The sequence below is a fragment of the Eutrigla gurnardus genome (genome assembly GCF_963514095.1).
Source record: "Eutrigla gurnardus genome assembly, chromosome: 2".
NCBI classification, from domain to species: Eukaryota; Metazoa; Chordata; class Actinopteri; order Perciformes; family Triglidae; genus Eutrigla; species Eutrigla gurnardus.
In genome coordinates this window covers 2,014,159-2,066,353 of record NC_139916.1, presented here as the reverse complement: position 1 = coordinate 2,066,353, position 52,195 = coordinate 2,014,159, and the positions used below count along the sequence as shown (strand labels likewise).

Sequence of the window (52,195 nt, the reverse complement as noted above, 5' to 3'; positions counted from 1 at the left end):
CACGTTATTAATTACAAACATACATTCATGGGACGTTAGAAAACATAGATGCTGGTTGTTAGCATTGGAATAAGCTCGCAAAATTTAGTAAATGGTAAATGGCCTCATTTATATAGCGCTTTTCTCCAAAGCGCTTTACAGGAATGACTGTAAAAAATGTGCAACTTTTTTTCTCCGAATATTGCCCCCCTCTCTCGGCTCAGTTTTTTTCTTTTTCCTACAGTGGCCCTGACACGCCGTCGTACTTCTCTGAGCACATGGATGTGTGGAACATTAATTATTAACGTCCAATTATGAATTCATTAAAATGCATGAATTTATAGCTGACATGAACAGGTGCACGTGCCTCCGTGAGTAAATCACGTGTGTTGACTCAGCAGGGAAAACGCTAAATTAGTTCAGTTGATCTACAGCAGAATAAATATTTGAATGCAAAACAGAATAAAAAGAGCCTCACTGCAATGTATTCCGTTATGTCTTCTTTTTTTAATTGTCATCAGCCACCAGAAATGTTGCCTTTTCCTTTACAAAAGTTAAGACATTTTCCATAAAAATTAAATCAGAATGCAGGAAATGAATAGCTTGATGCTCAGAACTTCGTGGGGGGAAACCCACCAGAATCCCCCACTTAATAGATTTGAAAAACAAAAGATGATTTCAGTGTCATCACATACTGCTGCTGCTAATGTGGCTAAAAATACCTTAAATTATCAAATTACAAAAGTCTGATGTGATTAACACAAACAAAAAGATGCGTTGAATGTCGTCAGCACTACAGACTATGTTCTCCATGTTCTTATTTAAATGCATGTTGTGATATTTTTTTATTTTAAAAGACAAAGAGAGTTGACCTTTACTAAACAAGTAATAATCTGGGTTAACATCCTGGTATGTGAGAGCCACTTCTTCATACTTGGGTTCTCGCTCTTTCCCCTGGCCGATACCTCTTCTGAGTACATCTTTCATAACTATATTTAATAAATACGAGAGTACAAACACACACAAAGTTAGGTATTAACCATCTCAGTGAGCACGGGAAGTTTTTGTCTGGGTTTTCTCGTCTCCATGGCAACAAAACATCCACGTTTTTTTGTAAAACAGGAAAAAGGAGTTGAAGAAGTAACATCATTTGCGGTCGAACTGATGCAGGAGCGAGTAGACCAGAGACTATTTCCTGTTACATATCAGGACTGAAAAGATGGGTTCGGCCTTCTCGTCTTATTATTTATTTATTTATTTATTTATTTATGTCGACTGCAAGGCTGCAAATCAAACACAAATCAGCTCAACAAACAGGAGGAACACATGTAAAGCTTTGACCCTGGGCAGGAGACACGCTTTCATTTTATGACAACACTCATTATCAAGCAGCCACTGATAAACCCCCCCTTCTTTCATCCAATTCACTCTCCACTTAAACATAACAGCTGAAAATTAATTACATGTAAATTCCTCTGGGCCATGTACGCTTTTAAACTGATTTGCTCTTTGAATGGTAGGAGGGGATATTATAATTGATGGAGCTCTGCAGACAGACGGTTCTGCATGTGTGAGCTCCCGGCTCCATTGTTGGGACTTTATGTGTGCCTTTAACGGCGGCGTTGTTATCATGTTATTCCCATGCAGATACCATCAGTGAGAGAGCCACGGTGTCAGACTCAATATCAAGTCTATTTTTAAGTGATTTATTGTCTCTGTAAATACAAGCCAAACATTCCCCTCTCGATTACCGACCTTGCTGTACACATGTATACGCCCAATCTCACATGAATTCATAAATGCTTAATAGAGATTTGTATTCCACAAGGTCATTCAGTCAATTATAGCCCATTCTGCTGGCTGCCAGCTGAGGATAAAAGAAGGCCTTTTATGTATCCAAACCTCTTGAGGTGAAAGCAGCTAATGAAAGACTTTTTTTTATCAGTCTGGGAAGTTAAAATTACTTATTAACTCTGGCAGAAGTTGCAATTTTAAGTGACGTCACAAATGACATTGTGTTCCTGGTCTGGAGGGAGACGAGGGGAATATGATGTAATAATCCCTGCAGAAAGACTTTCATTCTTCAACACTGCAGACGGCGTCAGAGCAAAAGAGGGCCGGTTTCCATTAAAAAAATGACAATGCTTGGACGGCTCTTTGAGTAATGAGCGAGGTGTTTTTCTGTCTGTTCAGGCCGGATCTCAGGCACACACACTGGCTGATCAATACAGAGAGAGAGAAAGAGCAGCGTCCATCGATCAGTCGTGCATTGGCTGTGATCCCTGCCAGTGCAGAATCATTACACGTTCACATTGTCCGCCACCACAGCTATGATGAGTCAAGGTCAAGGCCAAGGTTAGAAATAATGCAACAACACTTTTCCTTGCCACTATGGGAAGCTGCCGTGGTCGAGGGGTTAAATGACCTGCGTTGTGACCGTTTTCTGATTACTCTTTCAGTCGATATCTTGTAAAATAAGTTGACTAATTCAATCCAATCAACTCAAGGCAATCAAAGGCCCGATCAATCTATCCAATAATAAAAAGTCAACTGTCTCCTAGAAATGATGTTCATACACTAGTGATTTGGTTACACAAGTGTTATACGTTTGTTTTGGGCTTGTTTATTTATTTAACAGTGCTACCTTTTTGTACTGAACACAAGTTGTACAGAGGCCGTTGCTCGTTGGTTTATGCACCGCTGTTTGGAAGTCTTGAGTTCGCCATTTTGGCCGTCGCTATTTCGGGTTTTTGCAACCAGAAGTGACGAGAGAGGGTTACATTTTTTAGGCAACAATTAACTTTCACCAACTAAAAATACACATTTGTAAGGGTTAAAGTTGCAGGACAAAAACACAAACAATGTGGTGGTTTTTAATCTGTCAATCACAAGCTATGGCCTAAAAGCGTAAATAACGTACAAAATGAGCATCATGCTGCATTGGAACAGACTTGAAAATAGCTATTGAGAACATTAATTCCAAGTTAGAAGTAAGCTCATTTTCCTCAAATACTTCTGACTTATTATAGCAACCACTTGACCAGCTGGCCATTAGAAATAATGCAGGTTTAAGGCATGTAGTTCAGGGTGGCATGATGTTTCTGTCAGATCATATTTCCAGTTCAAATTAGTCATACATTAAGAAATGATTTAGAGGATAGGGGTTTGGAAAAGAAGGTACAATAGCGGTTATAATTTTATGGGTCACAATATTTGTTCTGTTTACACTAAGATTTTGCTTTTGAAATTCTGTATGCCTCAGGAAGCGTCTCACCACCAAGGAAATGCGAGCAGCTGCTGCCACAGCGATGCATTAAACAAGCGTGACACACATGGAAGACGACGAGGGAATTAAACTCGGCATCTCATCAACTTGTGTGCCTCAATGTTACGGTTGCACTTCAAGAAAACAAACACACAAAGCACAGAGAGCACAGGCATGCCACTAACCAGCACCTCCTTATATATAGTGCATAATTATGTTTCCACATATGAGGCAGAAAACAGACTTTCCAAGACAAACAATTTATTGCAAATGTCGGCAGAAAGCTACAAAAAAAAGAAACACAAATCCCATAACTGAATGATAAATACTTCTGATTAGCATCAGCTGACCTTTAACAACACGGGAAGCATCAAATATGAATTTAGTTCAGGGTCCTCTCAACATCGAGGTGGGTAGAAATTGGCATTTCAGGTAAGAGTCGCGAGCGAGGGGCCATGCTCTCATGGGGATCAAGAATTTACGGCGCCAGATATGGCATGCAACGTGGTACATGCGTTGTTGCTATTCCAGACGGCATCCCTGCAGTGAAATGTGAAGGTCACTGGCAAGGAGGAGGGCGTATGTTGGGGAAAAGATCCAGCCTCCTGGATTAGAGATCCCTGGGGAGAACGAGCTCTCTGGCCCCTGCATGACATGCTGTCACTGTAATAGATTGGTGGTGCTATAGAGAAAGACCCCCCTGAGCATTAGACCACTGCTTTATGTCCGGCCTGAGAGGGGTAACTTTTCAGTGGCAGAAAGACCACAGACCTGGATGCAAATATAAAGTCTCTTCAATTGGTTTGGAACTGAGCTTGGACATCTATTTGGCCAAAAGATTGAAAGTCAGGGGGAGACAGAAGACAGAAGAGATCCAGAGAGGATTGTAGGCCCTCGGCCGTTCACCAATAAACCAATAGTCATATCAGTGACTTAAGAACCACACCCACAGAACATATTCAGGAATTAAACCAGACTCTCTAAACAAGAGAAAAGGTTTTTGGCACCCCACAACTGCACCACCCCATCATCACTGAAAACGAAACAGGAGAGACAGTAGACCCCTTCAAATACATTGGACTCACCTTTGAACATCACACAGACATCCACAAAGAAAGGAAATCAAAGCCAGTCAGCGGCGCACACACTAGAAGGACTTCTGCATGCCGCATCCATCTACTCCTACTACTCTATACTAGCACTAGTATACTAGTACCACCCATTCTTTTATACTGTCGCACCTGCTTCTTCAACATGCTCACTGTCAAAAAACGCAACAGACTCAGATAACCAATATTACCACCAACATAATATGTCTGCACACCCCCAGTCTACAAGAGCTCAACAGCAAGGCCTTCACACATATCGCACACATATCCCCGGACAACACACACACACTCAACCGTTACTTCTATCTTCTACCTTCAGGTAGGAGGTATAGAAGCATAAGGTGCAACAAAACCCGCTTCAGCAGAAGCTTAATCCCCTCAGCCATCCCAATACTCAACACAACTAAGTCCCACAGAGAATGGAACTATTCCCCCCCCAGTGATGTATGATGTGTGTGACAAGTGATATGTCACCCCCCATGTCTGCCTAAATGAATGTATACATGTCCTATATGGCCTAAATGCCTTTTGTTAACTATGTCAAATGTTGTGTTAAAGGTCTGGTGTCAAGTTTGTATGTTATGCTATATGTCATCCCTGCATGTCATACGGCATGTCCACAAGCCTGTGAACATGTACATCTAACTGTGAAAAGAAATGTCCCCACGGGGACAATAAACTAACTATACAATGCAAATCAATTAGAGCTGCAACATTCATTTTCATTATTAATATAATCAATCAAAATGCATTAATATAGCCTAAAAGCCAAATATATTCTATTTATTATGATGGCAAACAAGTAGAAAGCAGCAAATTCTTACAACAGTCTTACAGCTGAGAAGTAGATGTTGCAGATTAACTTTTCTTAAAATCTAAATCAATAAAAATGACTAATGATTGCTGCAGCTCCAAAACTCAGGTTGCACGGTTTATAGTGGGCAATACTTTATTAGACAATCAACAGGTAATAACATTTAGGTATTTGAGCATGTGATAAGCAGAATAAATGGTGTGAATGTGGCTGGGGAGGAAAAAGTAACACAGTTATTCCTTCCACTTTCCCCAACACGTCTTAGAAACGCCATCCTGCCTGATGGTTTCTGCAAATTATCAGGCTTGCACCTCCCTGCAGTAGCCGGCGCAAGAGACATGTCTGAGGTGCGAACCACAGTTTGCGGAGCAGCAGATGGACTGACTAATGTAATTCCTGACTTGAGCCGCGTTGTGTCTCGCTGCCAAATCACAGTGAGAGATAGCAGAATGGCTCATTTGGGGAATGTAAGCAGGAACTCAATTAAAATGGTTCTCACAATAAGCAACACCAGACATATGCTTGTTTCATTTTCAGTGTTTCCTTGGCTGCTGTAGACGTACGAGTCCCCAAGTACAATATCTCAACATGACAGAACATAATGATGCTAAATGTCAATCAAGAAGAAGATATTAATCACGAGTGTCGGACGGGTTACATGTGAATACACTTATTTTTGCTGGTAAACAGGCATTCTGTATTCCAGAGTCAATTCCATGACAGCATGCTGACCTTTCCAGGAAAATCCATACGAGAAGAATACACAATGTGTGTACTATGAGGGAAGTACAAAAAAATCCATAATAATTCAAAGACAGACTTTTAACATCTGTCTGTAAATGTGGGGGAGTAATACTTTTTGTAATGACTGTAATGACTTGCAATGATTCATTAGACTGTTTTTAAATGCTCAATATAGATTTATCAGCTTGTAAGTGCTACTATTACTACTACAACTACAATTTCATGATCATCATATAGCTGAAATGTCTCCCTCCTGCTGGTGCCAGACAAGTGGATCACCAAGGTCTTTAGGATCCATGTGACCATGAATGTACAGAATTCCATCAAATAGATGTTGAACTATTTTACTCCAACGCTATCTTGGCTAAATCAATGTCCTCCAACATTGCTCATAATAGCCCAATAAACTATTAAAAAAGAACAGAAACCCTGGTATAAATGATATGGCAAAATGAATATTGTCCAACAGTAAATATCATACCCATGTTGCAAGGTCTCCCATTTATCAATCCGTTGTTTTGGACCAGACTGGTGTTTAAATGTTACAGTTTTTGCCTTCATGGAGGGATCATCGGGAGCAAGACGGAGGAAGGTGTGGAATAAAAACAAAGGAGGAAATAGAACTAGGAAGAACTAGGCTACCAGTGCCTGTATTACTAATATCAGTGTGGAGACAGATGGGTGACATCACTTTGATGGTATTTTGGCAGGCCGTTGGTAACCATGGTAACCATGGTAAAAGTGGGGGGAGATCCCAGAGCCTGAATGAAGCAATGGGGATTTTCCTGCTCAGTATTCCAGGCTGTGAAACACACGTAAACAAGCACACGAGCACTAACATGATTTCACACACACTCTCTCACACACACACACACACACACACTCTCTCTCTCTCTCTCTCTCTCTCTCTCTCTCTCTCTCTCTCTCTCTCTCTCTCTCTCTCTCTCTCTCTCTCTCTCTCTCTCTCTCTCACACACACACACACACACACACACACACACACACACACACACACACACACACACACACACACACACACACACACACACACACACACACACACACACACACACACACACACACACACACACACACACACACACACTATGCAAAGCAGGATAACTTACATCCTTCTTATCTTGCTTTCATTTCTCGCTATAGGGAGGAAACATCAAAGATGCCGTGCAGTCACGGTGAACTTATACGACAACACAGGTACGCTCACGTAGTTCACCCCCATGCTTTCATGCACAGAGACACACACACACATGCAGAAAAGACACCCTGAGTTCCTCCCAAACAACAGACGATAATGATGTGTTTGTCTGTCAGACGTCGTCTTCCCGTCAAATGCCCGTCTGAAGCCCCAGGTACAGTAAATTCTTATTATATTCCTGCCACTTGTGATTCCCCATCACCGCATCAGCACAATTGGAGGAACATCATTAATACTTTGATCATTTCCTCCTGACACACACGGCGTAGCCTGGAGGGAAGTTGTGGAGATTCGAGCTCTCTTAGGAAAAAATACATTTCTTAAAAAGGTTCATTCTGATTCTTAACATGTTATCACCAACGTACATTTCATGGATCATATTTTTATTCCAAATTTATTTGGGTGTGAATATGTGAATTTGCGCTGGGTGATCTCTGATCATCTTATGTAAGATTATTTGATGCCTCTTACCTGTGACACAATACAAATATTAATATTTTGTTAAGAAACAAAGCGATTCCAGTAAGTTTAGGTGTAATTTTAGAAGTTTTAAGCATATTTTAAACGTGACAATCACAACCAGAATAATCGTGATATAAAGTTTTCATATCATCCCATGCTTATTAAGCAACCAGGTTTCTAACGCAGTGCTTCTGTTACAAATTTGCCACCTCCAATTCCCAAACTGACATACAACTGATGACGACATGTTCATTTTGTACAGACCAACTGTATGTGTAAATCCGTGGAGTGGCCTTTTAATATTTCTAGTTGTACCAGGTCATCTGAAGCCATATTACATACATTGAGGACTGAAAAAAAAAAATGTTGCATTCATGGGATTACAGGGTTTTTGCATTAACATGATGAAGAAATTTGTCATGCCCATCTGGTCCTTTTATCAATAGATGATTTTCAATCGCATTTTGCATGATTTAGATCCCGGTCACACATAAAAGACGCCATCAGCATTGCTCACTTCTATATGAAGTTGACAATTAACATCCTATACATACACATTTCTGCCAATCACACCTCCAATTTGTATCTACAGTGACCGTTTCCACGAGGCCGTACCTGCTGCCTTTTAGCAGAACATTAAAGTATGACCACTAGCAACAGCATGCCTTCCGGGACTCCGTGTTAACAGGGCCTTTTCCCCTCCCTGGCATCACTTTTGCATTGAAATATTTAACCGATGGCATTATGAGGGCCTGACCTAGGTGATGATCCAGGTCAGTGGAGACGAATAGAGAGCTCGGGCACAGCTGTGGAAAAAGACCCAGCAGAAAAAAACATCCTGTGTCACAGCTCACAGACATCACGTCTAATAGGAGTGTTGTCGTGCAAATTCAAGCAGAATAAAAGAGTATTCATTTCCCTCTAACAACGATGACATAATGCCTCAATATTACAAAATATGTGTCTCTTGAATTTCCCAGAGGAAGCTTTTCAAGGTGCTTCATCTCTAATAGTGTTTCATAACTAAAACATGATGGCGTGTGGGGGGCCGCCGTCCTCCATTAACCACACCATGTCATTTGAAAGGGGTTATTACAATTACCAAACCATTACAATTAAATCATCCGGTGATGATGTAAGGTTCCCCTTCCTTTCTTTTTAATGTTAATGGCCGAGCAATTCATCTTTTCTACAAAAAATAAAAAATCCAAACAAAAGCAAACAAAGCATCAGACTTCAAAGCGGGAGTCCTCATTAGCCGTACTACGCCTTTGAAGAGACGTCCTCGGTGCAGCATCACAGATGGATCTCTAAAAGCTGGGTTTTTCTCCCACTGGGTCCCTGTAATTATGAACACATTAGCCGGATGCGTTGTTTTCTCTTAAACGAGTCGTATATCCTGAGCGGTGTGGTGTTGGCGAGTGTGTTGCTGCTGACTGGTGAGATTTGCCGCTGGCAGTCTGCCGCTGCTGGCGGGCCGCGGCGCTGCCAAAGTGGACCCATAAATCCTGTGGACGTCTTTGTTTATTGGCTCTATTAACAGGTTTGCTGCTTGCACTGATTCTGGCTGCGGTGATCAAATGTGCCAGAAATTAAGCCAATTACTGTAAAAACATTTTAAACTCTCGGCATGCTTGTGGGTTTTGGGATATATTGCATGGCCTCAGGGTTCATTCACAGAAAACATATTGGATCAAGTGTTAACCCCTTAACGTCCAGATTGGCCTTTTTAAAAAGGTAGGAAAAACATCATATTATGAATTATTATATTATTTTGTTTTTGATTCATTGGTAACTCATTTTGTTTACCAAAACATTTAAATTTTTTTACAGTTTATGATAATATAAGTGACAACAGCAGCAAATCCAGCAAAGTTGAGCAGCTGGAACCAAATAATCTTTGATCAAATCGGCTATCAGAAGTATTGCCAATTAATGTTCAGTGGCTCGACCAATTGATTAAATCGTTTGATTCCTTTTGGTTTTAGCTGCGTCATTTATAAACAAGTGGTAGGCCAGTGTAGATTCATAAGACAAAAAGTACTGAGAAACAGTTTTTAAATCAGAATAAATACTACCTTCACGATGATACAAACAAGTTCTGCCTCCTCTCCAGAGGAGTCTTAGTCCACTCGACTAATAAAATCTGCCACAAAAAACAAAAGTAGAGACACACCAATCTGAATTCTACTATACCAATTCTGACACTGCAAATAACAAAGAAGAAGATGAAGAAGAAGTTGCATTTAATGTGGTTTGGATATGACTTTCTAAAACACAAGTCACATACACAAATATATACAAACTCAAGATTTCATAGTTTTAACGGTTGCATCATTCAATCAAAGAGAAATGTTCTAGATGGCTCGTGCCTCATCTTATACAGATTAAGTGAGTAACGCGTTTAAGCAGCGTTTAACAGGTTAACTGAATAAAGATAAAGTTTCTGGACTTTTCCCACATAAAGAATGCAGCGAACCCGCACACGCACACACACACACACACACACACACACACACACACACACACACACACACACACACACACACACACACACACACACACACACACACACAGTTCGTTATCTTGAGCGAACATATTTCTGCGAATGTGATCAAATATGAGGCGTGCTGGGCTCATTTACTGGAGCGAGCGGCGCCTGCGAAGCACTCACACAGATACAGTGATTCATGCACACAATGAAGGCAGCAGGAAGTGACACATTTATTCAAAAAAACATCCACTCAGACTTTAAAATGTGTCACGTTTGATGCCGCTCACGTTTGTACTCCCGGCTCATCTCGCTAAACAAGCGAGGGAGAGATACTGGACGCTGTGGCTGCTCCTGCCACACTAAAAAGGGGGAGGTCTCACTCCTTTCCTGCCTGTGCAATTGCCTTAGCTCAATGATTTATGAAAAGGAGAACAATCTGCACACAGATGGGGGCATAGATATAAATATTCTGACCCGTCACAAGAAGGCCAGACCACTTTTCCTCCCAGCTTCAGGTGATCTATGACACGATTCGAGCTGTGAGAAACCTCAGAAAACAAAGCTGTGTTTGTGTTCCTGCTCTGTTTTCTTGCCTTAAATACAAACAACTGTTTTATAATGACATAAGAAATACGTGTTCAGCCGCAGGGAATCAACAGTATCGATGCATACATGTGATTTAATACCTGATGCAGCCGCCAGATTTCCAAATCGACACATTAGTGCACGTTTTGTGTTGTTGTTTGTTTCCTTTTGAAGGTACCCGAGAGAATCGAAAGCAATTTTCTGTGAGATAAAAAAAACCCTCCTCAAGCTAAATGCTCATTTCACAATTTCATTGATTTTGGACAGAGAGTAGAGTCTGCTTGGATTAAATCTGATCATCAGCCTAAATCGGTACCGTTTTGTATCCAGATGAAGTAGTGAGAAGAAACTTGAACTGAAAAATATCAAAAATATTTATTGATACACATGATTTTGTCATCCTCCCAAATTCAGCATCAACCAGGCTCTAGTTGACATTAGTGTGGGTTTGTAGAGTAAATCTCCCTGCGACACAAGGACTTTCTAGAACGTGACATCTGGTTGGTCATTCATTTCTGATTTGATAACTGCCTGTGTGCTTCATTGTTTACTGCCTTCTGAAACCACACATTTTCTCACGATCTCACGTCGATCGGCGGGATGAAGTTTGTTTGACAATCACATGACCACGACAAAAGGCACCGACATTGTCCTGTTGATTGGCTGCTGAACAAGAAAAAAGGCGGGTTTTGGCTATTTGTAGAAGGGCTTACCGTGGTGGACAATGAATGGTAACCGCATGCCTGCACTGGTTTGGGTTGGTTTCCGGTGTTTCCCCTGAAATTCTTTGTTAAAAGGAAAACACCACCGCATTTCCATACTGAACTATGTTCTGCTCTGATCTTAGACGAGGTGATACATACCTCCCTCTCCTCTGTGCGTGCACTCAATGGCTCTTGTGCGCACTCCACGCAGCGCTAATTTGCTAGCATGTAGCTTGGCCCAGTATATTCCTTAGGATCCAAAGGGGGGTGAAGTTAGAAGCGACCAAGCACTTCCACGTTGTCCCTGTTTAAATACGGTTACGTGAGTAGTTACACGACCCAAGTTTGGTTACACAAAATGAAACATGCCAATTTTTCTAAGCGGACACAGTCAATCACCAAATCCTCCTCTCCACTCTGGCTGAACTTGGCATAACTGACTCTGCTCTCGCCTGGTTTACATCATACCTGACAAATCGCACCTTTCAGGTCACATGGAATGGCTCTATGTCCAAACCCTGTTCTCTGGACACGGGTGTCCCTCAAGGCTCAGTATTAGGACCGCTTCTGTTCTCACTATACACCAGCTCACTAGGTTCTGTTATCATATCGCATGGATTCTCCTACCATTGCTACGCAGATGACACCCAGCTGTTCCTCTCTTTTCCCCCGTCCTCTGACACCCACATTGCAACTCGCATCTCGGACTGTCTGGCTGACATCTCTGTCTGGACAACTGCACATCACCTCAAGCTTAACCTGAATAAAACCGAACTCCTCTTCATCCCAGGGAAAGACTGCCCTCGCATGGACCTGTCGGTCACTGTCGAGGGCATCACAGTATTGCCGTCGTCAACTGCGAGGAACCTGGGTGTAATCCTCGATGACCAACTATCCTGCACCCCCAACATCACTGCTGTGGCCCGATCCTGCAGATTTGCCCTCTACAACATCCGCAGGATTCGGACCCTCCTAACAAAGGACGCAACGCAACTCTTGGTCCAAGCACTGGTCATCTCCCGCCTTGACTACTGCAACTCTCTCCTGGCCGGACTCCCGGCCTCTGCGATTAAACCATTGCAGCGTATCCAGAACGCTGCAGCACGTCTTATCTTCAATCTACCCAAATTCTCCCACGTGACCCCCCTCCTCCTTGACCTCCACTGGCTCCCTGTTGCAGCACGCATCCAATTTAAGACGATGACACTGGTCTTCAGGGCCATCAATGAAAACCATCTACCTCCAAACACTGGTCAAACCACACGCCCCGAAGAGAGCACTTCGCTCCTCTACTTCAGCTGGCCGGCTGGTACCACCATCGCTGAAATCAAACAAATGTCGCTCAGCAAAGTCCAGACTCTTCTCTGTTCTGGCGCCTCAGTGGTGGAACGAACTCCCGACTAATGTCAGGACAGCTGAGTCATTTGCCATTTTCCGAAAAAGGCTCAAGACTCACCTGTTCAGACTTCACCTCGACTAGCATGACTTCCCCCCCGCCCCCCCCCCAAAAAAAAAAAAAAAAAAAGCCTTACCTATAGCACTCTGATCGTAGCACTGTTGCTCTTGAACTACTAGTTTACTCAGATGAGGACCTAACACTTGTTCTACTTTTAGCTCTTACTTTATCGGCAATGATTCGTTGTGGTTTCCTTGTTTCCTTCTTTTGACAAATGTACTTATTGTAAGTCGCTTTGGACAAAAGCTAAATGACCTAAATGTAAATGTAAATGGATAACAAGGATAACTATATAATGTATGGCGGAATAACAACTGGAAGCACTTCGACGTCGGCGCAGTAATATCATCACTCAAAACATGACGGGACTATCATGTAGTCAATGGCTCTACGCACTCAATGCGTAGAGCCATTGAGTGCACGCACAGAGGAGAGGGAGGTATGTATCACCTCGTCTAAGATCAGGGCAGAACATAGTTCAGTATGGAAATGCGGTGGTGTTTTCCTTTAATAGCAGTTGGTTTTTGGTTCACATGGCCACTAGTTGCAGAGCTCAAACTGAATACTAAAACATATTTCACAAGTGCAAATGTTAGCCCTTCTGCATTTTCTGTTTTTTTGTTGTTATGAAGCCCACCACACCTAAACCACTAACGGAGATCACTGCTGCAATATATATGTTTTAAATATGCTCAAACAGCCAATACAACACAACAAACTATCAGAATGTGATCCATCAGTGTTTATGTTCCCAACAGCACTGCACCCTACATCCAGCGTTAAATTACCCTTCTCCGAGGCTCCGTGCAGCATGGAAATGTATGTTGCCGTCTATATATAGGCATCATTATTATGCAGGAATTTCTTATGGATGAGCATCCCCTCTCTCTAGTCCTTCTCTGAAAAAGCTTTTGTCTATTCCTTGAACAATCAGTTGCTGTGCGGCATCTGATAGAATCATGTGGCACTTTGTCTTTTCCCTGTCAGGCCATAATGCATTCCAGTCATGGACTTGGTCAAAGTTGGAGACACTCATGCCCCGGGGGAAGGGGGCCCTCATTCTGTTTGCCATGCTTCTGAATGCTGTTTCTGCTGACATTAAAGCCTACTTCCTCACAATGTGATCCCCCACAAAGACTGCGTAATTAAGCAATAGGTTAGAGCTTTCCCAGCAGCCAGTCTGTGCATCTGTTGTTGTTGGCCTCGCACAATGAAAAGATCCCGGAGAGGATTAATTTGCTCTTCTAATGAGCAGTTGGACTGGCATACCTGCCCTGTCGCCGCTCCTCTGAGAATACAGGCATAAAAACAGGATGTTTATGCTATACATCTACTGGCATAGTACAGAGGAGAAGAAAAAAATGTGGTGGAAATCTGAGTCTCAAGAATATCAAAGATGTCTTTATGCTTATTTATGAAGCTTTCTGCACAACACAGGAAGCAGTGGCCTTTCATACAGAAGTAAAGGTCAACAAGGAGCTCACACATGGGTCATTATAGGAAACAAAGAGTCACTTTACATGTCACAAAGCAGTATCTATGTCTTAAGGAGCATGTTTGTCATATAGTGATCATGCGTTTCCGTTCCATTTTCCATGCATAAGGTTTGAGCAATACACAAGCCCATTTTCCATCACAAAATAAAGATGAGAAAATTAAAATATGAAAATTGAGCATCTAATTGATCAGGTTTTTACTTTAAAATGGCCACTGTATCTAAATCAGTGTTGGCATGTATATATTTAAAACAGGTTCGACCCATTATACAAAAAAAAGGAAAACATACCAATGATGGATTGAGATGTCGGGGCAGGAATGCAAAATTAAAAGACTGATGAATACATGAATTAGCTATGTGAGAGTAGGATGATTAAATTAAGCCATTTTCAAAATTAAACAATCCATCATCATGGCAGCTTGTTTTTTTTAACCTACTTTACTATTCTAACATTAACAGTGTCACCATGACTCCACAGGAGGGCAGCAGACCACTAATACAACACAAACTCACTGCTGCTTTTCCTTTCTTTTCTTTTTTTATCCAGCTTGTTTCAATTCCATATAGACATTGAGCAGCAGCACTTCTGGACTAAAACTGACACCAGACAGATTAATTGAAAATGACAGCAAAGGCTTAGCAATGTTTTTGTTTTTAAACCCCCTCATGTGGCAGACTGACCCACCAAAGCGAGTGTGGATTAAGGATGGTTAAACTGAAGATCACATGCACACTGCAACTCCAGGGCCAAGGACACAAATGTGCAGTTAAACGGTCTGTGTTTTACTCTTTTGGTTCACCCTTTGAACCCCGAAAGCCCACAGGCATATTTGAAAACCCATTTAAAAAGCCAGAAACCATATGAGCAGACATTATCATTGGATTATCCACTTTTATTTAGAGTCCTTGAACGGATCATGTTGGGGCGAACCCAAAAATAGCTGCTGTTGATTGCTCAACAGCAGCTATTGTTGTTCAAAATGTTGATATTTCATTCTACATTTCACATTTTAAATCTCATATGTATAATGTTTGCCAAAAAAAAACCTCAGCACAACTTAGAACCTACTCATAGTAACAAAACCTCAGTTCACACGGTGCAAAGAGCCGAGGAAAAGAGAGGTTGTAAAAATGTAAATAGTTCAACATGTAGGACTCACATATTGAGGTGAAGAACAAGGCCACGGTGACTGAAATGTGTAAGGAGCAAAAAGCACCCAGAAACTGCTCTGGGTTCAGAGGGTAAAAAGGTCACAAGCCGGAGAGTGAACAAATTGTTGTATAATATAAGCGCTCAATATTCATCGTGTAGCGGCACCGGTTTGAACCCTATTTATTTATGTGGGGAAAAACATACATACATTTATGACCACTGGGACGCTATAATTCCACATCACTGTAAATGATTTCCCATAAATCATCCACAGCACATCGACTTTTTCGAGAGCAATAATTCAGACTGTGTTTAGAGGTGCAGCCGTGTTGGGAATTATGTTGATATAGATTGGACACATCTGGTGTCCAGGTTTGCCAAATATTAAGGGGGGCCATGTTACCAGTGGGATCAGGTCAGCTGATTATGGAAGAGTTGTTCTGATCCAGCTGCTGCAAAACTAATAGAGAAAACTCCCAAGAATAAAGTAACTGAAGTACTGAAATCACAAACTTATAAATAATAATGACACATTATTATTTTTTACTGGGCTAAATGAGAATAACACCAGTTTCATTTCCGTGCTGCATGAATATGAATATTCACAACAGCTTCATATTTTTTACACTGTTATTTTAATCATTTCATTTGATATTTCTTGCTTATGAATATTCATAAAGTATCACAGCTATCAGATGTACTGTCACATAATTGTGCCATCCAATGAGGTTTTACACAGAAAGTGCTATGGCATGAGTAAGGACTATTTTTTGACATAGCAAGACTAACAAGACAACGGCAATCAATGAATCCATCAGATCAGCATCAGCAACAACGTTATGACGCAGATCGCATTATTGATCGACTATGACACGACTGTGTCTCTGTGGTTATAGAATAGTTTCCTCCATCAGTTAGTCATGATGGGTTAGGTTATATTTCATTTGAAAAAACGATAATGATAACAATGATAAATCCTCAAGACTGTGTTTAATGCTAAAGGCTGTTGTTTTTTGTTTTTTAAAGGTCAATGCCAACGTTTCTCACATGTTCGGTGTCTTCAATATCTCCTGCACACAGCAATCACAGTGAAGGTGAAGGAAAGACTCCATGACTCTTTTTACAACTAAACCAAGGCCCAACCTTGTAACTGAGAGAAAGATAATTACACTGAAATCGGACAACGGTTCAGACAGAACAATGGATGGAATGAGAGCGAGGTCGTGGAGGAGACCAGACAGATGACAGGAATAATGTTTTTTAAACAAATCAGTTCCAAGTTGGCTCCAAGTTTGTGTGTTCTGACCCAACACTGTTGTTCCTCTGTGTCGGGGCGTCTTCAAGCAAAGAGACACTTTGTTGGCACTAGACTTAAAGCATTTACTGTATTCATCCCATCCAAGTATCTGGAATCGCAACACGACTGGAGAGAAGAAGAAGAAATCCCCAGAGAGAGGCCTGTTTCACTCAATGTGTCCTTAGCGGAGGGTTTGATCACATAGTTTCAAAAGGTTGGAGGGTCACCTGATCCTCTGTGTGTGTGTGTGTGTGTGTGTGTGTGTGTGTGTGTGTGTGTGTGTGTGTGTGTGTGTGTGTGTGTGTGTGTGGGGTAGTGGGGGTCCTCAATGCCTTGGGGCAAATGATATAATAGGCAGCAACCCACCCCTGGGGCAAAACTTCTCCAGCCCTTGGACAAAGTGTCCCGCCTCAGTCATATTTGATTTCAAGGGCCCGATCTTTGGATTGATGGCTTCTGGACGGGAAGCGAAAGAGGTCGAGGGGAAAGGATTGTGCCCTTTTGAATTTCCTCTGTACACGTTTCACTGTCGGGTCAACATAATGTTAAATGTGACGTACATCCATGTCACGAAAAGATCAAAAACCTCAAGTGGATGCATTTCTGATGTTTTAAATTAGGTTTATAAATCAGTGTTGAGGCCTCGGAAGCCACATGAGACGTCCTCAAAGAGGTCCACTCCGGCTCGGGCATTTTGTTCACCACTTGAAAGGATTCGTCACTTCTTATAAAGTCATTGTTCTGTTTATAACAAAGAAAAAGAGATTACTCACAGACTACTCACAACAAGTAAGTGATATTCAGCTTTCAGGTGATATTTCAGGATTAACCTAAAATGCACTATAACCTTTCCAGGTGACCTTCTCTAAACTTTTGAATGCACATGTCCAACTGTTCAATGTTTCAGTACTTTTTGCACAACTTGCTGTTCTCTAACACGGAGCTGAACGGCAACATTCACAACAGCTGTTTGATCCTTGAATCGACCAATCAATGTCCTGGTTCAATTAGAATCTGTATTTAAACAGTCCTCTTCATCATGCTGTTCACATGTTGACATCATGAGACCAAGACGACACCTAACAAGTGATCAACATCGCCATGCAAGGCTTCAAACAGGATGTTGTCAGAGGGAAGTGGCCAATGAGCTTAGAGCGTCACAGAGAGACTGGAAGAGTCCCAGAAAGCAGAGACGTGGACGTCCTTTGGTCACATGACCAGTTATAGAGACATTGACATGTTTAGTTGTGGTATACCCACCGCTGGCTTTAGTTTCAATACATTGTTTGAGATGAGGAAATCACCATCGCATGCCTCTACTTAGATGCCCTACTTTCATGATATAATATCACTGTAGCGTGAAATCTTTACATTTCCAATTACATACAAAGTTGTTGTCCCCGATATCGTGGAATGAGATGTCTCTCTGGAGACAAACCGAGATGTCTGCACCGATAAGAGGAATTTGCACTGAATTATACAACTTACAAGAGTTTGATTTTGGGAAACATTCCGGCTGGATGACAGACCAACATTCACGGATGTGACAGCAGACTATACTGATTCAGTATATCACAAACCGCCGGGCGAGTGGCCCTGAATGACTGCCGCGGGGCATCCGTGGTGGGCCGGGAGCCAACCCGGAGATATACGGGCCTGGCAGAGGACTGCCGGCTGCATCACAAACCCTTATTGTGGCCAGAATGCCACTTGGACCTCCGTAACATCCTCTGGCATCGACACCACCATCATCATCAATGAGTGTGACGCATGCACAGAATGCAACTGTGATGGTATGTGTAGTAAAAGTCACCATCCTTTTAGACTTCGGCCAGCTGGGTCATTTTACACAATACCGATTTGTTAACTAATTTCTTTCTCCGGCCATTTAGAGTGTGAACTTGCTTGATAAAGATAATCCATCAGACACCTTTAAGTATTTACATTACGTAACATATATGTAACTTTACATTTTGGCAACTCTACTTAAAAAAGTAGAGAAGACATGAAAATTAATACAGTCAGAATATGAAAGTCTGAATTAATTGGAGTATTTAAAATAGTCTATGCTCACAACAGTATTAAGTGATGGCAACATTCATAAAGAAATGATAAGCGGCAACATTTTAAGAAAATGTATTTAAAGCACTTCTCTGGGAGGAAGCATATCATTTCAAAACTATGAGGTATGCTTCAAAATCAGTCATATTAAAAATTTGTAAGTGACTAAATCATGCAGCAGTACCACAGCCTGTAAGGTAAGAGATGCAGACACATTTGTAAACTGAGATACAATAAAAGGAAATCAGTATACCAGGTTAGTCATTCCACCTTAAACAAGGAAACCAAGGAGAAGGAAGTGAAATAGCTGATGTGATCGTTGAACCTTCAGCACCATCAGTGGTCGGGGAGCGACACACACACACACACACACACATAGTGTAAACAAACACTAACTAGTGAGAACACAGCCCCCGCTCATCATCACACAGCTGTAAACACAGATGTGCTGAGACTCCTGTCAATGGAAGCAGGGATGGTTGTGGACACGTTCCAGAGCTGATGTGTAAAAACAACACAGAGCTAATAGAGAACGGACGTATCGGATATGGATTCAAGATGAACATTGTTTGGGCAGAGAACAATAACCTCTCAACCCGACCGACGTGAAAATACAGAATGTTGGTGACATTTTTTGAATTCTTCCGTTCTATAAGAAATTGAATCCAATGCAGAAATGGTTCCCTTTCCGTCAAAGACAACACAGCCATTGTCCTCCAGAGTTGGGGAGCCTTCTTTTTTTTCCTGGAAGGCTATCTGCCTGGTGGCCCTGGGCTAATCTGGGCTGGTTGGAGCGGAGGTCACAGGGCACATGCTTAGCCTGGTTTTGGCTGCTGGGCTGAGTCAGATCACTACTGAGGTCAGGTTCTCAATTTGCTTGAGATAAGCCCACAAAGGAGCCTACATACCTTTCATAGGTTTCTTTTCTGTAGTACTAGAGCACCGCTGGCTCCGAGACGCTTTTCTCCACACAGAGCTCAAGACTGACAGCGAGGGCAAGGACAAGTGTTTAATAAAACGCTGAATACTTGTGCAATACTGCTGTCAGTCTGCTAACCCTGCAGCTCATGCTTATATATCCAAATATTTGTCATGTGTGCCATGTTATCTTGTTCATAATAACATCGGTATCTGTATTGTTATTTTCTGCGATATGTTTTGATATACTGCAACACAATTAATTTATTTCATGACTACGTAGAGCTGCAACAAGAAGTAGGCTATAAAAAGAGATAGCTACAACAAAGTAAGGCAACGTAAGCATTGCAAAAAGTATTCATGTGTTACTGCACCATAAACATCATTATCGCAAAACTACCATGGAATATTATATTATTTTAAAAGCGCAGACAGAGGGTGCATTTTAGGGACATCCGAGTATCAATCACAGGATGTTACACCAACAGGTAATATCAAATATAATATATATTATATATAATAAATATTGAATTTAATACATGTTGAAACCTTTGTTGGAATAATGCAAATATGCGAATTATTGTAATTAAGTGTTCCTATTAAAAGTTTAAAATGTCTACAGCATGTTGGTTATTCATGGTAATTCATACACAAGAGAATGAAGATCTGTATAATATTGATAGGATCTCATTCCGGGTGTTTGAGTATCCTACTGGATGTGAAACACGAGCGTTGTTGGGGGGAGCTGAGGCCGGCTGTGAAGACGACCTGCGCTGCGTCTTGTTCTGCTGTGTCTTTGCGATAATCAAATCTGAATGTTTCATAGAATCAAGATTAAGCCCTTACTTCCTGCTCAGTTCCACGAAGTCAGCTGTCTTTTCAAAATACTGGGTCTGAGTTGATGCGGCTGATGAAGGCCAGATGTGGATTACCGAAGTGTGCACATTTTCTTTCTTCAGAGTAATTGGGAGTTACAGTGGCGCTTCACCAAACGGGCAAACTGGTCTGTGGTTCTCCGTGAAAAACACCCTTCAGCACACTGGTAGTCTCACACTGAAACAACACTTGAGTTGAGTTTTGGAAGCTTAATATATTTTTTTGTTTTAACCAATAATGATCATAAAGACAGTTAGACTTGCATCTATTTTGGGGTCTATTTGGCTCCCCTTTTGGCAGCAACCTAGAATTTAACGTTTTAAAGCTGTACCACTGAGTTTACACAGATGACATTATTAAACTGGAAAATAAAAAGAATGCGAGGCAGGGATCAAATGGTGCTCAAGTTAATTCCTTGTTTTGCATTTATTTCACTCGTGTTCAATTTTAAGACCACTTCCTTTTTTGCCAGGCATCAGCCGTCATCTCCCCACAGGAGCTTCTGTAAACATGATCCATAATGCTCTTCCTGTCATGCACACACTGTATAGCTTATCCCCTCAACGAGACATGCGTTTCAGGCCTGCATCCCATTATAAAAGAACAGATCTGGATGCTCAAATTACATTGATTATAAGATAAAGCAATAATGTGCAGAATATCCCATCCTGACCTTCAGCCATTAGCAGTTACTGGAAAAAGAAAAGGCTCATAAAACCCAATAAAATGCGAACATAGTTTTCTGGGTTGTGTGCTGCTGCCAAATTCATATTTCAAAACCATTTTGTGCCAACATAACTTACACTACATAACTTTATAGTCTGTGCCGCCGAAAAACAAACAATGAATGTCCTTTCCCTTGAGGGACGTATCTGGTTAATTACAGCCTATAAAAAGTGTCTGTAAAGCCGATGTCTGAACTCTGGAAACACTGATCAACTGCCATCCATCCCCCTGAAACACAACCGTGTGTCTTTTGTTTCCTCTTCAGTTACTCTTCCCGGCTACATTTCCTCCTCTGTTGTGTTTATTCCTGGCCATGTCCAAATATCCAAAAAATCTTTGACAAACAGCACAGGTCTGGTCCAGCCTCGCTAAATAGGCTCCTGCAAATGAGTTTAACAGGAGATCAGCGCGTGGGCCGGGTTTCAAATCCCCCAAAGCTCTGTTGTGCCAAAGCAGGAAGAAGCCACTGATGTAACCCGTCTCTCACAGGGGGCGTCTGGTCATCCAGATTCCCTGAAGACGATTCCAACTGTAATTCTCATATATGACAAATTGAGTCTAATCCATAATGTAGCACAGAGCTGCTACTGCCAGCTGAAAAACAGTCGTGGAACCTGGAGGGTAGCTTTTCAAAACACGGCCATGACCGCTCTTTAAAAATACCCGCCGTGCCACGAAGAGTTCAAGGCAATAATCAAAGCCAGAGTCTAATCCTCCGTGTAATATGGTAAGCAGATTTTGCTTCCAGATGTGCGAGGATGGTAGTGACATAAATACGAACATACTGAAGCCCTTATTATAAATAAATAAATAAATAAATAAATAAATAAATAAATAAAACTCAACCATTATCTAATTTACTAGGAGAGGATGACTCTCAACACTTGTTGTGGGAGGGGGGAGGCGTGAGATGAGAGAGGACACACTGGTCCATAAACCTCTCACAGACACCTGGATTAGTTTATGCCCTCTCACCTCTAAGACCAAAAATCTCCTCTCCAAACATTCGCACCATTCACTCACACTCGCTCTGCGTTTCATACACCAATACTCTCCAATACGCTCCGTAACTCTATCCCGTGTTAGAATCGGTGTCGACACTTACGTCAGTCGGAGGAGGAATGTCTCCAATTTGACATCTGGAGGAGCAGAAACACCTGCGACAACCCTGAGGAGGAATGTGGATGAATCCGCAGTTTTTCATCTTTTAGGAATTAAGAAAATCCGAGTTCAGGAGTTTAGCAGCACTGAATTCGATATACGCCAAATGAGCACATGTGTAATGAAAAATCCTTGGAATTCTTCCGATTTCTGTAATTAATTAGTCATAGAAGGCGATCGGAAACATCTGTCTATCAGAACACATCTGCTGCTGCTTTTGACAAGAACAACCCAAAATCAATAATAGGCCAAACACTGGGAGAGTGTTGGAGACAGAAAACATTTTTTTTTCCTTTATGCGTGACATAATCAGAATATAGCTTTTCTACAAGAAAATAACCTGACAAAGGCCACTTTAGTTTATTATCCAGAAGCTCCTCAACCAAACACTGGAATATTATTCTGTTTTGTTCAGTTCCAAGTAGAGATGCACCATCGTTATCGGTGACCACACTTTGAATAGTGTGTTGTAATGCAAATAACCGATGGTTTACACTGACTTGAGGACACTGAACAATTATGTTTTGGGGCGGTTTAGGCTGGAACCTCACATTAGTCCAGAGACCAGACCAGACCAGACTATGTGGAGAAAACGTGGTACAAACAACAAGGTCTCTGCCGTATTTATGTCTAGATGACGTTATTGTAAGTGTTGATGGAGCAAATACATTGTTAGCATAGCCTAGCACCCATCAATCAGAACTCCATTCAGAAAACAAGCGTTTTAAGAGTTGTTTGTCTATCGTCTTGCAGACAGACCTAACAAAGCATGACTTCAGACTTTTTACAAGTTGTCTTCATTATGTAGTTACTTTGGCGTCCTTTTTATCCGTTTATTGCGATTACACCACAGCCAAATAGTTTATCCTGGGTCCCTCCAGCTGTGGTAAACCAGCAGACGCGTGTCTTGCTAGATCCAGTGAATACAGCTTGGTGACATTCACCGACCACTTCTGGCTGATGTCACGAACCCAGACAGGACGGCGTTTGGTTACTCGGTGTATCTGGGACTTCCACGCCATGTACAAAGCAGCCACAGTGCTTATTTCAGCCATGATTGGTGAAACATTGTTAGTGTCTACATGGAGGTAAGCCCCGCCTCATCTCTGGCCGGCTAGCCCGGGTGACGCTTATAAACACAACTGATCCCACGGTAAAACTCGTGTGAGTAACGCATTCGCTTTCGGTGAAAAGGCTGAGCCCAGCCCCCCTACGAAGGAAACTCGTTTCAGCCGCTTTGATACTCAATCTTATTGTCACTTACAGCACCGCCACTCATTAGTTAGTTACAAGTAATTGGAATAGCATCGATGTATTCAGAGAAACTTAAAGTGTACTCCGTAAGATTTGAGATACGTTGCTTCTAGCGGCCTCTTTGGTGGGAGATGTAACTGCAGATGAGCCTCTGGGACTTCATCTCCCAGAGTTCCTTTAGAAACCCAGCACTAGGTGCGTTTCCATCAGCTGTTTAGATGCGCATCTAGATGTATCGCATCGGAAAATGATGATGGAAACGCCGTGATTCGCATTAAAATCCCCTGATTCGCACAAAATGAAATACGCTCGCTATGGCCGGGTTTTGGTTGATTCGAATGGGATGGAAACAGCTGTATGCGAATCAAGTGTGACGTAGCGCACTTTCACCCCGACTGCTTCCGGTGTTTGCGGGTCACTCAGAAGACAACAACATGGCGGATAGCTCAAGATTTCTGTGGACGGAGGATGAGGTTATAAGTTTGTTAAGACTGGTAAAAGAAAAAAAACATCATTGCGATCCTGGACAGCAAACACCAAAGAAACGCCACCATATATCAAGAACTGTGTGGGGAAATGCTTCAATTGCGCCGCAAGATCGAGCACCACTTGAGCGAGTGTAATTAATGACTGAAGTCCTCTCTCCATTGTAAAACATCAAAACACCGGCAGGAAGACGACGGAATGTTTACAGGCTGGTTGCCATGCCAACCCGCGGAAAATCTCGCGTGACTTAGAAAACTCGCGCGAATTTGTAGTTTTCACCAAAGTCCGTTCTTTTGATGGAAACACACATGATTCGAATTTCTTTTAATGCGCATTTCCCAGTAATTCGAATCACTTTGGATGGAAACATGGCTAGTGTCTTCTGTATGACGTCAGTTGTGATCCTGGTTTCCCCTCGTTGGCGGTCATTTTGCTTCTTGATGACTTTCCTTCTTCACTTCCATTAGTTTGTTGTTTCTTTTTCTTGGACTGGAAGTTGAATGGTCTTCTTTCTCTGTTGATCCTCCATTGTGAGTCAGCAGTAATGAAATTAACCTCAAACACTTTAGACTAGAGGGAGCCCGACTCAGCAGTTGGAAGTTACTGATTTCTCATAACGAGTAAACGCAGCATACTTCCGTGAGGAGCTCCACCTGGGCAGACCAACCGTCTGACGGAAAAAGCCTCACTAATAAGAGCGCCACCATTAAATTTTGCGCAGGAATGTCGTTACAGACACGGAGATCCTTTTTCTGGGCAAAGCAGCAAGTACAAGCACTTTCATTAGTGGGTCACATGATCAATCACCATTGTTTTAAGCCTCGAAAAACAACTTAAATAGATAGAAAATTAAAGAGTACAAAAAGAGAGTACAACTTTAAGTGTATCTCGTAGATCCACGGTAGTAACCATAACAGCAGTAGCAGTACTGATGTGTGTCACTGAAGCTTCTGAACATCATGAACCACCACACGTGAACCCTTGCCCGTGGCTCACATCGGAGGCAGGCACTAGGACCTGCAGCACTCGGCCCGGCAGCCAGCCTGCAGCTTCTGGGACGCTTCTCACTTACTTTCAGAACAATTTTCAAACAAGTGCAAGACTCAGAAAGGACTGTTTGGGATAATTGGCGTAGATATTGTTTCCCTTCCCTGGCATCTTGGAGGAATTAGACGCAAACTGGAATATATATATCGGTGAGCGGTGGGAGTCTGGCGTCGGTGGAGAGAAGCGAGAGCCTTTGCAGAGGTAAAGGACCTGTTTTACCTTCACCAACTCTACATGAATCTACAGTATCTTACTACTCTATAAAATGCAAAGCATTAAACTAATTTACATACAAGGGAAAGGCTTTTTTAATATTGAATAGTTTTAGATGTGCAGCTTTGAAGTTACAGTAAAACTTCTGTCAACTAGGTGAGGAAGGGTAAAATCATTGTTATACTTTTATTATACTTACATGCTGAAGGTCTTATAAGAAATGTGATGCTTTAGACAGCTAGAGAGGGTTTGGGGTTGAAGATCAGACCCAACGGGGGGAACTGATCATCTGCTCCATCCCCTTCAGAAGCTGTTGAAGCTTAGCCTCGGGCTCATCGGGTTACAATAGCCCCGATCAGACCTGCACTCGTGGGCTCGCTGATAATCTCAAAGCATTCCTGCACAGTTTTTGTATGTGTATGGTATGTTGTGTTGGAAATGAGGAGCTAGCTGCAGGGTAGCTTTAGGCAAATGATGTGTGCCACACAGAGTTAAAACAAATTATTGCATTCTTGTCATAATAGCAGGCGATTATACTGGAGAAGACTTGCTATGCTATTTTGATACTTTTTCCATACTGTGCGTTTGTTGTTATGGAGTAGAAATTCAGACACACCTTTTAAAACATATTTTGGAGACACATTTCTCACTGAGCCAGTCCTGCTCTCCTGCATTGAGAGAATTGTGCTTCTTCTAGATGTTTGAAGAGTGTTTAATAGTTTACCAAGTATGGAGAGCATGAGGAGATACCGGGAAACAGAGCAACTCATTTATACTACACTCAACTAAACCATATGGCTGTTATCAACTGACAGGAAAAACAAACTGCACGATCAATAGGATGGCTTCACTGCGCTCAAACAAAAGGGGCAGTCGTCGGCTTACCGCGACAAAGAGAGTGATGAAGTGAGAGTGATGAAGTCAGAGCGGGGCGAGCGGTTTGTATCGATGCTTAAAGAAGATTTTTATGATTCCCCTTATAAATGTCTGATGGTATCTGTGGTTGGTCTCTAGTTTGTCCCCCCCTCCATCTATCAAACTGTCATCTTCATCAGTCAGCTTCATTCCCAGGCCAGTGTTCCTCCCCACGATGAGGGGGCGGAGCTACGTCATCAAGCTTTTGAAGCATCTTTGAACTCACGGTCAATTGTTCTGTGCGGTCGACGCTCATTGCTGCCTTCAAAGGGAGCTTGTGGTGGTGTTTTTTTGACATTGGGAAGTTGAGCCTACAGTATGCTTGGCAGTTGTGGTTAAACTTGCAACTGAAAAAAAAAGTAAAAGAGGGCGCTACACGACTCCTTGTTGTTTCATTTTTTTTTTTTTTTAAGTTAAATGATTTTATGCTTCCTGTGTTTACAAAAAAGAAAAATACAACAAAGCTCACAACCTTTTAATAGACTATGCTTTGTGAAAACGAACCTTCTGATCTCGTGAATTACGCTGAAAAACAAACAACCACATGTGATTAAAGTAATTTATGAGGAAGTCAAATTTCATGATGCCAGGTGAGAAATGATATCCACAACACTGAGCCACATTTTGAAGGTTAGATTTGTTATCAAAAATATATTTTGTTTGATTTATGCACCGTGACGTCCCCAAAGCTACGTGTCTACGTGACTTATATGTGTTGCTGATTACTTGAATATAAGGTGATTCAATATTTCTGGACTTCCCAAACTGATGTGCTTAAGGTGGCAAAAGTTTGGGAGATGTTTCCGTGTGTTTTTCCTCAGCTGGCATCCCAAATCCTCAGTTGTGAGAATATTGAGACAAACTGTCAACTCATTTCATAGTCTGCAAATTATGCAAGCACAATAATTTTCATTTTTTCAGAAAACTCTTGATTATCTTTTGCATCTTCTGCATTTATATAGCACTTTATGAGTTAGTTAGTTTATAAAATGGGGGCAAAAATGGAAAAATGTCCTTCAACAGTTCCTAGACATAAGTGAAGTGTAAAGTAAGTAAAGTGTTCATCCAACAAACCCAAAGATATTCAATTAATAATGAAATAACAGAAAAGCAACATGTCGTCACATTTAACAGGCTGAAACTAGGAAATGTTTGAGAGAACTTGAATTTAATGAAAATAAAATTATTCAATTAATCGACTTAATCTTTCAGCGCAACTACAAACCTTCCTCTCCTTGATCAAGTCACAAACAGACGTGCTGCAGAAAGAATTAATTCATATTTACACCGAACCAGTCAAGCAAAACAATAATTATTAGCTTGGACAAATACTGCTTCATCATTGATGAAAATGTGCATTATACCGCATATATTAACACATGCTTAACTTCTTAGTACAGTTGGCTCCACACTGCCAAAATCCGTTACTTTTGGATCTGAGAGGAACGTTTATGTAGTGACATATTAAATTATCCAGTGGAAATAGCGTACGACTGCCAGTTCTGGTCCAAAACCAAAATGGATTTTCTATTTGGCTGCAATCTTACTGAATATAAAGACCACACGTTTTTTTCCAGATATGTTGATATTTTAACATTTTCATCAACAACACGTGATGCGTTCAGTCTTGGATTGGAGCTAAAAAGGTGTTGTGGCAGAAGATGAGGGAAAAGCCCTGGACACATTCTTCTGGTATGCAGAGAAACCATGTGTAAAACACCAGCATTCCTCAATGCTGAACAATGTGGTCCACAGGTGGATGAGGAGCGTCTTGCAGACCAGGCTGGAACTCTTAAAGCCCGGGATACAGATGCCGTATGGTCTATGTGAGTAGAAGCAGGGCGTAACAGGCTTCTGCTTGCCTAAAAAAAACAAACCTGTTCATGCAAAGAAACGTCCCACTGCATTGAAAAAGTCATCGACATTTTTTTCTCTTTCCATTCATTTTATTGTTGAACTTTGGTTCCTTTTTTGCTGTTCCGTAGGACATTTAATGAGATCCAGTTCTAAAAAAATTTACTTTTCAATTTCCTGTCCAGTATAGAATCCCATTGGACAAGTGGACGGCGGCATATTTTGGTCTCAAAGGTAAAAAAATAAATAAAATTTGAATAATGAATGAATGGACACTTTATTAACCATTTCTGTGTAAAAGGGCTGTGCATACCTCACGTAAGACTGGCCTTTTTTTACATTTGTGGAGCGGATCTCTGCGGCACATAAGCGTTGCTCTCAGTGATGTAATTAGTTTCACTGAAAGTGTAGAGTCCTACCTCGGGATGTACAGTTACAAATCAGGGATATAGGATTTTATCCCAGATCGCAATTTAAAAAAAACACTTACAATAAGTTGATTGCGGTGAATTTCCATTATCGGTATAATCTTGAATATCGCCACGAGTGAATTGAAAAAGCCGTGAAGCTCACCATCATGGAAGTGAAGGTGAATTTTTTTTTTTTTTTTTTAAAGTCTCGAGGAATTATCTTGAAGAACAGACTCACACGTTACCATTTTTATTTTTTTTTTTTTTTTTTAGTTTATTGGGATAATAATCATGAATTGCAATTATTTTGGCCAGGATAATGTTAACGTTTAGTTATCCCATAAGGATGTATCAATGAAGGGGAAAAATTTAAAGTCAAAGTAATTGCACAATTCTATACTTTATAATCAACATTAAACCTATCATTAAAACATGGTAAGAACAGCAAAAATCAATCTTTCTGCATTTTTTACCATGTTTAAGTTCTTCATAAAAAAGATGAATATTTTGATAATTGTCCTCCTCTCCTACCTTTAAAAAACGCAAGCTTCTGTAATTGCCTACAATTACAGAAGCTTGCGTTATTTCTCCCTTCACTGGCATCAAAACTGATTTGCCATCCTTCATATATAATTGCATCAGCATCTTTCCTTCCACGCAGACATGTCCCATCATCTCTTGCAGCCTCGAGCACAGTTCAAGGAAAATCGTAGCCACTTAAAAAAAGAAAAAACAAGCAACCGTTTTAAACTACCGCTGCATAACGACAGTGTTACCGCTTAACAACTCAGGAGGAGCACCTCTTCATGATGTCACAGTTGACCAGGCCCAGGTTCAAAACTTAGAGCTGAAGAGAGCAGTCTAAAATGCCATATAAGAGTAGGCAACATGTGAATATCTGTGAGGATAAGCAGCAGAGAGACAACAAGCCCATGCCTGAGCTCCTCGTGAGTTACAATAACACACACACACACACACCCTGCACGCCAACTACAACTCAACCCTTAATCCACTATCCATCTGTAACTTCAGCTAGTTCAGACATCGACTCCAAGTCACGAAAAGGAAAGGCAAAATATGTTAAATTCACTTCTGTATCTGTAGACTGCCAAGACTGATGAATGGGCTTGTCCAATAGCCAAGATATTGTGATTCCACTCTTTCAAGCATATCATTTTATCATGGGAATTTGGCTAAGGAATCTTTGGCACAAACAGACAGATATAGATGAAACAGAAAACGTCAAAACACGGCACCACATACGAGTTTCTACGTACACCGTTTCTGTGGCATCACTTTACCTTCCTTAAGGAGCAGGGATGAATTTATTTGGAGAACACATAACCATTACATGCTATAGGGATATGGAAAATTGCAGTGAGGAAACCCACAGGGGAAAAAAAGAGCCACAAAAGATATCAGAGGGTATGTGAGAAGCTGTTTGATTGGTTCTTAAAAAGGTGCAGCTGTATCACACGCCCAGCGAACCAAGACTTTACAGTACAATTTATAGTCAATTTGGAAAGAGTCTGCCAAGAAATGTCAAAGAAAAAGATGGAAACCAAAAGGCAGAAAAGGAAACAGTCATTATTCCACAAGTTGATGGTTTAGACCGGCTCCAGGCACAAATTACTGAAATATACTGTATATAGAAAGTTGGCCACTTGACGAAGTCCAAAGCCAATATATGGTACTTTTTCTGCAAACAGTGACAAACACAAACAGTGCATACAAACAACTCAATATCTTAGAAAACACAGGGACAGCATGGATTCTTCTAATACCACAAATATATTATGTATAATATGTGTAATGTCAAACAAGTTTGACAGACACTAAGGGATGAAACCGTGAGTATCAGCTGATAAGCTGATATGTTTCCCCCTATTCTTAAACAACTACTGTTAATAATACATTTGTATGAATGCACTTTGCTTAAAACATCATGCTCAAACTATGGAATACATGTTCTATTTCTCCTAAAGGAAGAATTACACAGCCCACGACGCGACTCAAATGTATGACCTCAATGACAAACCATCACGACCGAATTCCCAACGGACTTTATTTAGAAATCCTGAAAATATCGAATTTGATTGCGATTTCAATTTCTGCATTACCTCATTATTATTATTATCTTGGATAAAGCAGCCATTTCTCAGAGATATACCTTCAATAAATAAGCCCTTTCATTTTATACACGTTATTAAAAACATATACACGTGGTAAATACTTTATAAGAGGAGAGCAAATTTAAATCTAAAATCTAAATCTATTTAGGCATTAAAGGGCTCTGTCATTCTTTCAATTTCAATCAGTAAAACTTTCTTATTATATGCAGTAGATTCTTTGACATAACTGCATTCAACAGCACACCCAGTCAAGGCTAAATAAGAATTTGAGCAAATCAATACTTTTAGTCAGTTTAATAAATAAAGCTTAAAAAAAGCTTCAAAAAGGGACACTAGCTGCTCCACCTTAAAGGTCTGCTGACTTCCAGGCAAACCAGAGCCAGAAATGTTGCCAGCTGTGGCAGAATGAATTAATGTTTTTGAATGAAAAGATGTATCTGGCATTCTTGACAGGATCTGCATATTTTTTTAACTATGACAGTAATGGACTCAACATCAGCCAAATGTGGACACCACAGGATGTAATAGTCTGGCCAAATAATTTAATATGAGTGAAGGGAGGAATCAAAGCAGCTACTCGGTCCAAAGCGTTGAAAAGCATATCTGATCTGGCATCTGCCGTTGCAATGTCCTCCAGTGATGTAATTGGACGTGATCCGTACAAAAACAATGACCAGTGTGGATGCACTCGTTATCGGGAGGAGAACTTGATACGGCACCAGGTCACCCAGGCTGTTTGTGAATCACAAGTAGATGATAACGTGAGGTTCATTTCGGGGAGACCGAGGTCTGCAAAGGTTTGATCAACAAACTAAACTTCAGCCGCGTTGTTGAACAACATCACGCCGACCCCCTGTTGTAGTTTATTTAAAGGAGTCATAACCTGGTTTTATTCGTATCCAGCCCCCCTTGGATCGCTTTGGATCAATTCGTAAAACTTATTAGAAAAAAAAAAAAAAATTTTAATCAAACATTGAGCTTGTTCTGACCCTTTTTCGTACCGCGATTTTATCACGCGAGATTACGCGCGAGGTTTTGACTGGTCCGGATGTGCATTGTATAATATGTAATGAGGCGCGCGTTGATTCGCCGCAGGAAGGACAGAGCCGGGGGGGCTTGCCTGCATGCAGACTCCAAAACATAAACAGCCCCCTGTCATGGCGCACACACTAAATGACGAACCTTACGGAATTCAGGCATTTATGTACGAACCAGAGTCGGAACCCGAACCGGAGAGTGAAGAGCCAGAGACGGTTGAAGAGACACGTTTACAGCAGGACGTCAGGTAGCGGACGGGGGGGGGTTGGGTGGTGAAAGAGGGGTGGGCTTATGCAAGTAGCCGCCACGGTGACGTCACCGAAGGCGCAGAATCAAAATCTCGTGCTTTAGGAATGCACACCCTTGTGTGCTATTCCTGTTCGGAAAAAGAGCAGAAGCGAAAAAACGGCGCCACTTTCAAACTCCAGCCTTTCAGGCAAGTTTCAACTGAGGTCAAACACAGATATGCATGTTTTAACAAGAGAAATTGCGATTTCCTGGTGATGACTCCTTTAACCAAATTGAAGTACTTGTCTGGGGCCTGTTGTGTTTACTTACATTGTGTATAGAGACCGGGGTCAGCTGTGGTTTCTCGGCACAGCGAGAACAAAACAGCCAATCAGTGAATAATGAAACCATCTTCATTAATAAGGGCCATTTATCATTCTCATGCGGTCGTTTGTGTCACTTTCAGTGATTGTGTTTCACATCGTTTGGGTTCGGGGAAATATAGAGAAAGCACTTTACGACACATTCTTTCTCTGGCTGTTTTCACTCATCTTTGATGTAATGAAGTTCAATGGCTCGTGCTGCGTGTGATCTAAATCCTCTTGTAAGAACTGCTCGGCTTATGAATACTAAATCACAATTATAATTTCTGCAGAATGTGCATCTTTTTGCAGGAAATTAAAAACTATTGTCATAAAATGTTCTGCAATCAAAGCATCTCACTCAGTGATACAGCCGACGTTTCTATCTGTTGCATCACTAAAAAGGGCTTTGGGCTCCAGTCTTTGAGCCGCCCTGATCTGGATCGTTGCCTTCACTCAGTTGCGTCTCAGCCTGGACCTGATGTAGTCTTCAGGTCTCAGCGCCAGGCAGACTTTCACACATCTGCCTTAAATCACAACCGACTGCCAGCAGAGGCCCCATTCATCAAACAAAGGTCGTATTTTGTTGAAGAGTTTCCCACATAGTTGTCTGAAAACAGTAAAAACAGAAAATTGCCTCAACTAGATGCAACAGGACAGTCAGGGGGGGGGGGGGGGGGGGAGAGGAAATTATGTGCTTCAATTGCATGCCATTATCCTTCTTAACATGTTTCCTTTGACTAGTTGCCAAAAGTCAATATACGAGATTTCAACTCCCTATAACTGGGGGACAAGCCGAGGCAGGTATGCCTCAAAACCTTAAATTTAACCTTAAACGTGTTGCATTGTTCCCATTTGTGTTGGACCACACCGTCCGATGCCCCGTGAGAGCACGGCTGAGGTAACAGAAAGAAAACTGTTATGATGTAACACAATAAACGTGTTGGAATATGTTATGGTGGCACAGAAATGTGTCTGTTTCCATCCCCTAGTTCATATTAACCAAAAGAAAATAATCCATAATGTCAAGTTATTCCGAAGCTCTGGTGTGATATTTCTTCAAAATTGTTCAAAAGCGTCATATAATTCATCTTAAATGTTAAGGAGGACGTTGTGTTCACTGGAGTTTTCCCAAATGCATCTCAGCTGACATTAATTGACCTCATCATGAAACCAAAAACCGCAGTCTGTTGTTAATTTTATTCCCCCAGGCGTTGCATTCTCTCTTCTTCTGCTCATGTTTCCTAGTATTTGGATAAAGAAATCACACTTTGTGCAGATTGAATTTAACCAAATACACTGTCTCCACTGCCCATAGCTATCACCTACTGCTGCTCTGCTATGTGTCAGTGTGTGTGGGTGTGTTCGGGTCAAACAATCTCCAATGTGTATACTCTAAGGGCTGCCTGATGCAAGATCTGTATTCAGTGTGAATACAGATCCCCAAAAAAAACCAAAAAAAAGGCCGAGGGGAGTATCAAGGAGAGAACAAGAACAGAACTATCATTCACCTTTTTATGCCTGACCAGTCAGAATACCACCGACTGGAATAAACCCTTCCTTTTTTTCTTTTTTTAAGCATTCTTCCCGTGTAGGCCTTCCTGCTTCTGTGACTCATAAAAAAAACACCCTCAGGAAGGATTGTAATGTACATTTGCCATAGCAACAAAATTATGCCCTATTTACCTTTGACTGAACACAAGTTAAGAGATGTTTATCATTCCTGCGTTTTCCTGCCTGTCCTTGTGGATGAAATAACCACAGCAGGGGCTGCGTGCATGGTTAATTGTCGGATTCCTTTCCGTTGGTTAAGTGACGGATTCCAATCTGTCAATTAAGATGTGAGTGGCTCAAGAAACAGGACAGGGCAGAAAACTGGTTTGAAGGTTCAAGCTTGTTTTTTTCCAGGAAGCAAATTAAATGATTCATTCAAAGTTTTTTTTTTGTTATTCATATGATTGAAGTCTGCATCACTTAATACCATTCTGCAAAGTTACATTGAGGATTTTGGAAACAAATTTAAAATATATATGTACATATATATGTACATATGTATACATGGAGATGTTATATCACTGACAAAAGTGAAAATAAAACGTACGTGTAATGTCATGTATTTTATGAATACTTTGAAGATAAATGGATGAAAGTTGGTTTTGTGATCCATGACCTTCTCTGTATTAACTGTCAGACATTGTGTCTTATTTTCGGCAGCATGGAAAAAAGGGACTGAGGGGAAAGAAAAGAAAGACGTGCTAATTTCATGTCATCACTATAAATACGATAGTATTCGTGCCGGTCATTTACTGCAGCTATCGCTCTGGGATCCTCTGAGTCTGAGGGCTCGAACTCAGCACAAAGCTATGCAGTTGTGCATGAATGACCACAGCAACGTAATGAGCAGCATGTCAGTCAAAGCCCATCGGTGGCTTTCAGATAAAGTCACCTGCACCTCCCTTCGTCTCTGAATGAGAGCCAGACCAGGTGGATCAGGTTACTAGAAAGGCTGTGTGACTTTTACCATATGAATGAAGCCACCGCCATTTCTTTTTTTCCCTGGGAGGGAGGGAGATTGTTCGTGGGCTGCAGACTGAATTGTGTGCCACCGGGCTGCTTGTCAAGCCAACCCAGACGGGGCTCATTAAACTGACTCCATTAGAGCTAATGACTTGTAGGTCAGTGGTTGTGGGTGGCCTTTCCATTCAGGGTTAACGGACCGCATAACTGATGCAGTTAATTCACACCGACAAGGGGAGAACTGTTTTGCCCGTCTTTACCTGCATCTACGGGAGCCTCAAACTATCCTACAAGAAAGAAATGTTAACATACTTGCTAACTCCTCACAAGCTAACACCGAGTGGGAGGTGACAATAACAAGCCTCCGCCGATAATCACCCACAGCTATACATAAAGGTACTGGTGACAAAGCAACGCAAGGCCTTTTAAGTGTTATCGCCTATCAAGTTTTCATTTGCTCCCAAGTTGGCATGGGACGATATGAATATTTTACGTCCCCATTATCCTGACCAAACTAATTGCAATTCACATTATTGTCACGATATTTATCAATGCTGTTGTTAGAAACAAATATTTTTATAGCCTCAATATAAGTAATGATAAATCATAGGGTTGTCCTGCATAAATAAATGATAAATTAATGGCATTGTATTTTAAGTATTAGTATGTTATTAGTATGTATTTATAAGTCAAGATACTCATGACGATATTCATGTTCACCTCGACAGTCAAAATTCACCAAGATCAACTTATTGGGAGTGTTTTTTTACCGCAATCCATGAATAAATATAATTTATTGTACCATCCCTGCTTCCAAGTCAGTTTTAGACCACAGGAGCTGCAGCAGAAAAATTACAGCTAAAATAAAATCATACACACCATGAGAATACATCCAAGCAACTTTGTTTTGCCTGAGTCGTTTAGCTGGAGGTTTTAACTGGATTATGCAAAGACAAGAGTAAAAAAGTACACATTTGAAGTTCTGATGTCATCGCTTGCCTAAAAAGAAAAACAGTATAAGACACAGAAGCAGACTGCAGCTATTATGTGGAAGCTGTTAAGTGGACGGGAGAATTCAGGGAACTATGAACCTTTTAAAGACAACCTTCAACACTGTTGGCCATGGCTATTGTTATGGCTACCCATCAAAACAACTATTCCAGAAATATACTGGAGATGGGTCTAACCCCACTAATGGATCTCTAAAAAAAAGGAAAGGAAACGGTTGTAAAAACAAAAAGGCTGTACTTACTGGGACACATAAATGCAACAGATAGGGATCATCAGGGTGATTATTTGCACCTGTTTGTTTACTGTTGATGCTTAAAAGTGTGCTGTAAAATAGGCCTAGATGCACCTGATACAGAGCGAAGAATTATAAATGATGCACCGGAGCAAACAATAAAAACCATGTGAGGAATATTAAGAAAATCCTCACATTAACCAAGTGTGATGAGACAAAGACAAGCAACATCAACAAAGATATTTAGCTCATAATTCAGCATTTTAACACTGAAAACATCAATATTCATATCTCTCAGCAGCATTTTGAGCCAACTACAACAGTGATGTGGATACCACACTGATTTCCTTTCTGATCGATACCAGGTATAATAATAGTTTACATATAAATACATTTGAATGTGTTTGGAAAATGTCAAAGACATCAGACTCCTCCTTTTTATTGTTTAATTATGAAGAATTGTCATAAATAGCCATATTTCGCAATTTTTGACAATGGCAGGCGGAAGAAGAAGTAGTTCCTACCAACTGGGTATCATTTAGACGAGAGATCCCGATAGTATAGTTTACTTTCCACCGTCTTCCCGTTACTCATTTAGCCCAAAGTACTAAAATATCGATGTTTGAAATGTGAGAATCGATTCTAGAACATGCATTTCTGGTATCATAATTTCAGTATCGATCCGCACACCACTAAACAACAACAGCCACCAAACTAAACGAAGCACAGAGAGGCCCAGAAAATTAATTCACAGCTAAAAAACACAAAATATTAGCAGTCAGACCAAAAACACAGCAGCCTCAAAGTGTGTTCATTTCCAAGCAGCTAAACAAAACACCAACAAGCAAGTTCGCATCATGGATTAACATTAGCAGCAACTTAGCTTGACGAAGCGAAGCGGCGATCCTCGGCGTTCCGCTGGACGTTTGGCTAGTTAGCCTAGCCTAGCTTAGTTCAGCTAGCCGAGAGTTCCAGAACGTTCGTTTCCCGGGCCTGAGTGAAGTTTTAAGAACGACCGTTGGAGTGAGAGCGAGTCCCCGGATGCAGCACAAGAACCCGTTATATAAGTTACATAATATAACTCATAAAACGACGTGTGGCCGGTGGAGTAACGTTATATTATTTTGTAAATCAGTCAAACCTGAGCTGGGGGGGCGTTCCGGTTTAAATAACCCGCCTCGCTCGGGGAAAAAAGGCTGCGTTCAACGTCAAGTTGTGTTCGTTCGCAGCTGCTAATTTCATCTTTTTTTTTCCTCAACACTTATCCTAGATAATAATTTAGATTTTTTTTGCTATAGTTTCATACGGTCATTCATTTGACTTTTTTTCAAGAGCGAGAAATAATAATAAATAACAATTAAACGAAATACATTTTATTTGTAATGCACTTTTCATTGTTAAAAGCAATCTCAATGTGCAACAGGAAAAATAAAGAAAAACAGAATTTAAAAAACGGCTTTAAGAACAGCACAAAAACAGCATAACATAAAAAAAAAATGGGATAAAGTTTGCAAATATAGTACTTCACCTGTGAGCCTCTGCAGCTGTTGCTATGGAGACTTTTCAAAGTGTAATTTTTCACAATTTTTCTGTGCAGTGGGGAAAAAAACAACCTCCAGAAATTTTGAGGATGAAATGTTGGAGATAAATGGAGAGATTAAGTGTTCCTTCGTGGCTTGAGACGTCTTCCTACTTATTGAGATTAATACATTTAAGAGAATAAACACTGTTGAGATTTTAGAGATACGTGGTTCTCAGCTCTGCTACAAACATGACGATCTTGCTAACGCATTTAATCTATTCAACACAGACAAAAGATAAAGGAAAATGATTATCATTATTATCATTATTAGAAATCATAATATGGACCCAGGTCTTCTTCAATTAACTTTTACTTGAAGTACATTTTTGGTTTTGATTGCAGGACTTTTAGTCTGATTACTTCTTTTTCACCACTGCTTAATTGATCTAATATTAACATAGAGCCTGAAAGTGGAATTGATCACAATTGTACATGGCTTTTTATTTTTCTTCCTTTGAAAACGAAATTCTCCCCTCGTGATCCATGTAGAAGCTCGTTCCGGTGTTCTCGATCACACAGCATGATCCTCATCAGCAGATGCAGGTCGCCCAAGTTGTCAAAGAATCAGTGATGAACTTTATTGATCACTCTTTAATCAACAGCAGCAATGGTATGTATAAGAACAGATGCATAGTATGAATAAAAACATATTTTTATTTTATTTATATTCTTGACTGCAGTGCTTTATTGTTTATTCTTTGTAAATATTGTGCTCACTGAACACCAAGGCAAATTCAAATTGGCAATAAATTCCTTTCTGATTCTGATACACATGTGCATACTATGTGAATCTAGATTACGAACCAACGCTTTGTACTTCTCAACCTTTGCTCCAAAATAAAAGGGAAGGGAGGTTTTTTTAACGAGGTCTGGGAAACCTTCCACCAGGATCTCGTTCTCTGATTTAAGAGAATTTCCCACGTGTTATCGTTGGCACATTGTGCTGCAAACATCCTGTTCAACATCACCGCAGTGGTGTTTTTATTGGGAAGTGAAAGCCGTTTTTTTCTGGAAGCTGAAACCAGAACCCAGAGGGGGGCCTCAGATCCACCGCCTCCTTCCCACTGTTGCAGCATCACCCTTATCAGACCAACCCACCCTCAGGTGGGTCGTGTGCTGCTTCCAGGCTCAGCGATGGTGTGATGTCAGATGCCCCAGTGCACTAATGTTAGTTGTGTGCATATTTGCAGCCCACCTAGTCGGCCTGTATGAATGTTGCCTTTCTCCTCTCTCCTCTCGCTGCAGGACTAGAGACTCTCTGACTGCATGTTTCTTAAACTGGCTGTTACGGCTGTCTGGTCCTCAAAACAACCCGCCGCATTTGTTTTCTATTAACGCAATTGTTCTTTTGCAGGGTATGTAAAAATGATGATGTTGAAATAATCACATGGGGAGCAGAAATATACATGTCAGATTGAGCTCTTAGTTTAGTCAAACCTTCAGGTGCTGCATGGTGACAGTTAAAGATCAAATACATGTTGGATTTAAGTGTGATATTCACTGCATTTCTCAAATCTTGACTATCACATTTAACACATGGAGACTGTCCTCTTACATTCAGTCAAACTGGAATCAAACCATCTACTTCGACCAGAGAGTGCAAATAATGATGTGAGTTTAACAACATTTTCCTCTCTTTCTTGTAGCCTTAAACTATTTATAGAGTACTTTCACTACTTCAACTCCTGAATACTTCTTACAGCTTTTATTTTTTAGTCAATTCCCAGCGTGTTTGAGATGAAGGCAATTCCCAAAACACCCACAAGCGTTGTGGTGTGAGACTAATAATCACATTTAAAAAAAGGAAAAAATACATGAGTGCAAAGTCCTTTGCCTGTAAGTGGATTAAATGGATTATTGTGGTGTTTTAGGGACTGCATGGTGGGAGAGGGGTCCCGGGTTCGATTCCCGGGTTCAAGTTTGCATGTTCTCCCCGTGTAGCGTGGGTTCCTCCCACAGTCCAAAGACCTGTCTGTCTCTACATGTCTGCCCTGTGATAGACTGGTTACCTGTCTGTCATGTCAGCCCTGTGATAGACTGGTTACCTGTCTGTCTCTACATGTCTCCCTGTGATAGACTGGTTACCTGTCTGTCTCTACATGTCTCTCTGTGATAGACTGGTTACCTGTCTGTCTCTACATGTCTCCCTGTGATAGACTGGTTACCTGTCTGTCTCTACATGTCTCCCTGTGATAGACTGGTTACCTGTCTGTCTCTACATGTCTCCCTGTGATAGACTGGTTACCTGTCTGTCTCTACATGTCGGCCCTGTGATAGACTGGTTACCTGTCTGTCTCTACATGTCTCCCTGTGATAGACTGGTTACCTGTCTGTCTCTACATGTCTCCCTGTGATAGACTGGTTACCTGTCTGTCTCTACATGTCAGCCCTGTGATAGACTGGTTACCTGTCTGTCTCTACATGTCTCCCTGTGATAGACTGGTTACCTGTCTGTCTCTACATGTCGGCCCTGTGATAGACTGGTTACCTGTCTGTCTCTACATGTCTCCCTGTGATAGACTGGTTACCTGTCTGTCTCTACATGTCTCCCTGTGATAGACTGGTTACCTGTCTGTCTCTACATGTCTCCCTGTGATAGACTGGTTACCTGTCTGTCTCTACATGTCTCCCTGTGATAGACTGGTTACCTGTCTGTCTCTACATGTCTCCCTGTGATAGACTGGTTACCTGTCTGTCTCTACATGTCTCCCTGTGATAGACTGGTTACCTGTCTGTCTCTACATGTCAGCCCTCACAGATCCGTTGACATGCAAACACAGCTGTTTGATGATTTCATTCATGACACTTTTGTGCCACGGATCCGACACATCAACAAATGAATCTCCATGACTACTGAGAAAACAGAAGATGTCCAAGGTCAAGAGTGAACTTTGGTGCTTGTAGAATAATTGTGTAGCTATCAGCTGTCCACACATACTGCACATGTATTGGATGCACTTATTAAAGACCGTTATGTTCAGTCAGCGGTGGAGACAAAAAACAACCTCTGGAATGAGCAGCTGGAGTCTCCGTCTTCTCAGGGATCCGGCGTTTTCTTTCCTCTAATTGTTCCTTTTTCTGCAGAGAAGATGAAAAGAGAATCACAAAAGCAGGAGGCGACTCATTTGTGATTAAAAAAAGGTCACAGGTTTAAAATCCAGAGACCAGCGCTGTCGAGGTGCCGTAAAGTGGGAACACTTCCTGTGCAGATTCTTTTTTAACACAAGTCCACCGGTGTCATTTTGGTTTTACAGCCCATTTACTGCTGTTTATGCGTAGCTTACATTCCTGTCATTTATGCAGGCGAGCCGTAGCGTAATCACGCCTCCCAACTTCCCTCGGTCACGCTCCAAGCAAGAAAATATATATACGTGAGTGGGGACCGCGTCTTGTAAGGCAAGAGGGGTTACATTTCTCAGCTGCTGCTTCTGTGGAGCGTCAGGTGATTGACGATAGAGACAGACAGACAGACAGACAGACAGACAGACAGACAGACAGACAGACAGACAGACAGACAGACACTTTATTGATCCTGAGGGAAATTCAAGCATCCAGTAGCAGCTTACAAAACACATGAAATGACAGACCAACATATATCACATAATAATAATAATAATAATAATAATAATAATAATAATAATAATAATAATAATAGTAATAATAATAATAATAATAATAATAATAATAATAACGTAACTATATAAATGAAAATCTAAAAGCACAAAAATTATCTTAAAAGAGTAAAAAAAGTGCACATTACAGAAAAGTGAAAAAGTCCAGCAGCTTAGTCTGTGTGTGTGTGTGTGTGTGTGTGTGTGTGTGTGTGTGTGTGTGCGTGTGTGTGTGTGGGTGTGCAAACCTGTCAACCTGCCGACAGGTTTTACCACCTTAATATTAAACCCCCTGACATGTTTCCACTCTACATAATAATCAGACATGATGCAGGTCTCCGTCTTTATTCTGGTATGTTCTCTATGTGAGGATCTGGCGAGCGGGAACAGCGTATTAACTTCCCCTTCCCAGTATTGGTCTCACGGGGAGTGTGTTTACAGTGGGTTTATGAGGTGGTGAGACAGTTGTGTGTGTGTCTGTCTCTCGGTAGGGACTCGGAGCGGGTGGTGGGCCGAGGTGTGCTGGATGGGGGCTACAGCCGGGCCTGATGGACGGAGCCCAGAACACAGCGAGCTCTGATCACGTCCTGTAGACGCCGCCGCCGAGGTCCCACAGTTCACCTGGAGACACTGAAACGGTACGGAGAGGATGGAGGTGCACAAAATACATAAAAAGACATGTTACGTCCAGACATCAAAGGGGAATATTCCTCATTTGAACACATTGCTCACTCACAGACCAGTTTTTTAGTCTGGTGGAGACTCGCCTCGGTCTAAATGTCATATAATACAAGTTAGTATTAAAACATACTATATTTATTGTAATTATGATTATTATTATGATTATTATAAAGGTTTTGTTGGGTAATCCTTAAAATCTCCAGGGTACAAATTAAAGATAATCTCATATAGGCATTAAATAACAGGAAACTGGCTGTGATTGAAACAAACAGGAGAAGGGATGAAATAATATGACTGCTGGTGCATCAGAGTAATCATATCATCAAAGGAAGTTAATAGCACATTGACGATGAAGATGAATGGAAAATGAGCTCTGCTCCCCAGAAACATGCAATAAAAAGAGGTCCTATTAAATGTTAAAATCCGATTTAAGAAATGAAAAAGGGATTTAATCAGCGAGCAACTTGCTTTTGTTTTTGTGAGTAGATGTAAAAGAGAAAAGGAAGTTAGAGCTTATTCCCCAGAGAAATGGGATTTAAATCCATGGCATTTGATTGGGCCACTAAAAAGGGGGCGGTACCATCGATTGAAATTGATTGGTGCTATGTAAGCACACGTCATATTTGTTTTACAGGAATAAAAGATTGCAGGATTTTAATCAGATTTTTTTTGTTAGGGAGAATTTTGTAAAATAATTTTTTGCATATATTGTTAAATAGGTGAATATGACTCCTTGTGATCTAAGAGGCTTTAAAAGGCATTTTTTATTTAATCCCGTTTTATGTGCCTTTTCCAGGTATTCGTCTTGTCAACAGAGATATTTTACCACACAGTAAACACACTAACTAATACACTTAATGAGGCTCCGTTCCATTTCGCTGGCCCAGTGAGCCACGGCAGCAAACCAGCAGTATAAGTCCTACATGTCAAAGACTTGACTGGAGCGCTGTAACGGCTCTGAAAACACAGGCAGGATAGAAACCATCACCGGATAAATATAGATATGGAAAGAAGGCTGATGGGTCTCAAACTTAAAGGAACCAATCTTCCTACATTTCTGTAATCGGGGCTCTGACTATGAACCTTGCAGCAAGGCACAGACCAGATCATGACCTCTCCTCTATGAACACACGGCCGTGGAGGGGTGAGGTGGGAGGTGGAGACTGCAGGGATGCTGGGAATGGTGGTTTCCATGATGCGGCAGGTAAACAGAGAAGATCAGACGGTCTACGTCGGTCCGGGTCATGTGATGAACGGCTGTGCTCTCCTGCTGTGACACATCAACATGTCCGCCATGATGAAAGGGGCCTCCCCACATATCAGACGGGCCTCCATGATAAAAGCTGACATATTTGCTTTCATGATGCCATTAAATATTAGTCAAAATGATTTAAGCATTACTAATTTCTGATCGTCAAGTTAATTGTGATATAATTACTCATTAAAATAAAAGACACCATGGGCGAGATCCTTTTCATCCTTCGGCTCATCAATGATTCCTTTTTTGTCTGGGTTTTATTGCTTGTTACTTCCTTTTTTCAAAAGGAGACGTTGGCACTGGGGAGACGCAGCAGGGCTCATTTAGTTCTTATTTTCCACCAAAAAGATTGAACTCTTCTCCCAGTGGATGGATGGTTTTCCTGCATCCTACCACATGTCCTAAAGCAACCCAGGACCACAAACTCCCCCCGTCATGTGTTTAAACCAATTATAGTAATCATCCTAAAACTGATGCAACAATTTATTCCCTGGAAGAGAGAGCGAGAGAGAGAGAGAGACACTCAGCCTGAGTTGGACCTCACAAGCATTAGTGTAATCATAGCTCACAAGAGGTACTTTTGTACAGGCTATGATTTCTTTTTATTTTAATCTCTTGTGCCAACATCTTAAATCCGCGAGCCCCGAGGTGAACATGTACGGCAGCTACCTGACGGAGCGTGCCAGCCGAGCCGCCGCCGGCGTGAACACGCCCATCCGATGTACGCAGCGATGACAGACGGTGTGATGTCACCAACGGTGTCTCTACGATTCCTAGATTTACTTCCCATCACGTGACTTAACAGCTATTTGTGTCTAGAATATTATTGATTGATGATTCTGAACACAACTCAAAGCCCCGCCCCCTTCGTTCAGACCTCTGTCCTAAGCCCCGCCCCCAGAACACCAAACGAGTGCTCTATCGACAGAGTGAACAATCATGAAGTATTGACAGACAGACAGGACGTCCAATCATTTTCTCCGGCCCGACGTTCCTGATTGGACGAGGTTTTTACAGTCCTGCCACGGTCATGACATTTTCTTTTTTTAATGTCAAAGTATTTAATGTATTCATGTCTATCGGTAAGTTACGTTGATTAGAAGTAACAAATATAATAACAAATATTTCTGAATAGAATGACCAACTCAACCTTTAAGTGTGCGTGACACGAGGTCTTAGTCTGCCGCTCCGTTCAATAAAACATTAACTATCCAAACATGAGATAAGAGATTTCCCCCCAGGGGCAGATTTGTACAGACAGCTGCTATTAGTTTAAGACTGTGTGTCTATATTGGAAGTGGAAGCAGGATATTCCTGTAAATCTCCTGCAGGACGATGTCTGTTTGTTCTGTACTCGTAAAATGAAATAAAAAAGGTTACCGCTGAGCCAATGAGCATCGAGTATCACACCCTCGGTATTAGTCGGGGTGTGTTCACCCCTTTAAAGAGGAGCCGCTTGTTAGGTCGACATGTTGAGCCATGAAACTGAAGCAGAGAGGAATCCACACGTTGTGTTTGGAGCTTTAATCCAGTGTTACTCTGGACTAAATACAGGACGTGCACTAGTGGTGAGACAATATATCGAAATATCGTGATACTCCAAATATTGATATAATAATATGTATTTTTTTCAGACTATGTACTACGACGGTGTATCACGGCCACTGTAGGAAAAAAACAGAGGTGAGAGAGGGGGGCAATATTCAGAGAAAAAAGTGGCAAACTGTCATTTTATGGGTGTTTATTGATCGGGGCTGTTGGGCTAAGATGCTAGCTGTATCTGGTGTTCGTGGAACCAAGCAACTTGTTGACATCGGCTATTAAAAGTGAAAGCTACCCCTAGCATGTTAGCCCAACCGCCCCGATCAATAAACACCCATAAGATGACAGTTTGTCCTCATATGAATAAAAGCAACAATAAGCATCAACATCATCACCCTAAGGACCTTAACGAGGTGATGTCACACGTTGGGATGATTCATTACAAACATAAATACGTACATTCATGGGACGTTAGCTAGCATAGATGCCGGTTGTTAGCATCGTAATAAACTCACAAATTTGCGACTTTTTTTCTCAGAATATTGTCTCTCTCTCTCGGCTGTTTTTTGTGTGTTTTTTTCAACAAGTCCTCCAACTCATACGACCACAGTTGTCGTTGGTCCATGCACTCGAATACGACCTCTGGGAGCGTATTGCGGAGATTCTTCCGCAACGATAGTAGTGGTTAAGGTTAGGTTTAGGTCGACGTGTGGGGGGGGTCTCTGCCGATGATTGACGGGGGGCGCGCGGGGGGGGGGTAGCGCGGGGGGCGCGCGGGGGCCCGCGGGGGGGGGGGGGTAGCGCGGGGGCCCGCGGGGGGGTGGGGGTGGGGTGGGGGTAGGGGGGGGTGGGGAGGGGGTGGGGGGAAGATGTCGTGGAATCGGGGTAGGTTTAGGTCGACGTGTGGGGGGGGGGCGATCGTCTGAGACACCGGAGTGTCGATATTTACTTGACCGCTAGAGGGCGCGCTATTTTGAAACGTAACATATGGTCGTAATTCGGTGCTTGACACATGACCTATGTGGTCGTTTTCTCGAGGAGGACAGTCTGGTTTTTTTCCTACAGTGGCCCTGAAGCTCACTTAATGACTAATTCCTGCTTTTGCCTTTTCACTGGTATTTTCCTCCTTCAGATTCTCAGATATTGTGATGCATATCTATATGATTTCTTGCAATATATCGTGTATCGCAGAATCGTGATATCACCGTTATCATATATTTTCGTATCATGAGTTACTCTGTGATTCACACACAACCATAAAAAAGGCCTCTCATGACTTTGCCTCCTGTGCTCGTTTGGCGCCCCCTGCAGGTTGAGTGCCCATGAGGTCGTCCGTGCTGGTCCTGTTCCTCCTCTTCAGTGCCCCGGCTGTGGCCGCCATCGGAGGAGGCAACGACCCCGACCCCGCCATCCCCACCGTGGACCCCAAACTCTTCACCAGGCGCCGCTTCCTCTCGCCCCGGGTGCTCTTCAGCGCTCAGCCGCCCGATGCCGAGCCGGCAGCAGCGGGGGGGGAGGCGCTCGGCCGGAGGGCCCGCAGGCAGGCGGGGCCCCAGCACCGCGGCGTGTACTCGGTGTGCGACAGCGTTAGCGTCTGGGTGGTCAACAAGACCAAGGCCACGGACATCAAGGGCAAGGAGGTGACGGTGCTGCCGGACATGAACGTCAACAACGTGCACAAGAAGCAGTACTTCTTCGAGACCATGTGTCACAGCGAGGACTCGGGCGGCGCCGCCACCACCGGCTCCGCCGCCGCCGGCTGCCTGGGCATCGACGCCCGCCACTGGAACTCCTACTGCACCAACTCACACACTTTTGTACGAGCGCTGACGTCGTTCAAGAACCTGGTGGCGTGGAGGCTCATACGCATCAACGTGGCCTGCGTGTGTGTGCTGAGCCGCAAGTCGTGGAGGCAGTGACGGCAACACACACACACACACACACACACACACACACACACACACACACACACACACACACACACACACACACACACACACAACCAAGAACCAATACTCCTCACCAAAGACTTGTCACTCTCAGCACAAAGTACATTTGTTGGTATATGTATAAGTATCAGGACTGCATGTAAATATAAATATATATATATATATATATATAAACACCAGCCCTGGGTCAAAGAGTATCACATATCTGATAGTTGTTATAACCAGCCGACCAATCACAGAGCGTCTGACCGTCAGCTGGTGCATCTCAGCAGAGGTTCGCACCTAAAGGGCAACGCCACCAACTTCACACATCAAAGTAGGTTTTGAGAATGACTGAATAATCTGGGTAAAGAAAGGCCCTCTGACAAAGGGTCCGCAAAAAAGAATCCCTGTTTAATCCCTGTGTCGTGTCCGATACTCCCGCCCACTTTACCTTTGGGCCAATAGCATCAGTCGGTCACTTCACTTAGAAACTAAGTAACTAGAAACACATATAACACATGAAATTTTGACAACATGAAATGAAACAAGAATGTGACGTTAACATGATTGAAACGTGTTTTCTGTTTATGAAAACAGGTCTGAAGTATTTATGCCTTATTACATGTTGGCCCCTGTGAGGGGCCCTGAGGGACGCCTGGCATGCAGCCTTCTGTGGTTCCAGAGGGAGCTGATAGATCAATGAAGTCCGTGTGGAAGAATACTCTTCTATGAATGAACCTCAAAGCTCATTTAAATGACAGTTCTTTGCAGAGTGTGAAGAATAAAACACATTTATCAGGTTTACAGCTCATTGTATTTGAAATACTTTATATCTTACAAAATCTAATTTACATATAATATTAAATATTGGAGTAAATCATAGAAAATCTTTCCCTCCTCTGAAGATAACACGTCCAGATACGGTCACGCTACGCCACGCCGATACAAAGTATGAATGAAGTGACCTTACATGAGATAATACGTGCCTTTGACCTCCGTCCCGACCTCTACAGCAGGGTTTTAGCTGGTGCGCTCTCGCCCGTGATATATAATCCTGACATCCTACTCACACAGTTTTAGACATACGATTTGACCCAGGTCTGATATAGCTTTGTTAAAATGTTGTTGATTGTTATTTATTAAACACATACATTAAATACATGCTGTGTGTTTTTATGAGGTTTATTTTAGAGGCCGCTGCCACGCAGACAGACAAGTAAATAACAGAAAATAATCCCAAAAAACAGAGAAGGAATGATTTGGCCTGGATGGGAAAAGAGAAAAGCCACATGGCTTCATTTTTACTGGGAGTCATTCTGGTGTTTTGGCTCGGCTCGTGTTTTTTCTGCTCTTTATCCTCCAGGAGATAAAACCACGTCAACTTGAACACGGACGTTTGGGCTGATGATATCGTGGTTTGTTTCTGCGGTGGCATTTCAGCGTTTCTACATTTGATACCCCAGGAATAGTTGGTTATCTCGTGGGTTTGTTTCAGGGCCCGAAGCTGATCTTGAGGTGTGGGCGAGCTCGGAGGTGAAACGGAGTCAAAGAGTTTCTGGAAAACCGGAGCTGTGAAGAGTTGCTGTCTACCTGCCAACTGTAAATACCAGAGTTTGAAAAAGTTAACGTGTTTACTTTCCTGCTGACTTCAAAATCATCTCCAAAGCACAGCTCCGAAATAAGATACGACACTGCCCTCTAGAGGTCAAACCATGGATCACATCTAAAACATCTTCAAAAGAACATTGGATGACATTTTATTTATTCAACACTTCAGGTAAATTAATAATAACTGACATTTTATACTTTTATAATCTAAAAGCAGTCTGGATGCTTCGTCAATTTAATAAAAAACAGGTGACTAGGTGCACTGCGCATGTGTCCTGCTGAGTTCAGTGTTTGGGCGTCTGTCTTCCTGCCTGCCTATCTATCTATCTATCTATCTATCTATCTATCTATCTATCTATCTATCTATCTATCTATCTATCTATCTATCTATCTATCTATCTATCTATCTATCTATCTACCTACCTGTCTCCCTGTCTGTCTCCCTGTCGGTCTGCCTGTCTGTCTGTCTGCCTGTCTGTCTGCCTGCCTGCCTGCCTGTCTGTCTGTCTGTCTGTCTGTCTGTCTGTCTGTCTGTCTGTCTGTCTGATAGATAAAGAGGAGGTAGGCGGTGACGTGATGCGTCTTGTGATCCTCTGGCAGACAGACAGGGAGTAGCTGTCTCCCTGCCTGCCTGCCTGCCTGTCTGTCTGCCTGCCTGTCTGTCTGCCTGTCTGTCTGTCTGTCTGTCTGCCTGTCTGTCTGCCTGCCTGCCTGCCTGTCTGTCTGATAGATAAAGAGGAGGTAGGCGGTGACGTGATGCCTCTTGTGATCCTCTGGCAAGGCAAGGCAACTTTATTTGTATAGCACATTTCATACACAAGGCAGACTCAAAGTGCTTCACATCATAAAACAAAGTGAAAAAAAGAAAATAAAGGCAAATTTAAAAATGCATTACAGAAAGAAAAGAGAATAAAAACATATTTGCAATAATTAAAAACAGTGCAGACATTAAAAGATTTAGCAGAAAGCTATGGTGAACATAACAGTTTTCAGTCTAGTTTTAAAAGTGGTCAGAGTTGGGGCAAGTCTTACATCTTCAGGAAGTTTATTCCAGCCATTTGTTGCATAGTGACTAAATGATGCTCTCCCGTGATTGTTGTTTACTCTGGGAATCACTAACAGATTGGTCTCAGAAGATCTTAGTGGTCTAGAAGGCTTATGTAGTGGGAGCATATCAGTGATATACTTCGGTCCTAGACCATGTAGTGATTTATATGTGAGCAGGAGGATTTTGAAATCAATCCTCTGACATACAGGGAGCCAATGTAAGGATTTAAGAATTGGTGTAATGTGCTCACATTTTTTGGTCTTTGTAAGAACTCTAGCAGCAGCGTTCTGAACAAGCTGTAGCTGCCTGACAGTTTTTTTGGAAGACCTGCAAGGAGACCATTACAGTAGTCTAGCCTACTAGTAATAAAGGCATGTACAAGTTTTTCTAAGTCTTGAGCTGACATGAGCCCTCTAAGTCTTGCTACATTTTTTAGGTGATAGTAGGCTGATTTTGTTACTGATTTAACGTGACTGTCGAAATGTAAATCAGAATCCATAATAACCCCAAGATTTCTGGCTTTGTTTGAGGTTTTCAGGGACAGAGAGTGAAGGTGTTGAATTACTTTAAACCTTCTTTTCTGTCTGCCTGCCTGCCTGTCTGCCTGCCTGCCTGCCTGCCTGCCTGTCTGTCTGCCTGTCTACCTGTCTGTCTGCCTGCCTGTCTGCCTGTCTACCTGTCTGTCTGTCTGCCTGTCTGCCTGCCTGTCTGCCTGCCTGCCTGCCTGTCTGTCTGTCTGTCTGTCTGTCTGTCTGTCTGTCTGTCTGCCTGCCTGCCTGTCTGTCTGATAGATAAAGAGGAGGTAGGCGGTGACGTGATGGGTCTTGTGATCCTCTGGCAGACAGACAGGGAGTAGCTGTCTCCCTGCCTGTCTGCCTGCCTGTCTGTCTGTCTGCCTGCCTGCCTGCCTGTCTGCCTGCCTGTCTGTCTGTCTGCCTGTCTGTCTACCTGTCTGTCTGCCTACCTGTCTGTCTGCCTGCCTGTCTGTCTCTGTCTACCTGTCTGTCTGCCTGTCTACCTGTCTGTATGCCTGTCTGTCTGTCTACCTGTCTGTCTGCCTGTCTGCCTGCCTGTCTGCCTGTCTGCCTGTCTGTCTGTCTGCCTGTCTGCCTGCCTGCCTGCCTGTCTGTCTGCCTGTCTGTCTGTCTGTCTGTCTGCCTGTCTGTCTGTCTACCTGTCTGTCTGCCTGTCTGTCTGTCTACCTGTCTGTCTGCCTGTCTACCTGTCTGTCTGCCTGTCTGTCTGCCTGTCTACCTGTCTGTCTGTCTGCCTGTCTGCCTGCCTGTCTGCCTGCCTGCCTGCCTGTCTGTCTGTCTGTCTGTCTGTCTGTCTGTCTGCCTGCCTGCCTGTCTGTCTGTCTGTCTGTCTGTCTGTCTGTCTGCCTGCCTGCCTGTCTGTCTGATAGATAAAGAGGAGGTAGGCGGTGACGTGATGGGTCTTGTGATCCTCTGGCAGACAGACAGGGAGTTGCTGTCTACCGGTCTGCCTGCCTGCCTGTCTGTCTGTCTGCCTGCCTGTCTGTCTGATAAATAAAGAGGAGGTAGGCGGTGACGTGATGGGTCTTGTGATCCTCTGGCAGACAGACAGACAGGGAGTAGCTGTCTCCTTGTCTGTCTGCCTGCCTGCCTGTCTGTCTGATAGATAAAGAGGAGGTAGGCGGTGACGTGATGCGTCTTGTGATGCTCTGGCAGACAGACAGGGAGTTGCTGTCTCCCTCCCACATCAGAGCAGCAGACAAAGGCGGCACAAACACGAGGAGCTTGACTGGCAAAGCGGGTGAACCCGAGCTGACCCCTGACCTCCCAGCTGACCTCCCCCACCCTCCGGCCTGCAGAGAACACACAGAGGAGCTTGGTATGCGACATTCATTCACTGAAGGGAAACCAAGTAGAACGAACACACATCGCATATTAACACGGAGGTGGAAGAAACGGGTCACATGACATGTGAACAAGAGGAAACCCTGTTCGGGTTTGAGACTGGATTTCCTTTGAGGCCTGATAGAAAACAGAGTCTACAGCTGAAGTCCTGCAGGATGAGTTTTTACATCTCACGTAAAACAACATCCTCATGATGGAATTATCTGTTTGTCCGTCATGTGAACGCAAATGATATATCTTTACCTTTAAGATTCTCGACGAGGCTGCACTTTGTCACGGCGGTGCTTCCATGAAATGTAGTCAGAAGGATTCATCCTCTGTGGACCATGAATGTGGGTCCCAAATTTCATGGAAACACATCCAATTGAGATATTTCATTTTGGACCGAAGTGTCGGGATGAAACCGGCGACGTCATCCTGAAGCAGACTTTGAGCTTTCAGAACCCGTAACCTACTATGTTGTCCAAACCAAGTCTTCATTTTCACATTTATTTTTTATTGAACAATAAAGTCGTATGAAAACGTCCCTCATGAAGCTCGTAAACTCCCAGTTGATGGTTCAGTTGGTCTCGGTTGGCTGTGAGACTAAATCTAAAAGCATCTGTAGTCAGAGAATCTGGGACTACTTTCTGGTCAGTTTACACGTTTGTGTCACTAGAAGCTTTCCAAAGCACTTAAACGCACCATAAGTACAAACAGGCAGAACTGTCTATCAAAGGGGAAACGAGGCGGTCAGACTAACATTAACATTTGTTCTTTATGCTTCTTCAGGCCGGAAACAGGAGATGTGAGTTACTTACAGGTTACAGAGAAGCTGAGGGAAGTCAAGTTTGACTG

The 52,195-nt window shown here is 42.2% G+C and overlaps 1 protein-coding gene across 2 annotated transcripts; it reads left to right on the top strand.

Moving 5' to 3' along the window:
* The first annotated feature begins 25,367 nt into the window (after positions 1 to 25,367).
* Positions 25,368 to 46,856, top strand: ngfb (nerve growth factor b (beta polypeptide)). 2 transcript variants are annotated; one of them, XM_084019844.1, is made up of 3 exons: positions 25,368 to 25,506; positions 41,902 to 42,048; positions 46,203 to 46,856. In XM_084019844.1, exon 3 carries the CDS (start codon positions 46,214 to 46,216, stop codon positions 46,808 to 46,810), a length of 597 nt encoding a protein of 198 aa, XP_083875970.1. In that variant the 5' UTR covers positions 25,368 to 25,506; positions 41,902 to 42,048; positions 46,203 to 46,213; the 3' UTR covers positions 46,811 to 46,856. The 2 variants fall into 2 exon arrangements, with proteins under 2 accessions (XP_083875970.1, XP_083875971.1); XM_084019845.1 differs by lacking the exon at positions 25,368 to 25,506 and having other exon boundaries at positions 41,717 to 42,048.
* The last annotated feature ends 5,339 nt before the right edge of the window (positions 46,857 to 52,195 follow it).

What these genes read in the sequence shown, in the direction of transcription:
- ngfb (XM_084019844.1), top strand. Translation starts at nt 46,214, where the DNA reads ATGAGGTCGTCCGTGCTGGTCCTGTTCCTCCTCTTCAGTGCCCCGGCT.